Genomic DNA, 72,089 nt, shown 5'->3' with positions numbered 1-72,089 from the left:
CCAAAAAGTGAGCTAAAGTGACCCAAAAATGGTCCAAAATTGACCAAACTGATCTAGGAAATTCTAGAATCGGTTTGCTTGGTTAGAGGCTCATTTTTTCCTATAAATAGAAGCCTCCCCCTTTGTAAAAGGTTAATAGTGTTTATGCACTATTACTCTACTCCTCCCTAGAGTCAAATACATTGAATTCAATTGATAATTCAATTGTTTTTGACTAAATTCTCTCCAAAAGAACTAGTGGCCACTCTTGTTGCAAACAAAAGTAGAACCCTCAATCCCTCAAGCTAAAGGAAAGCTTACAAGTTCCATGTAAGCTTAATTCTTACTTATTATGAATTTTAAATTTATGGTTTTCTTAAATTTTATGCTTTGTAAATGTTTGAATTAAAATCTGATGTTATGCCTTGATGGAAAGGCACCCCCTTCTCTTCTTTACAATTCAGCCCTTCTTAATCCTAGAAAGTTTAATTAAATGATTGATTAAACTCTTTTCATTATTTACTCTCAATTTTTAGAAAATGGAGTAGATTAGAGATATTAGAATTCAAATTGGATTAATTCAAGTCATAAATTAAATGTTAAAATTGAGAAATGGTCAGCCATACAAAGGAGGTTATGGCAAATCTTTCTTAAATTTTATGGAACTAAAGTTTATCATTAGGTTATTCTAAAAGAGTAATTCCTTCCGTTTGTGCATTCTAAAAGATTTGTTTTTATTTCAAAAGTGTCATTTCCATTAAAATTGAATTTATGCATAGAAAGATGCATAAAGGAATTTATTTTTATTTCAAAAGAGTTATTCTCATTAATCTTGATTTTATGCATAGAAAGATGCATAAAGAAATTTATTTTTATTTCAAAAGAGTTATTCTCATTAATCTTGATTTTATGCAAAAGATGCATAAACGAATTTATTTTTATTTCTAAATAGTTATTCTCATTAATCTTGATTTTATGCATAGAAAGATGCATAAAGGAATTTATTTTTATTTCAAAAGAGTTATTCTCATTAATCTTGATTTTATGCATAGAAAGATGCATAAGGGAATTTATTTTTATTCCAAAAGTGTTAATTTCATTAAAATTGATTTTATGCATAGAAAGATGCATAAAGGATTTATTTTTACTTTAAAAGTAATAGATATATAAAAGGATTTTGTTAAAAGTGTTATTACTAAAGTTGATATTATGCATAAATAGATGCGTAAAGAATCTTTATATCAAAAATTAGAAATTCTCTTAAATTTTATGTTTAAATGAATGTCATAAGAATAGATGTGATGAGAATCAGATAGATGTGAATGAGTGGATGGATGGATGTGATATGAATAGAAGTGATGAGAATGTAATGTGGATAGATGTGATGTCATGTGAATCAAAATGTAAATGAATGATATGGGATATGAGTGAATGTATGTGATGATAATGGATGTGAATGTGTATGAGAAGAATGGATGTGGATGTATGTGAAAGAACAGATATAGATGTGTATGTGAAAGAATATATGTGGATGTGAATGTGATGGATATGAATTGAATGTGATGTGATAGATGTGAATGGATGGAGGTGATGTGATGTAAAATGGATAGATGTGAATGGATGTGATGTCCTGTGAATCGGGATGTGAATGAATGATATAGGAAGTGAATGGAAGTGATGTCATGTGAATCGGGATGTGAATGAATGATATGGGATGTGAATGAAAGTGATGTCATGTGAATCGGGATGTGAATGAATGATATGAGATGTGAATGGATGTGATGTCATGTGAATCGAGATGTGAATGAATGATATGGGATGTGAATGGATGAGATGTCATGTGAATCGGGATGTGAATGAATGATATGGGATGAGAATGGATGTGATGTCATGTGAATCGTGATGTGATGAATGTGATGTGATGTGATGCGAATCGGGTAAATATGAATGGATGAGATGTGAATGAATATGATGTGATGAGATGTGGATATGGGTAAATGTGAGTGGATGAGATCTGATGAGGATATTTGAGGAAAGAAGTGATGAGATGAAAAATGATGCGATTGAATGAGAATGGGAATTTATATGAAATGAATGTGGATTAAGTAATGTTGATTATTGTGAAAAGACGAGAGTTCGTTATAAAAACTATATTTATGGCCTGTTTTTAAATGACTGTTTTATGTCAAGAATATTGGGAAAGCATTTTGGCCGTCTTGTGATTAAGGTCGTTGAGACCTAGCTGATAAAGTTGTAACAGCTGACGAAGAGTCAACGGAGGACGTCTCGCGTGTAGCAAGGTCAGCCGAGGTCTTGACCAACCTCGGTTTGATTAAAATGGTGAGCTTCCGGTGGATGAGGGACTAAGGAAGCGGCTTATGAGTGAAGCGCTAGGTCAGCTACGAAGGATCCTAGAGGGTGCTGACCATACGGTGCTCGAGCTCTGGGTCACCGACGATATCCACACGTGCGTCGTGGAAGATATTGAAACAAGGAGTAAGAGTTGTTTTCTGAATTCGGGTATGGATTTGGTTGATTGACCTTGCTTATTAATCCATGGCCCTTTTATATGGATCCGTTGGTTGATCTTGCTGATTCTCAACGGAGTTTCCATTTTGATATGTGAAGATATTGCCGGTTACTATGAGCTAGGAACTATCGAAACCCTGAGTGGTCAGGTGGTGAGCGTTCTGGTTGCCAATGATGCCATAGATACACCGATGAAGAAATGATTGGAAATAAGGATTCAACCGGAGATTTTGAGGATTATGATCAGTGAGACAATGGTTTCATTAAATGATTGTTCTTAAAGATAGATGAATGCTGAGAAAAAGGCAATTTCATATTGGTTGTGTAAGTGGCGTGACTAGTTTTAAGTTTACATGAATATCTGGCTAGGGGGCCTGGGAACTCTTTTCCCTGGTACCCGGGACAAAACCTAACCAAATTCTTAATTGAATCCCATCACTACAGTGGTTGCTAACCCATGGGACTGGATGGGGTTAGGCTAGACTGATGGATCCCTAAATTGAGACTCAATTCTGTTATGGTATGTAGATGAAGTAAATCCCGGACAAAAATTATTCTATGGAAAAGAATCAACGGTTGTGTCTCTTAATGAGGAAAAAAGCGTTGGTCTCTATGATCCAAGTGCAATCTTTTCCCTGATCTGATTATGGGACTTACGGGTTCGGTCAGATCAGTTCTGTTAGATAAGGCTTTTGACTACGTTAGAAAAAAGTTATCTTGGAGGAATCGCCCGTGCTTTCCGAGCGAGGGAAGTTTTTTCGGGTTCGGAACCAATGGATTAGTCTCATGTCCGGATATCCCTGGGCAAGGCTCTGAGTGTGGGACCCGGCCCTGCGCAAGAAGTGCTACTTCCGCTGCTAGCACCCCTGAATTTGTTGCGCTGTGAGGACAAGGATCTCACATCATTCAATGCTCATTAGCCGTAATGAGTTATGTAAAAAAGTGATTAAAAATTAATCAAAGATTAATCTTCCCACTAATCTTTTTCTCTTTTCCACATCAAGAGCTCTAATTAAACACTAATCACTAATTAATTCACAACATTGAGCACATCATTGAATAGAGCATAGCATTGCTAAGCTATGTGCATCAGCTAATATATAGATTAATATATAATTAGAGATTAATTAAACTCTTCATTTTAGTCTCTTCTCTTTATGCAAAATTAAGCAAAAGAGAGCCAAATTCCTCCAATTGATGAAGAAATTGATGCAGTTAGATGTTTTGATGCATCTAGATACTCCTAAAACACCCAAAAACACTAATTTTGACCTCTTACATGATCAATTTCGATCCCAAAGATAGATTTTCTAGTTTTTAACCTCTTGAATTGGATTAATTACCCTTAATGACAAAAACCAATCAATTAAAGAAGATTACTCAATTTCAAGGGTTTGTTGATGGTTTTGAGAAATTTTTTAAAGGATTAAGCTACTCCTAATGCTTGCTAACACTCTAATGCATATAATTCAAACAAAAAACATACAAATCAACCATAAATCAATGATTCTAGTTCTATGTTTAACTCTAAAGAGAGCTAAAAATCACTAAAAATTACGTTCTATTGCATTGTTTGATTGCAATAGATGCAAACTAAGCCTAACACACTCTATGTGTAAGTCCTAAAGAACACTAAAAACCACATAAACAACAACAAAAATAACAATTTGAGCTAAAAATTAAGCAAAAAGGAATTCTTTACAAAACAAAAAAGAGATCTATTTCTCAACAAATCACACACAAATCTCCATCAAATCTACATCTTTTTCATGGAAAACCATTAATCAAGACAATGGACAATGGGCAATGTGTAGATTAGAGAAAAATGATGGAAAAAGCCACTTACGGCGGATGATTCCCCAGTAGAGCGGTGCCAAAAATGTTATGGCTCACCCTAACCCTCCTTGAAACACATCCAACAAGAGATTACCTGGTGAACCGCAACTGTCGTGAGGATCTTTTCAATGGCCAAAATCGTAACCCTCAAGGTCTCCAAGCTCTACAACTCCTTGAGAAGTAATTCAACCGTGTCTCACACGAGCATTGTCACACTGTCACGTTGCACTACATATACTAGTCTCCAAGCTCTACAACTCCTTGAGAAGCAATTCCACCGTGTCTCCCACGAGCATTGTCACACTGTCACGTTGCACTACATATACTCGCCTTCCTCTCACTTCACATCACTCCCACACACTCACTAGCATGCATTAGAGAGAGAGATTAGCAAGAGGGTTAGCAAGATCAAGAATCTATTGCACAATGGGAGAGTTTTTTGTATTATGAGATATATTCACATATATACATGGCCATAAGTGTTCACACTCACTTAAACTGTGGCCGATCGGGCACTTTATGCTCATAAGAGGCCTAATGCTATTACAATGACTACTCTTATAATATACACATGAAGTATATCACTTGGGACTTCATTCTAACTTACTACCACATGCTCTTGAAGGCAGAAATCACCATAAGTATTCCATATGACTATTACGGGCACCCGTCTAAGTTGTAGATTTGGACACCATTGCTTCATAGCATGTATGTATGACCTTTTGGTGTATCTACCTTGACTCCTTGATATAAGATAATGGTAGTAGCTCTTCTCAACCCTAAGAATGGGTTAACAATTCTCAACACCTTGACCTTGGAATTTAGGAAGTTATTACTAAGGCCTGAGGATATGTAGCACCTATTTAGTCTTGCTTTTCTTACTGAGGTTACCTAGCAATGTCTTTGAGCGAGTGTATCTCGTTACACCTTGTTCTCTCTGATAATTGTCCCTAGGTTCTTTTATCTATCCGATGGTGACTCCACCATGTAAAAGTCTCCCACCATAGCTAATAGGTCATTAAACTACAAAAGTGAGGCCCATAGGCTTGGTCTAGAGCTACTAGGACTTGAAGCATACACTAAGACTAGAACCACTCTTTATGAACCTGTGTTCTTCTAGACTCCTACCCATCAGTTACAAGGGTCTTTGTGAACCTGTTTAATAGCATACACCCACTTGTATAAAACTCCCAGAGTTGTGCCCCCACTCCCTTGGTGGGTGTGTTCTATGTTGTTCTATGTTGAGCCACATGTGCTTATTTAATATTTATAATTCTCTTTATTGCAATCTGTTGAGATTTATCTTTATTGCACTTCATTGTATGCCATGATTTTGGCCACCAGAGAATAGAGCCATTAGGTGTTACGAGATTCATAAGGCTATAAATTCTTTGCCAAAATGTAGATAATGCAATAAGATTATAGTTCTTTAAATAGGATCTTTTTTAAAGAACTAGAGACAATCAAAGTCAAATCCAAAGTTGATTTGAAGTCCATAGGAAATTCTTGTGGTTCATTCTAGCTTATATAAATTGGGAAATAGTTGGGTAGAAACATGGATAGGTGGTCTTAAAAGTAGTGTCAAGAACATTGGTTTTTAAGGTGCTTGAAAGTATTGAGAGTAAGGTGGGAGTTAAATTTCAAAAACAAAATTAGAATGTCCTATTCTCTTGTAAGTGTTACTACGTGGACCAGCTTCTCTCTTTGGAGAAAATGGGTTGACGCTAATGGAGGCGCTCTCTCTCTCTCTCTCTCTCTCTCTCTCTCTCTCTCTCTCTCTCTCTCTCTCTCTCTTCAAGTGCTGCAAGTCAATGCTAGAGCTGATTCACATCTTCATCTTGCTCCTCATCATGTAGTGTGTTTGCAATGTTGGTTCTCCATCTTCCTCTTCTCTAATCTGCACACATGTATCCTCTCTCTCTCTCTCTCTCTCTCTCTCTCTCTCGCTCTCTCGCTCTCGCTTTGTTGGATTGCAAACCCTTTCCTCCTTTGTGTGTGTGTGTGTATGTGAGCATATTTATGTAAAAAATATTAGCAACATTGTTGTCTTGCTTAGTAATGTAAAGTAGTCAGTATTTTGTAGCGTTTTGAATAGTTATACTAATATGAGTTATAATGAGAACAACTCAAAGCGATAAAAGTGTAAGTTCGTGGGTGGTTGTGTGGAATCAAAGGGTTACAAACTCTATGAAGTAGATATGCACAAAAGAAATAACATATGTAAGGTTGCATTAGGGGAAATTTGGGCTGATTTTTGGGTCCTCTAAGGGATTTTTTGCTATCTTTGCCTTGAAAATGGATGCCGCGGTGAACATTTCTTACCTTATGTTAAAACCCCATCATATGACATATGATTAGAAAGATCGTGAAAAGTAGATCTTATAATTTTGAACTCCAAAACATTTGGAATTGCTAAGCTCAAGATATACCATTTTCCTCAAAATCAAGTTTAAAGGCGTACCGTCCACATTCCCGTCCTCCCTTCAAGGACTTGCAAGACACAACAATATTAAAGCAGCAATCTTATCCAACATTCACAACACTTTAACCCATGTGAAGGTTGCCAAGACTTGCAGATGAGCTTTGTTTGAAGAGATTAGCCTTCATGATACTAATCAATTGTGGTGGTCATGATTCAGAAGATGTCAATGTTTCAAAAGTTACAAAGATTTTGGAGATCTACAAGAGAAATCTTTAGTCAGCAACTTTTACTTGACAAGGATGGATTATTGCCTTTGTCCACATGCCGAAGACGAACAAACACCGCCAAAAGGAACTCATATTTTCATTTTGGACATTCGAGAGACGAGGGTCTTCCCTAACAAGAAAGATAAAACTTATCATAAGAGGCTAGGTAGATGTGCCTATATGAAGCACGCAATTCATCTTCTAGACAAGCCTCAGGTGAGAATTTTTATGCGTGTCCTCTAGTGTCTCTGTTGTAAGATGTATGCATACTTCTTTGTGGTGCTTGGAGGTACACTTTTCATTTTTAGTTTGTGTCGTTAGTTACTGCAAGCACTTTACATACTTCTTATACTACTTATGTCTTCACCTTAAATCAACCTAGAGACTGCTATGTGTTGGGCCTAGTTTACAGAGAAATGCCTTGCATTGATTTCAAAGCAATGCAAAGACTATTTTATAGTTCTTGAAAGCACTGCACACTTTCAATCAGTTCTACAAGCATTTTCTAGTTTGCTTGGACCACTTTAAAATAAGTCTTAAAACCGTTGCTTTACTTTAAAGTAAGCTAGAGGCTCATATGTCTTGGACATGGCTTTGTGGTGCTTGGAAGCACTCTCTACACTTTTAGTGAGTGATGCATACTGCTTGTAATGCTCTAATAGAAGCCCTCGAACTACTTTGTTATTTTAAAGTAAGCTAGAGTCTATTGTGCCTTGGAGGTATCCTAAAAGATACTGCTTTTTACTTCTTTCAAAGCACTCTCTACATTTTTAGTGATTGTTGCACTCTACATTTAGTGCTCTAAACAGAATCCCCAAAACTACCTCTTTACTTTAGAGCAAGCCCAAGACTGTTGTGCCTTGGAGTCATCCTCAAAGTTACCTCTTTTTATGACTTTCAAAGTAGTGCACATATTGCCATGTGGTGCTTTAAAGTACTCTCTACACTTCTAGTGATGAGTGCTAAACACTACTTTGTTGTGCTTCTAAAGTAGTACACATATTGTTTTGTAGTGCATGTGTTGCTTTTGAAGCAGTGCCAAGACTTCTTTGAAGCAGTTGATGGAAACATAAGTTACACTTTAACAAAGTACATTTTACTTGAAAGCACTCTCTACACTTCTAGTGAGTGTGGGACACTACTTTGTTGTGCTTCTAAGGCAATCCAAATATTTCTTTGTTTTGCATTAGTTGCTTTTAAAGCAGTAGACTGCTTTAAAGTGCTTGAAGCAGTGCACAAACGGCTTTGAAGTAGTGATTGAAAATATAACTTACACTTTTATAAAGTGCATTTTGCTTGAAAGCACGCTCTACACTTCTAGTGAGTGCTAGATACTACTTTGTTGTGCTTCTAAAGTAGTCCACATGCTATTTTGTACTGCATATATTGCTTTTAAATCAAAGCCCAAAGTGCTTTGAAGTAGTGGTTGGAAACATAACTTACACTTTCATGAAGTGCATTTTGCTTTGTACTGGTTGTAAGTCCGAGCATACTACTTTTAAAGCAGTGCAAGGATTACTTTGTAATTGTAAAACCCTCTTATGTAAGTAGATTTTTGTTAATTTTTCTCAAAATCTTGGTTTTAAAAAACCCTCCTAATGATCACATGTAGTAGACTTATATATTTTTAAGTGAAACCCCCAAGGCAAGAAGAAGCTCACCTTTGTTGAGGTTGACTTATCCACACGAAGTCTACTTGCCCCAAAACGAATAGGTGGAGTACCTCCAACAACAACTTGAGCCCTTACTACAAGAGAATGTATTTTTGTAGGGAAGTCTTTGACATATACCATTTCACATCATTGGAATCCACGATAGTAACACAAGTGGGATTTATCCTCAAGAAAGCAATCTGTGCAATCAATATAGGGACATTTCTTATAGTGCTTAACACTAGGTTGGTACCAAAACATGACACTTAAGTGTCCTTTTTTGGGGATTGCAAAAAAAAAAATCAAACTCCTAATGTAGGCTTTAAAAACCAAAATGCTTCACTGGGCATGTAGAACATAACCCTATGCTTATGTAAAAAATGCTAAACATATAAAATGCCTTTTTATTTGGAAGTACATAAGCAACAAAGTAGCATATGTCTTGAAAATCAACATTTTTCAGGATTTTTCCAAATATGCAAGCATCATTCTCTCAAAAAAAATCCAATGATATCAATAGCATTTTTCCCAAGATATTTTGATAGCATAAATCAGTCCAAGGAGGTAGAAGTTCACCAAAAAAATCAATTTCCTTTCCTAGAATTTTTTCCAAAAAAGTTGCATAAAATCAGCAAAAGTAACGCGTATTATCAAAACTCAATCACGCCACTAAAAAATAATGTAATCCTATCAATGAGAATATTGATTATTGGTTTTCATGCTTGAGATGAGATAAATAAGCCATAATTTGATGTGTATGACACTAACTTAGCCTCCACTTAAGTAGGTTCTTATCGCCTAGTTCTAAAAAAACTGTAAAAAATAAAAATACAAAATTTGATCATCTTTTATCAAAAACTAATCATAACTATGCTTGCACAAGTAGTCTACACCTATAGTTACAATAAATAATGCACTTACACAGCTTTCCCCTTTGATGAAAATCAAAATTAGGCTCATAATTAGACATTTTATGTATTAAAAACAGGTTGTGCAAAAGGCCATGTATGAGAAGAGGCCCAAAAAGTGGCTCTAAAGTTTTGGAAAATTCAAAACAAAGTAGTATTTACCTTATATAACATGGGTGCACCTCAAGTTTTACATTATTAGCTTGCATATGGAAGGAGAAAAATTCATGCTCCACCTGTATAAAAAACGTCATTTCAATATTAGCGAGTCAAAAATTTATCCAATAATTGTGGTTTGATGATTCCAGGATTTAGTTTACATCATGGGCTTTCCATCAAGCCAAGTTTCATGATCAAACTATGTCCCTTCTAAAAGTTGTCCAAATTACTACTATTTTGAAAACAGCAAAAATCATGCATTTTATCAGCATGTGTCTAAGAAAATTAAAATATTGCCTTGCAAAAGCTAACAAAAGTGCAATTTAAAAATCTAAAGAATTTTTTGGGTCTTGAGGAACATCTGTGGATGTTAAGCATTTCAAAACTCTTAATAGATTGCCCACAAAAATTCAAAAACTTTTCAGGACACTTTAGTGTCTCAGGACACTTAAGTGTCCAATTACAGAACTAGTGTTAAAGTAATGTACTTTGAAATTGCCTACATTAATCTATTTTAATCCACTTTATGTATTTACTTCATGGTAGGTTGAGCTCTTTCGTAGATTCCATGAATTGTATGTATCCAGGGTTGGAGATCTCACAATGCTGTTTTGAACACTTGAAGCCAATTTTTGTTCACAAATTGAAGGACCACTATACTTGTTGTATTGCACATGTCTGAATGCTATACTTGTATTGCACATGTTTAAATGATATTTCTAGGATGCAATCAATCAAATGCACCATCACCATTTTGGGATCCATGGAGAATTGTGTTCATGTCCTTGTGGTGTATGTCTTGAATACGTGGTTGTAAATCTTTCATGGAATACATATAAGAGTAGGAATTTATTTTAAAAAACTAAGGACTTGAATGCTTTTTGCACCGAGGTAATGGAAGTGGTGAACAAAGATACAATAGGGATGAGTGATGGAACCTAGAAACCAGAAGATTGGTGAGCAAGATTTATAAAGTGGAAGTGATCAGTAAAAGGTACTTTCCTATGCAAAAATGACCCTAAATTTATTCGCTTTCCTCTTTATACACTATGCCCTCCTATTTGATGACAAGACATATGTATTTAGAAAAGTACAATCAATAAGGCCCCAAAACGTTTTTTTGGTGGACATTAATTAATGTGTGCGCTTCTTTTGTAGGTTTGATTAATGTTCTTTTTGTAGCTAATTAATTATTTTGAGGAATAGGGAACCTGATAATTCGGGCGATTATTAGTTTGATTGCTTTTTTTTAGAATGCATGGCCCCTTCACGTGCACGTTGTGTGGGGTTTCTGCAGTACCACGATCGAGTGCTATCTCTCGTGCACGTTGTATGCCTTTTGGTTGGGGTTTCTGCACTGTCTCTCTCGTGCTTGCTCCTGCATGTTGTACCCCTAACTGCTCTCTGTTATGTTAGACCAAAGTTCTTGAAAATGGACTGTTCTCTCTCTCAGAGTTCTACCGAGCCATAAGGAGGAAGTGGGGGTGCTTGTTGGGCGCGTTGAGTGGAGTGGGTTTGGAGGTTGATTGAGGGGAAGAGACGTGGGAGGTGATTGGTGAGGAGGAAGGGAAGTGGAGTAGGAGGGGCAGTCGACGAGCATGAGATCGCTGATGGGTTGTGGAGGTGCGAGACGTGGAGAGGAAGGGGGTCGCGAGGTGGAGAATGACGAGACCTAGAAGGGGCACCTAAGGTCTTGCGTTAAATAATGCCACATCAGTGGCGTTATTTAATGCACCTACAATAAAATGAAATATTTAATTTGTTGGATCAAATCAAAACAAGAATTTGTGTTGGTGTGCAAGGATATAGAGCCGTGCCATGTGGCCATGAAGGTCATGAATGGAGCTAGCAGCCAAACAGAACCGTGCCTGGAGCTGTAAGTGTCAGCAGTCATGCACATACACCAGTGCTGGAAAAAGGTGAGAGAGCCCATAAGCTAGAGTGCGAAAAGTAATGACACAAGGGTGCAAGGAAATCTTGTATCAGGTGAGCAAAAAAGTTGCAAATGGACGATGATCCTGCATGCAAATTCTAAGGTAGCACAGGAATCTTGTGTGCACTGTATCATGGGCGGGTATAACGTGCTCAGGATGTGGTGATTAACTCGGACAGTAGGGAGCCTGTGACTAACAGTGAAGTGAGAAGCAGCCTGGTGCTGCCTGTGTTAATTGGGGATCAAGAAACCGGGATACAGATGTAGATAGAGACCAAGAGAGCCCATAAAATTAAGCAAAACCCTTGAGACAATGTAAACAAAACCTTGATTGTTCTTCATCTTCTTCAACAGCATCAAAATGAGGTTAAAGTAGGTATCTAGGTGGGCATTATACACAATATGGATCATACCTGTCAACCTTCTGATCATCACAAGCACAAAGTACTCTGACTTTGTAGTATCTATATCTAATTTGAAAGGCTTTTTGAGTTCTGAACTATGCTAGGCCACATGGTTCTCTTTTTTTTTTTTTTGCAGGCTACATATTTTCAACGGAAGGGGGGGTCTTCAAATTTTGTAACAACATGGACGACACGCCCTACCTAAATGATGAGGTGGTGTCTCGACTAATCAGTTGAGCCATGCCATCATGCCTTGAGCTGAAGGCAGAGGCCAATTCCTTGGCTAATACAGCTACTACTCATCATGAGCTGGATGAAAGAAAAGTAGCAAGTTCTAGGTCAGTCCGTATGTCCATACATTAGTACATATCAAGGACAAGTTGTTAAGCTTGCAGTGACATAGCAAACATTGGGATGGGCCTCATGTCCATACAATATAATTTGCTCATCTTGCCACCACTGTTACCATCTTGGGGCAGCCTCCTCATCATCTTGCCCAGAGGTAGCGGCCTCGTCTTGCTCATCAGAACCATCTTCCACTGCATAATGCCTACCATACTGTGCATGCAACAAGCCCCCTAGCAGTGCGTTTCTTGCCACATCAATCCCATTGGCTTCAGACCAATCATCCCTTCTGCTCATCCCAGTCAACTCGCTTTTTGTACTGCAATCACCAGAAACTGAACCTTGCTTGGCCCTATTCGCTTCATTCTTCAAAAAGCTAGCAACACATGCCTCCTTACTCTCCGTGTTTTGCTGGCCGTAGCTCTCCTTTACTGTGTCTGCAGGAAGATTGGCTCTACGACTGTTTTGGCTGTCTTGCCAGCTCGCCATCTCTCCATATAGCTTTTCATTAATTGCTAGTTGACTTCCTACCATGTCTTTATGTGAGTTTGCATCAGTCCCACTTTCGCTTCTATTCAAACCTGTTATCAGTGAGCTACTCTTTTGATCTTGATCCTGAGCGAACCCGTCGACAAATTCTGGTATATTATCTACACGCGTTTCTTTAGGCTGTCTCTCTGAATCGACCTTCTTAATGTCCTTCGAAAGGTCGACTTTACTGATACTGCCCCTAGCTTTTCTGACTTGTGCTGTTGCTGATGAAGGTTGAGAAGCAGGTAGACCAATGATGGCAACAGGTGCTGTTGCAGTTCTCTTTACTCTTCCCCTCCTTACTGGCTGTGGGAAAGATTTACCTTTTGAGGTCTTCAACAGAGCATCCTGTTGTGTCTTGATCGTTTGCAAATCACCTTCTAGCTTCAGAATCTTGCCACGCTGACAAGATATTTCTGCCTCTGCTCGAATAACAGTGGCCCAAAGCTGCATCGTTGTAGCCCAAAGCTGCATGTTTTCTGTCGACTGGCAATACAACACAATTTATTATGCTCACCATAAACCAAAAATCTTTAAACAATATAAAATTAGAAAGCGAGTCGAAGACCTGCATTTCCCACATTCGACAGTGCTTTTGAGAGAGGCCAGGAGGAGCTTTTATAAACCCCCGCTGATTCATCCCAACTGCTGGTGCAGGAATAGGATATGGATAGCCGCCTCTGGAGGCTGGAAATGTATATGGATAGAAAGCTTGTTGGTGCACATGGTGGATCCACCAAGTTAACGGATCCCACTGCCCTGCAAATGTTTACAGGAAAAACTTGGCAAAATGGAAAATTTTGAAGTACTCGTGGAAAATTTTGAAAAGGCTCAACTTCTGAACAAAACCCATGAGTTTAACGCAATCCAATAGATGTTCAGAAAACTGAGGATAAACAAGATAAAATTCATTACTGCACTGCGGCCATGGGAAGGATTTCCACCACCTTGAAGGGTCCCTACCAAGCATACACCAATTGTCGAGTACTTAGAACTGTAAACCAGGGCAAAGTCACCTTCTTTGAAGTTTGACTGTGGCGGAGAATCATGATGCTCAAGCAACAGCATCCATCTAAACTCTGGGTGTCATGTGCATCCCCTACTTTGATACTGTGGACAAACTAGACCTAAGGTGCAAGGCCCTAATGCCGAATACTAGGCCTTTTGTGAGCCCTTCTCCAGGGAATCGGCAGTGTACTCGACCAAGGGGTGGTCACAGTCGTGCACGTCCCACACGTCAATGTCATGCATGTCGCGCACTCATTTGTAACCCTCTTGTATGATGTGATGTGTCATGTCGTCTCGGGCACTGACTGCCGAGGAATGAATCAAATGGAAACCCACGGCTTCTCAGTGCTGATGCATCAACACTGTAACCGCTAGTACCTCTGGGCACTAGTATGCGATAATACACCCTGCGATACACCGAAGAAAACACTCCAGCCACTGTGACCAAATACCAACCAAGCTGTCCCTAATGAAACCTCATCTTCTAGCACAGCCTCCAGTGGTGAAGACATCCACCGACATGCCCTCGTGTGGTGCCATCTATGCAGGAACTGAAGACCAGCTCTTCTGATGGCTGTGAAGAATCCTCCAAATGTGTGTGTTGCTATGAGTGGAACAACACTCCCCCACTGCAACTGTGCTTACCCAACCGTTGCTGCAAAGCATTAAAAAGCGCATTCATATTGGCAAAACACTCCTTTTCCGTGTGGACAAGCGCTTCAGACGTGTCTTTGCATCCATGAGACAAATGGCTGGTGATCAATGAGAGGGGTGGCAAGGACAGGAAGGGCGGGTGGGGCAAGGAAGAGGAAGAGAATCCACATAGTGACTTTTCCCAACCCCAACTTGTACACTCCTTGAAACTAGGGCTTTGCCTTAACCAAGCAACCAACACACACACACACAGGTTTTGAATAGAAAAAATTTTGCAATTCCCTAGGCTCTCATACCAATTGCAGAACATTTGTGCCTATGTGCTAAGGTTTGAGAGAAGAGATAGACAAGAGAGCAACAGAATCATATGTAACATGCAGCGGAATTATGCGTAATAAGGGATCCTCTCATACAAGTCTAGAACCGCCTTCTTTATCCTCAGTTTCATGAGTCTTTAGCAATCCACTTTTGGAACTTTTAACTTTAAGAGAGAGAGAGAGAGAGAGAGAAAGATATATTAACGTCTACGAGAGGCCAAAGTCGGCCTATGAGACAAAAAATAATACAACTGTGTTCTTCCGGTCATCCGAAGAAAAGAAAGAAAAGAAAAAGTGTGCATGTGTCTGGATACAACTGTGAATCATCATGGATCGGTGGAGCCCATATACAAACAATATAAGGGGGAGTGGGGATGTGGATGGAGTGCTAAGGCAAGATGCATCTCTATATGCTGAAGGGGTAGTACAAGCATGCTATGCAAATCTATGTCTAACTCCATCTAGTGCCATAAGAGGGATATAAGATATCATACATCGCCGATGCTGAGGCTGTGAATGGCGTGAACATGTACCCTGAGTCTGAATGAAAGCGAGCTAGCCTCTCCTGTATCTCCATCTGGTGTCTCATTCGGATAGCTGCTATCTCTCGGTGACGGAGTCGGGGTGCTCTATGTCCAGTCTGTCTAGGTCTCCTCCTGGCTCTCAATTCCTCTGCTCTCTGTGCGGTCACCCCACGTGGTACATCAGCTGGCACTGGCATAGCTCTTTATCTTTAAAGAGAATGACTTTGGACTGTAGATAAGTCATGCACAAGATTTCTCAAAGACCAAGAGTCGGGCTGAACTATGCACAGCTCCAAGCACCAATGACGACCGATCTCAAGCCTATGCACTCTTCCCAATGGAATGTAGGAAGGCTGCAAATCTGAGGCTGAGATATGGGCTGATTGGGAATGTTTCTAGGCTATGTATGAATGCTGAAAATGAATGAATGCCTCTGTTTTACCTTCACGGGAAGGGCTGTAGCAAAACGATGATGATATGAATGCTGGAAACTGATTGTATGCTGAAAACGCTGAATGCTGAAGGGGCTGAATGCTTTTTGTTGATGCTATGCTGAATGGTCAATCGTTTATGCTCCTTGTGCTAAAGGATCAAACGCTTGAAGGCTTTGATGCTGAATTATGAGATGATTAATGGGATGAGCAAGTGATGCTATTTATATGCACTTCATGAGCAAGTCGGCTGGCTGAAAACTGGCCGACTACTTCATGTCCTGCATTAAATAAATAATGGTGGTAATCATGTGGAAAAATGCCATATAAATAATATAAAATATGGGGATAATAATTTAAGGCTTCTGCAATGGTCTAGGTGGTCTAAATGCATATGGGATAAATGCTATGCAAAATGCAAACATGTCCTGATGCAAACCCTAAGACTTCTATGACATCTATATGCATGAATGATTCTCTCCAAGTGGGTTAAGGGACTTTGACTGACTGACTGACTCCCTAGGGCTGAGGAATGACTCACGTAGCTCGTGCCTAACGTATCCTGGACTAAGGATTACAATGGGGTCAAGCGTACGACAAATATCAAATCCTAAAGGGTTCTTGTTGTACAGTGTTGCACTAATGATGAGCCATCTTGTCACCATGCACTAGTGCATGTGACATTCCCTCCTGCTTAGCTTGGCGGCAGATTCATGGCTTCCAAGGGGGTACTCTTGAAAGAACTCTTCGTCTAGCCAAACTGCTTCATGGGTACCTCGATCTCGAAACTTCATGTAGAACTGACGGAGTCTTCGACCGAAACCATGCTTCCAACGATGAAGAAGGATGTGCTCACGCTCAATGGCTTCTGATTTGTCTACCATGTTTGGCTGCTGTTCATTTGAAACATGGAAAACATCATGCATCGTCCAACTGTTCGGCAACTTCAACTTCATGGAGACATCACTTATCTTTTTAACTATCGAAAAAGGACCAAAACTACGAAAAGAAAAAATGGGAGAGTGTTTGCCCACTAGTTTCAATCTATGTTTCATGATGCGCGAATAGACCCAATTTCCTTCTTTGAAGTGGACATCTCATCTAGACTTATCTGCCTGTATGCTATAAGCTTTCTGGACGTTGGTAAGCGGTCTTTCACTCACTCAATGATTTCGGAAAATGCTTCTGTCGTTTTGTTAGCCTCAAGAGACGGAGATACCATTCTCATCAAAAGACACGAGAAACGGCGACCAAAGGCTACCTCATATGGAGTCCGTCCGACACTGGATGAATAAGTATCGTTCAAGATGGCTTGGACCACTGGAAGATATGTTTCCATTTGGACGGCTGGTCATGCCAGTATGACTTGAAAACATCAAAGGCCAACTAGTTATAGATTTCTGTCTAGCCATCCGTCAATGGGATGAAATGCACTAGACAACTGTAACTTGGTTCCAAAGTTCTCGAATAATGCCCTCAAAAATGCGAGGTAAACTTGGAATCCCTGTGTCTAATGTAATGGTGCTAGGCAAACCAAAAATGGGGTACCAATGCTTGAGAAAAAGGCGGACTACGTCCTCAGTTGTGGCCATATGCTTGCATGGGATGAGCATGCAGAACTTACTGAAGCGATCCACAATAGTAAAAACACTGAGTGTTACGAGATCCAGTGGATGCTGGTAGAGGCCCTACAAAGTCCATAGAAATGTCGATGAAAGATCCGTTGGAGATAGGCAAAGGTTGAAGTAACCCAGCCTTTTTCGTACGTGAAACCTCAACTTTTTGACAAATCTTATAGACTTGAACATGTGAATAAGTTCGCTATCTCGGTTGCTAGGTTGGCATTCATCTCTCTCCCGAGCAGCAGCTCGTTCCGCTTCTTCTGATGAGTATTCGGAAGAAGCTTTTATATTGGAGAGCTCGGCCACCATGCGGTACATCACTTCGTGTTCGGCCTTTTCTCAGGCATGCATTGGCCAGGTACAGCAATTGATCCGGAACTTCTTATGGGCCGGAAGTGATGGGAGGCCAACCAGGGCCAAGGTGGCATGACGAGTGATCATTCAGCCACATAGCAGAGGGAGGCTTGGCCACATCGATCCTCCTATTCAAAGCTGTGCCCTGCAGGGCAAGTTGATTGTCAGAGGACTCCTTCCCAGTGGTGAGCCCTGGAAGGATTTCTTATTGGCTCGGATTTCAGCTCGCACTCCGAGCCTTGGGGGCCCATGGCCGCAGAGTACCTGATGGATCTTCACAGAGATGCAAGCCCGTGGTTTTAGCCCAGCTTTTGAGGACAGATTTGCAACCAGTTTACTGCAGGCTTGGGATCATCTCAGGCTAGCCCTCAGACAAATAGTTCCAATTGCCTCAGAGAAGCGGCTACGGCAAACTTTGGTCTGGAACCCCCTAATCCGTTTACCCAATGGCCACATGTTAGGGGCCGCATGTATCTTGGGGAGCCTTGAGCACAGGACCAACCAGGTCTCTTGGAGATTGGATTGCACACACGCAATTACCCTTGGAGGAGCAGAAGTGAGGCCTGAGGGGTCCGGGGTCGAGATGACCCTTACTCAGCTATCCCTCACGAGTGGCTGATGCCTATTCCAGATCCAACCCTGGCAGTGTGGTTAGGAGTGTTAACCAAACACGATATTCTTGTGGCGGTCCACGGAGCAGATGAGAACAATGGTCTGCTCACTTTTTCTATTGGATCCCAACGCATACGAGAGAGATCAAAGCTTCCCTTGGAGGATTTGCCAAGGAGAAACTATGGCGGCTATGGATTTGGGAGTGCCGACCTCTCACACAGCTGCAATGGGACCCGAGAGAGTGGACTTGGCATGATCCTACGAATCCAGAGGGGACTTTGGATGCCCCCTTCTTTGCATATACAACGTAGCTAGGCTGCAAGATCCAGATGCATGAGATAGATGGCACACTGGCAACAGCAGCACATTGGCAGTGCCAACCTCTCACGCGGCTGCAATGGGACCCGGAAGAGTGGACTTGGCACGATCCTACGGATCGAGAGGAGACTTTAGATGCCCCCTTCTTTGCATATACAACGTAGCTAGGCCACATGCATGAGATAGATGGCACACCAGTAGCAGCAGCACATTGGCAATCACAAGGCCTATCACAGTGCTTTCTTTCAGATTTCAGGAAGAGGCTTTGGGACAGCTTTCGGCCTAGAAAGATCACACTCTTTCTTTGGCTAATGGCACACAGGAGTTTGGCCGTCGGTACTTGACTCGTAGTTGGAGGTCGATTAACGGCTTGTCCGCAGTGCGGCCACCATCAAGAGTCTCAACGACATTGCCTTTGGGATTGTCCGAAGGCTCAACAGATTTGGCAACAGATTCTCCGCACCTTCGCTATGGAGCTATGGACAGGGCATCGACCCGGATCATCACTTGGAGCATTGCTGCTTGGGCCACAGAGGCTAAAGCGATCAGGGCTTATGAGGATGGGATAGGACTAGCCCTTCAGGTCTCTCACCATCGTATTGCAGCAGTACCAATCACAGCCTCTCCTACAGGTGACTGGCAACCAAGCTCATGCTAGAGATGGGAGATTTGTAGTATCATCAGAGCCTGGCACATTTAGCGTGCTAGATGCAACGAGGCCATCGAGGGTACCCATACTCCGCCGGCTGAGACCATCAGGAGCATATGGCTTGATATCATTCACACCCTCCGCGGTCAATGGGAGAAGTTACATGGAGGTTCTGACCACATGCGGCAGCAACGGGAAGCCTTCCTGAGACTTTGGAGGCCTGGCCCTTTCCTCAAAGAGGCGGTGACCCCATTTGGTACTACAGACCACGTGTGTGGTTGTCCCCCCCCCCCCCCCCCCCCCTTGTGTAAGATAGCCGTCTCCTCACAGAGCGGCCAACCGGAGAAGAAGCATCTCTTCCCCTTACGATCACTTGTTTTCCGCCCTTATATGAGGCGAGTTTATATTTAAGCCCTTCGTGGTTGTACTTAGCCCTTTGTGGCTGCTTTTCTTTAACTAATTGAAAGATCTTTTTCCCGGAAAAAGAAAGATGGCGTGCGAATGGGTCTTGCAAAGATCCAAGCCATTAACGGTTGGCCAAAACTCAAATCCATACGTAAAGTTTGTAGTTTCCTTGGTTTATGCTCATATTACAGGAGGTTCGTATCTCATTTTGCAATGCCTAGCCATTGCATGAACTTACCAAGAAAAGGGCCAGAACTCAAATCCATACGTGAAGTTCGTAGTTTCCTTGGTTCATGCTCATATTACAGAAGGTTCGTATCTCATTTTGCAATGATTGCCTTGCCATTACATGAACTTACCAAGAAAAGGGCCATGTTTAAATGGTCAAAATCTAAAATTGATGCTTTTCTCAAGCTCAAGAGTTCCATTACATCAAGACCATTTTTGGTGATTCTTGGTTTACACAAGTCATTCAGTGTTGAATGTAATGCATGTGGCAATTGCATAGGAACCATCCTAAATCAAGGACATGCCGTTAACAGAAAGTTGCATGATGCCAAGCTTTCTCTTAGCATCTATGAGAAAGAGCTATCGGTTGTAATTCATGCTCTTACAATAAAGGAACACTACTTATTGGGAGCTAAATTTACAATCCAAACCGATAACCGAACTCTGCGGTATTTTTTGATACAACCAAAGCTTTCAAAGAAGCATATGAGGATGGCCAATTTCCTCTCTATGTTTCATTTTCAGATTTTGCACACCCCTAGCACGAAGAATGTGGTTGCAGATGCTCTTTCAAGGAAACCATGTGGCTGCAATTTCAGTTGTCTCACATCAAGACTTATCAAGGATGCGAGACATGTATCATTTGGATGCTGAATTTGCAGATATATGGGCTGATTTGATGGCTAGTCATGCACACACCTCGTATGCAGTGAAAAAAGGCTATCTTATGAAAGATAACTACATGTGTAGTTTCAAACATGAGACTAAAAGTTACACGAATGCCATGCTCCTGGACATAGAGGAATTTTGCCTACCACTCAAATGATTGAGAGATATTTCTTTTGGCATAGAGGCTTATGTACGTGCATGTATCACCTGTCACAAGGTAAAATTTGATAAGAAAAGACTCCTGATTTGCTTCAACCTTTGCTAGTTTTGAACCAGCCATGGGAAAGCATTGCCATGGATTTGCCTCGTATATAGTATGGCAATGATGCAATATGGACCATTGTGGACAAGTTTTGCAAGCAAGCTCACTTCTTGCCTGTCAGAAAGACCATAAAAGTTGAGCATATGGTCAGAATCTTTATGTCACACGTGTTTAAGCATCATGGAATGCCCAAATCAAATCAAGTGTGGGGGGACAGAGATCCCAAGACAACGAGTCTCTTTTTAAAAGCTCTTTTTGACAATATGGACACTAAGCTGAATTTTTCGTCGGCTTATCATCCTCAAATGGATGGACAAAATGAAGCTGCAAATTTAGCCGTATTAGATTTGCTTAAATGCTATGTGGCCGATCAAAAAAGTTCTCGGGAGAAGTATTTGCCACTTGTGGAATTCATATATAACAACACAATGAATGCTTCTACACGAAAGGCCCCATTTGAGATCATGTATGGCAAAGTGGTATTGCCCACCCCCCCGCGTGCGCGCGTCGATCAGAAGTATTTGCTTGTATTACTTTGGAGATAGCACTGTAGAAGACTCTATGAAGCCACTTACGCAAGTCCAGATCGCAGAGGATATGCACATAGGCTTGCTAAAGATGGAGGATCTTCTATGCTACCTAGGTGATAAAGCACGGGATGCTTAAAGGCTGATTTGTATGCTCTAGAAAAACCCGAAGGCTTTTAGGCAACATCCTCACTAAATGCTTGATGGACTCTTGAGAAATGAAATGATTTATGCAAGGGAGTGTGGGGCGCCTTATATACTACCATATGCTACTAGTCGGCTGGGATCTACTACTGTCGGCCTGTTTTAAAAGCCCACGCCATGATATAATTAGGTATTAAATGCTGTAAATGTAAGTGTCAGCGCTGCCCCATGGGCCAGCCCATGTATCCATGCTTCTTAATGCTTTTACATGCTTTGTTTTATGCAACTAATGGACTGACTTGCCCTATCCTGTCAGAATACGCAGCGGAGATGATGACCAGACCTAGGAACACAAGAGCAAACGCAATGCAGAAAACAACAGCATAAGAGAGAGAGATAGAGGCGTGTAACTCTGCTCTATATACACAAAGAAGATCCCAGAATGATATTAAATGTGGCAAGAGACTGGGGGCCATTTTATATGGCTCACCTACAGCAGTCGGCCCACTGTAGGGCAGCCGACAAGGCCTGAACCTCCACGACCAGCCATCATCACCAGTTGGCCAGTAGCAGGGTGTCGGCCAGCTCATCTAGAAGGTCGTGGACCTGAAGCAACACAAACACCAGCAGCACATGTCCAAATGCAGTTGGCCAAGTTTAGAGGTCCTCCTTCCACCACGGGGCTGCCACCCAAGCCACAGAAAAATAGGGAAAATGGGGAAAAAATACGGGGAGTGAGGAAAAATGAGAAAACACCTACAAGGGCGGGCACACCCACAACAAAGGCCCTGGTGTCTACAGAAAGATAGGAGATGACTTCTAACATATCCTTAGGTGACTTATGCTTGTTCTCCAAGTGGGTTAAGGGACAAACCCTAACACCTAAGGCTGAGACATGACCTATGTAGCTCGTGACTAACATGTCCCAGACCGGGGCCACGGCATACAACAAATAATCCTAAAAGGGTACTAATGATGTACGATGTTACACTAAATGCTTAGCCAATAGCACCTCAGTGCAGGGTGCATGTGGCATTCCCTCCTGCTTAGCTTGGCGGTAGGTTCATGGCTTCCAAGAAGTCCGAAAATATCTGCAAGTACTCCTGGACGAACTCTTCATCTACCCATACGGCTTCATGAGTGTCTCGGTCCTTAAACTTCATGTAGAACTGTCTTTGTCTGCGACTCCAAAAATGTGAAGTAAACTTGAGATCCCTATCAGATAAAATTGTCTTTGGCAAACCACATACGGGTTACCAAAGGCGAAGAAGCAAGCGAGCGATATCTTCTATTGTGGCCGTCTGCTTGCACAAAATGATCATGCAAAACTTACTGAACCGGTCAACAATCGTCATGCATTGTGTGTTCCTGGATCCAAATGTTGCTGGAAGAGGTGGGTTTGTTGGATATTTCAAAGCTTCACGTGTGTGTCCATCTTATGTGTGTACCCCCGGGGGCCTTTATGTTTAAGTATGTGTGTAACCGCCTTACGTGTGTGTGTAACCTTATTCATATGTGTATGTGTAACCTTATTCATATGTATATGTGTATGAACACTAGCTTAGGTGTGAACACCCCCTTATATGTGGATGAGATAAGTGTGCGCATGCGATAATTGTTATGTGTGATTTGATTTGGGTCAAAAGATAAGGCCTAAGGCCTACAAAAGGCATGTACTTGGTGTAAGCCAAACAATATTAATCAAAGCTTTATTGAGTCGTGCAACCAACTTGCTCTAGTACTTAGTTCGCTTCTCTCTTTTCTACACACACCACCATGGATATCTTCAAGCCTCCATAGCTGTTGTGATGTGCTAATCCTAATACCAACACATGGGAGGATCAAGCATTGGGATCTCGTAGGTATGGGGATGTTGGTCCAAGCATACTAGTGCCTATAGATACTAGCCGGTTACAGAGTTGATGCATCAACTTTGGAAAGCCGTGGATTGCCATTTCATTCTTTCCTCGGCGGCGGGCATAGGTGGGGCTTTTTGGAAGCCAAGGGTGGTGGTTCATATGTGGAGTTTCACAAGTGGTTGAAGTTTAGATCGGGAATGTTCTCTACATGAGGCAGTTTTGTGAGACGTTGGATGGAAGCATGCTCTACATTAGTCAACACTTTTTCCCGAGGACTTGGATCAAGTGGTGATTGACATGGAGATTTGTCTAGAAGTGGCTGTTGGATATTTCGGAGTCTTGTGCGTAACCATCTAATGTGTACCCGCATGTATGTGTACCCTCCTATATCCATGTGTGAACTGCCCCCAAAAAGGGCTAAGTATATGTATATCCACCCTATGTATGTGTAAACTTGATCATGTAGATGTGTGTGTGAACACCTGTTTAGGTGTGAACACCCCTTATATCTGGATAAGATAAGTGTGTGCCATGTGGCATTAGTTTATTAGTGTGTGTGATTTATGTGACTCGAAAGATAAGGTTTGCAATGGAGGTATATTTGACCAATACCGATTTGGTCGAAAGCAAGAAGGTGGCTTTAGCCAGTTCACTACTCAAGGATACAGCACTTCTATGGTGGCAACGACGTGTTGCAGATGGTAAGCACACTCCTACTTGGGATAAATTCCGGCGCGCCCTTCGCAAAGCCTTTGAACCTGCCAGTGCGGACTACCATGCCCGGTCTGCTCTCCGCTGCCTGAGGCAAACAGGATCCTCAACCGCATATATCACAGAGTTCCAACGTTTAACTCTGGAAATTGAGAGCCTCAGCCCCGCTGACAAGCTACACAGCTTCATCGATGGGCTTGAACCCAACTTACAGGAAGACGTGCAGAAGTTTAACCCTCTCACCATAGATGCTGCCATTGCCTATGTAGAGCGCCTTGGAGATCTACGACAACAACCCAGGACATCCTTCTTTGGCAATCGGTCCTCAAACAGTGCTCATTTCTCCCAGCACAATCGCAGAGGAAATTTATCTCAACCTGAGTCTCAATATTCCCAATCCTCTGGTCAGCAATCTGGGGAAAAATTCATCCGACATTTCACATCTCTTGGCTCAAGGAATACATACAAGGAGATTCATCTATTCCAGAGTTATCTTCTTATGTTCCTGAGATTGAAGATGATCACATTATTCTTGTTCCTGAAAAGATTCTTGACGTTCGTCAGAAAGAAACAAGACGGAAGATTACTACAGAATTTCTTGTTAAGTGGATGGACTTGGATGAGTCAGATTCTACCTAGCAGACAGATGAAGAAATGCAACAATATCCTCAACTCCTCCAAGAATTCTTTGGCAGACGACCGACTCTCATTTAATCACATGGGTTTTATTTTAAATGGGAGGGAATGTCACGATTGTGACTTAGTTCATTATACACAGTCTCCTCATGGTTACAGATACTGAAGTGACATGATTACAGAGGACCCCTACACTCGGATGGTCACAACTATTCGCTCTAGAGACATGCCTCTTCATCAAGAGCCACACTCCTTCGACGACTGGTCACACCCCTTCGCTCTAGGGTTGCAACTCTTCATCCAATGGTTGCAGCTATTCGTCCAAAGGATGTATCTCTTCGCCTAGAGTCATGACTATTGGTCATGGGATGTATCTTTTCATTCGTGTCTCTTAGACTCCTATATAAGGAGCCTGTTGTATCACAATTTCATCAATCAAACATCTGTGTTCAAGTCTACTTTCAGTTTCAGTCTTAAATACACAAATAGTGGATGAAATACTAAGTAATAACAGTAATCCTCACAGCTAACGCAAAGGGGTGAAGGACTGCAGGTCAAGGGCAGAGATTTCTCAGCCAAGAAAGGTCAAGTTTTTTTGTATTTTCTTTCAGATTTACATCATTCTAATAAAGCAAATACACCATTCGTGGTGGGGGCCCTACAAAGGGTATTTGGGACCCAACACTGTGTCCTCTCCTCTCTCCCTCTCCCTCTCTCTCTCTCTCTATTTTCTGCACATCTTCATTCAATTTGTGCGTTAATTCCGTCGCGAAAAGTGTGCTGATTTCTGAGCATTGAAGTTACCAATCTCCCCCGAAGCTTTCACATGTTACAGTGGTATCAGAGCCTACTTCAAGTGCAAAGATTCAGCAAAAAACCAGAATTTTTTCTCGCTTGTGTGGTTGGTTTTCAGACACCGGTGGACTACCCCTCTCCAAGTGACTCCTATCCCTCGGAGGACGGTTGGTTTTCAACCTCCAGACGTCTCCCACACACACAGTGGATGGTCAGATTGCGCTCCGGAAAAGAAGTGCATTTTCCTGCTATGGCAAGCTTCGACAACGAGAGAGACTAAGAACCATGGGACCAGAGTGCATCAGGCAGCCTAGCTAGGGCACCAGGCTTGAGTGTTACAGAGATGTTCCAGCAGATGATGCGAGCAATCGCAGACCAGACAACCAAGTTGGAAGAGCAGAAGGCTCAAATTTTGGCTCAGGAAGAGCGTACTCGTTCTCCGTGTCGCATTTTCCATCTCCTCCTCCCTCTCCTTCCGTATCCCAGTTTCCAGATCCTCGACACAGGGACCCTCTCGCGGGGTCACGACTGCAGCCAAGCTCTTTGCTTGAGTTGCAGATGCGTGCATTGGAGATCCGACAACGAGAAGACGAAGCCATGCGACGCGTGGAACATGAGCATTACCTTAAAACTTTGGACGCCAGATTGACACCAGCGGCGCCCTCAAATCATTTTCCCAAGAAAATGAACTTCAATAAGTATAATGGTAAACTCGATCCCACAACTCTTTATTCATGGTTACATCAGTTTGAAGCTTACTTTGCCACAGTTAGAAAGACAGATACTGACAGAGTGATCTTAGCTAGTTGGTACTTGGAAGGTGAGGCCATTCCTTGATGGACTCAGTGGGCTCATGCCCACACCAGATTAGGTATGGCAGCTTATGTGTGGGACGAGTTTGTCCGCGACCTTCAGCAGTGGTTTCTACCGCCCCACTACCTTCGAAGACGAGTTCAGGGGAGCACGTCAGAACGCGAAACCAATCCTTCAGTTTGCCAATAGAATTTTGACTTTATGTTTGCAATTTGGCTTATCTGATTCGGACAAGAAAGGGCAGTTTTTGTATGGCCTTGACACGCAAATCCAGTGGGAGGTGCGTATGTTTAGGCCAGCCACCTTCGAAGACGCACTCTCGCTTGCGCAGAGTGCATAAATGAAGCATAATGGTAGCAAGCCCAAGACTTCCCAGCCGGCTACTCCCAAGGCTACCGCCTCGGGGGGAAAAGGCCAGAACCAGACGGTGTCTTCCCCGGGACAGAGCATGGGAGCCTCTGGCTCCAAGAACTTGAACAATGCGTCTAAGCTTACTCCAAACCAGAAAGCGGAGGCAGGCAAGACAAGTGGCTAGTTGAGTGCTGAGGAGCTTTCTCATGCAAGGAGGAGGGTAGATGTTTCTTTTGTCATACAAAAGGCCATAGTTCTCGGGAGTGTCCTAAGAAGCCTCCAAAGCCCGCCGCCGCGACCTCCACAGCTTCCATGGTGAGCCCAGCTCCCACACAAACCCCAGTGGCTGCCCCTAGTTCTTCAAACCCCGGTGCTTTAGTGTAACACGCGAGTCTTCTTTTAGCCCTAAACACAACTGAGAGCATGCTGATGCATAACGTAGACAGATGGGAGAGTAGAGAGAGAGAGAGGCTAGAAATTCATTATATTTTTTATGGTACAAAAAGGTACCTACAATCTACAGTCCTTGGCTGCCTTCTTGAAAAGGTGAACATCACCAAAACAGTCCTAGTCTAGGGACCCTAAGGACCCACCCCTTATGGGAGTGAATGATCTTAACAATGAGCTCATGTGCCTTTTATAGGCCCCTTTGGACCCAAGGAGAGCTAGCCGACTGGCTTAATTTACTCATAAATGTAGCGCATGCAGTCGCCTTGCCCTCTGGTTCAACCGACCACTCCTGTAAGCAGCCGACAGCAGTTCTTGTACAGCCAACAACTCTTGTCGCAGCCGAGAGCATCTTCTTCATGCCCTCCAAGCCTTGCTCCAAGTCCACACTGGCCTCTTCTGCACCTTGTGCTCCAAGTCCTAGCTCTAATGCTCTTTTTCTGGCTGCCCTCTTCTGGACTAGCTCACGAGAATGTCCATGGCAATTCATGCACATGACATCCCCTTCTGCTAAACTTGATGACGGGATTCCAACTTTTTCCTTGGATGACTGTGATCATCCCATTCTGTTCCAGGAGTCCCTCTGTCATCCATCCAACTCTGGCAACCCTTCACTGAAAACCCGGCCCGGTCTCCAAAACCACTCTGACTCTGAATAATATCTATGCATCTGTTCCATCCAGTCCCCAATCCATTCTTGCCCCGACTCTGAACACTGTCTTGGTCTTCATTCCTGAGAAATGAGTCTGGCACTCTCACATCACCCCTTGGAGGATAATCCTCCCTTGGGACCGTTCCGAGAACCTATCTGGCTCACAGGACTGCCATCCCTCTGGCTTTGTGGAACACCACCAACAAACCTCCTGGGAGATCTTTCTGATTTTGTGTTCCTTGCCTTGGGCTTCATATCCGTGTACTTTCCTGTACCTTGGACCTGTACACCATCATATGGAACAGAATCAGTGTTTAGCTTTGCTGAGCCTGATGCTCTGATACCAATGTAACACGCGGAAGCTCTGGAAGTCTTCTTTCAACCCTAAACACCACTAAGAACATGCTGATGCATAACGCAGACACATGGGAGAGTAGAGAGAGAGAGAAATGAAATGAAATGTTATATTGACGTCTTCAAAAGGCCATAATGACCTATGAGACCAAAAAGTTACATCATGGTGGATCTGATACAATGTCTGGATAAAAAAACCAAAAAATGAAAAATAAAGATGATACTACTGGCACCTAGAAAATGAAACTGGAACTGGAAGGTAAACAGAAACCCTTATAGGGTGTGAATATAGTGAAGGGGGGGGGGGGTACGCTATGGAGGTGAGTGGAGTTCAGTGAGGGGATACAATATCATGTGGGACGGAGGGGTACACTATGGAGGTGCCTCCATCTCATAATATGTGCCGCATCGGACGCTGGCGGAACTCCTCAATATCCTCTGTGGTTAGCACCCTGACTGGGTGTCCCGCATGTCTCACAAGAATAATCTGAATCCGCCGCTAGAAAGAGAGAGAGAGAGAGAGAGAGAGAGAGAGAGAGAGAGAGAGAGAGAGAGAGAAATGCTAGAAATGTTGGGGTAAAGGCATAATGCCCACCCTTATAGTGTGTACAAGCCCATAAGTTATAGTACATAGTACACTTAGTACTTTTAATGTACTAAGTGCACTATGTGTACTAGTGCAATATACATGTGTGATAGGGGAGTCACACACTCACTTGATGAGTTGACTTATCCCCACAACTCTCTCTCTCTCTCTCTCTCCCTTGTTCTCTCTGTGTATGTCTCCCACATGACCTAACCCTAATTCTCCCATCAACTGGTATCAGAGCCCTGGAGCAGTCGTACTGGTCGTGCTGAATTCTGATCTGAGGGTCGCCTTCTTCTTTTTTTTTGGTCGCCTTTCTCTGCCCAGCCAACCAGCGTGGGCTGCCCAACAGCCACGAGGTCTGGCCAGGCACTGCTCCTTCCACGCAAGCTTCAGCAGATTAGGCCCCGGCGGGTTTCACACCTCCGCAGCTGAAGCCAGACACGCCGTCACCAATCTTCGGGGGCAGCACGGGCGGCCTGCTGCGCAAGGCGCAGGTGGAGGAGTTCTACGTGAACACGTGAAGGAGTCGGCTGGCCACCTAGGCGAGTGGCGAAGGCAGCAGCCGTAAGCGTGGAAGGTCGCAGGCTGGGCGTGAACGAAGGCAGCAAAAGAGGCGAACTCAGGCGATAAGCTTGTTGCGCTTTGTCGCCACCAGCGGCTGCTGCTGTAGGCGGGTAGCGCTCATAAGCGAGCGAACATAGCCAAGGTAGCATAAGCGGGCAATTCTAGGCCAGCTTGGCGCTAGGCGAAATAGTCTCATCCGCAAGGTGAGCGATGCGCACAGCACACAGGCGAAGGCGAGCTCATAGCGAATACGTCAACATACGCTAATCGTGTAGCGTGGCTGAGGCAGCGAGGAGGCTGGCGCTGGGCGTTCATACGCTAAGCGACAGCAGAGAAGGAAGACCTCCTATGTTGTGAAGCTACCTCAATAAGCTCACCCTGAAGCAAGGCAGCATACTCGCATGGAGTTCCAGCGCACAGCAGAGAAGAGCCAACACCCTGGAGCATGGATCCACAAGCTGAAGCATACGGAATCTTGGCCATATCATTTGGACAACCAGGAGAGCATTTATTGCTACTGTACCTGCTGGTACAGATTTGGCACAGCTTTGTGCAAGTTTTGGCATGGCTGTACACTGTTTTGAGTGACCAAAAGGTTCAATTTCAGCTGCTGAACTTGCCGGTACAGGTTTGGTACATCATTGGTGAGCACTTGGTACTGCTGTACAGTACTTTGGAAGGGGAAAAAGCCAAGAACGGGGAAGGAGCAAGTCTCGCTCCAAAAAGGATTTGGAATGCCATTATTGTGGCAAAAAGGGACACATTAAAAAGCAATGCTACAAATGGAAAAATGATCAAAAGGAAAAGGGAAAAGGCAAAGACAAAGAGAAAGATGAAGCCAAAGATGTAAAGCCAAAGGGCAAAAGTGGAGTCAAGATTGAAGAAATCAATGTGTCACATGCAGGTGGCAGTGAGGATGAGGTCCTATTTACTTCTTCACTTGATGCCCATTCACTTCTTACAGGTGGTCATGGTATGCACTCATGGATCATTGATTCAGGTGCCTCCTTTCATGTCACAGGTTGCAGAGACTTGTTTGTCAGGTATACTGCTGGCAATGAAGGAGTGGTTTATTTGGGTGATAACCATGCATGCAAAATTCTTGGCAGAGGTGATGTGAGGCTTGTATTTTCAGATGGCTCACAGCTTATGCTCCATGATGTCAGGCATGTGCCTGAGATCAAGAAGAATCTGCTTTCTACTGGACAGCTTGATGATGCTGATTATGTTACCACATTTGGTAGTGGAAAGTGGAAAATTAGTAAGGGCTCACTAGTTGTTGCCAGAGGCTCTAAGGTGGACACTCTTTATTTCATGCATGCAGGTGTTTGTCACCATGCTAATGTAAATGCAACCGAGCTGCCGGAAATTTCTATGTGGCATAGCCGGTTGGGACACATGAGTGTCAAGGGAATGGAGCAATTGTCTCGTTTGGGTTACTTGCCTTCTCTAAAGTTTTCAAGTTTTCAGTTTTGTGAGCATTGTATATATGGTAGGCAACTACAGTGCCCCCACAAGAAAGCTCTTGGACAGAAAGATGCTCAGTTAGAGCTTGTGCATACAGATGTATGTGAGATGCCTCAGCTTTCTTTGGGAGGGGCAAAATATTTTGTGTCTTTTATTGATGATGCCACACGTAAGGTGTGGGTCTATCCTCTTCGTTTGAAGAGTGATACATTCTCAGTGTTTCAGAAGTTTGTTGCTCTTGTTGAGAATCAAACTGGCAAAACACTGAAAGCTTTGCGTTCCGACAATGGTGGAGAGTGCATGTCCAAACAGTTTCAGGACTTTTGTGATGCTAAAGGCATCAAGAGGGAGCTCTCTACTCCTTATGATCCTCCACAAAACGGGACAGCAGAGAGGATGAACAGGACCATACAGGAGAAGGTCCGTTCTATGTTGTCACATGCTGCATTACCTCATGGTTTTTGGGCTGAAGCTGTTATGACAGCCGTTCACCTTATAAATAGGTCACCTAACACGAGGCTTGGTGGGAAAGTGCCAGAGGAAGTATGGACAGGGAAGCCTCCGTCATACAAGCACTTGAGAGTGTTTGGTTGCGTTGCGTACGTGCACATACGCAGGGAAATGCGCACCAAACTTGATCCTAAGTCTCACAAATGCATATTCCTAGGATATGGTGACAGAGGTGAAATGGGGTATAGACTTTGGGATCCCATGAATAGAAAGATCATACGCAGCAATGATGTCATTTTTGATGAAACATGCATGTATAAGGAGCCTGCAAGGCAACAGGAGCCTGGCAGAGTCATCTTTGATGATGATGGACATCATGGACAACAACAAAGGGCTGTAAATCAGCCATTACAGCAGGAAAACCAGCCCTTAAATGGTGCTGAAAATGGTCCAAATGGACAGCCAGAGATGGCAGAAGATATCCCTATGGATATACCACAGTTGGAGGAGATACCGGGCATGATATTTCAGCCTTATGGCATGGAACAGGAGCCACCAATGGGTGATATGCAGGCTGGACAGCAACCTGCAAATGATGGTCATTGGGTACGGAGGTCCACTAGACCCTCCAGAGCCCCTAACAGGTTTGTTCCAGGGGTTGACTATTTGATGCTTACTGACTGTGGGGAGCCCTCATGTTACAAGGAGGCTTTATAGAGGGCAGACAAGGCTCTATGGGAGCGTGCCATGAAGTCAGAGATGCATTCTCTCCATAAAAATGGAACTTGGAAGTTGGTGCGTTTGCCTGCAGGCAAGAAGGTTTTGCCATGCAAGTGGGTTTACAGGCTCAAAGTTGCACCAGATGCAAAGCCAAGATACAAAGCCAGGTTAGTGGCTAAGGGCTTCAAGCAGGAATATGGTGTGGACTTTGATGAGATCTTCTCTCCAGTGGTCAAAATGACCACACTTAGAGCTGTGTTAGCTTTGGTTGCGCACGATGATCTGGACTTGATTCAGATGGATGTGAAGACTGCTTTTCTTCACGGTGATCTCCATGAGGAGATATATATGCAGCAGCCAGAGGGTTATGCAGTAAGTGGAAAGGAGAAGCTTGTATGCAAGCTGAAAAAGAGTCTTTATGGGCTCAAACAGGCACCAAGGGAATGGTATCATAAATTTGATACATTCATGAAATATCAGAAATTCAGGAGAAGTGACATAGATCACTGCTTGTACACCAAGAAAGCTTTGCATGGCAGTCTAATGATCCTCATCTTGTATGTTGATGATATGTTGATTGCCGGGAAATCTCGTAAGGAGATGGATACCTTGAAGCAGAGGCTGCATCAAACCTTTGATATGAAGGATTTGGGTGATGCAAATCACATCTTGGGTATGCGGATACTTCGGGACAGAAATCAGCATGTGTTGTATTTGTCTCAGAAGGAATACATTGGCAAAGTTTTGCAGAGGTTCAATGTGGACGGGGGGAAGAAGACTAGTACTCATTTGCCTCCATATGCGAAACTCAGTGCTATGGCCAAGATTCCGTATGCTTCAGCTTGTGGCAGTCTCATGCATGTATGCCATGGTTGCTACTAGGCCGGACATTGCATTTGCAGTGGGAGTGGTTTCTAGATACATGGCCAACCCTGGCAAGAAGCATTGGGAAGCAGTGAAAGGTGTCATGAGATACCTGAAGGGCACACAGGATTTGTGCATTTGCTTTGGCAAACAGGATGCATTAGTGCATGGTTACACGGATTCGGATTATGCCGGTCATCCAGATAACCGGAAGTCTACTACCGGTTATGTGTTTACATTCACAGGAGGTGCTATGTCATGGATATCCAGGATGCAGAAGTGCACTGCCTTACCTACTACAGAGGCCGAGTATATTGCAGCCACAGAGGCTTGCAAGGAGGCATTATGGCTATCTCGGTTAGTGGATGATTTGGGTTATACAGGGGATATTCCATTGTTGCATTGTGACAGTCAGAGTGCCATCCAGTTAGCAAAGAACCCTTGTCTTTCATGCAAAGACGAAGCATGTGGATGTGAAGTATCACTTCATCAGAGAGGTGATAGAGAACAAGCAAATTCAGCTTGTTAAGATTCATACGGATGACAACCCGGCTGATCTGTTGACAAAGAGTTTGCCTCCGGAGCGGTTTGCTCATTGCAGACACTTGATGGGCATTGGATGAGGCCAGTTTCAGCCTTGATATGGCCTTGTATATTATCATGTACATGCTGATTTTTTCTTTTCCTTTACTTAAGGGCACTTTGCCTTTAAGTGGGAGGTTGTTGGGATAAAGGCATAATGCCCACCCTTATAGTGTGTACAAGCCCATAAGTTATAGTACATAGTACACTTAGTACTTTTAATGTACTAAGTGCACTATGTGTACTAGTGCAATATACATGTGTGATAGGGGAGTCACACACTCACTTGATGAGTTGACTTATCCCCACAACTCTCTCTCTCTCTCTCTCCCTTGTTCTCTCTGTGTATGTCTCCCACATGACCTAACCCTAATTCTCCCATCAAGAAATTCAGTATATTTCTGATGGTACAAAAAGGTACGTACAATCTACAGCCCTTGGCTGCCTTCTTGAAAAGGTGAACATCACCAAAACAGTCCTAATCTAGGGACCCTCAGGACCCACCCCTTATGGGAGTGAATAATCTTAACAATGAGCTCATGTGCCTTTTATAGGCCCCGTTGGACCCAAGGAGAGCTGGCCGACTGCTGGTCAGCCAGCCGACTAGCTTAATTTACTCATAAATGTAGCGCATGCAGTTGCCTTGCCCGATGGTTCAGCCGACCACTCCTGTAAGCAACCGACAGCAATTCTTGTACAGCCGACAACATCTTCTTCATGCCCTCCAAGCCATGCTCCAAGTCCACACTGGCCTCTTCTGCACCTTGTGCTCCAAGTCCTAGCTCTAATGCTGTTTTTCTGGCTGCCCTCTTCTGGACTAGCTCCAGAGAATGTCCATGGCAATTCATGCACATGACATTCAGTTGGAGCGATAAGCAGAAGGGCGCCCATGACCAGGAGTATGAGCGCAACAAATTGCTCAAGTCCTTTGGCTACATAGGTGGCCAGAGAGTCGTTGTCTTGTTTAACAGCGGCAGCACGGAGGATGTGGTCACGGAACAGGCCGCTAGGCGTGCCCGTTTCATCCTGACTTCGGTGGACAAACAGGTTGAGGGTTTTAGCACAGGCATGACAACGAGCGTCAAGTATGAAGCTCTAGGTGCTAAATTAGTGATTCAAGGCATATAATTTGTGCAGGATTTTATGGTTGCCCCTCTTGCAGGAGCAGACATAATTTTGGGCATTCAGTGGTTTCACAAGTTCCTTCCTGATGTCAAGTGGGACAAGCACACGTTCCAGATCAATCGGAATGTGTCAAACGCCCCAGTGACCATTAAGTGTGAGCCAGGAATTCCTAACTTTCCGCTCATAAGCCACTTGCAGGCTAAGCGAGCAGTCAGGAAAGGCGCACATTGTGCGATGATATACATCCAGACAGCCCAGACGGTGGCCAGTGCTTCCGAGAAGTACTCGGCTCTCCATGAAAAGTTCCAGAAGATTTTTCTTCGGGACAATCTCCCTTCCCAGCTCCCCCCGTCCAAACCAGAGGACCACAAGATTGACCTCCTCCCAAGCTCGGAACCCCCGAGCAAGTTTTCGTATCGCCTTTCCAAGGCAATGGAATCGGAGTTGGACCGCCAACTCCAAGAATTGTTGCAATCTAGCTTCATCCACCCCAGCGTGTCGCCATTTGCAGCATCGATCTTATTTGTCAAGAAGAAAGATGGGTCTTCTCGGTTGTGTGTCGATTATCGTGCACTCAATAAGCTGACTATCAAGAGTAGATTCCTGATGCCTCGAATTGATTATATTCTCGAGAGGCTAAATGGAGCAAAGGTGTTCTCGAAAATCGATTTAAAGAGTGGGTACTACCACCAGGCAAGGATTGTAGAGGGGGACATCCCCAAGACAGCCTTTCGTACAGAACGTGCCCACTATGAATTCGTGGTCATGCCATTTGGCTTGACGAACGCCCCAGCTACTTTCAACCGCATGATGATGCGAGTTTTCCGAGATTTGATTGGAAAGTGTGTGTTCATATTTCTAGACGACATACTCGTATTTTCAGCTATACGGTTGAGCAGCACGACATTGATGTGGAGAAAGTTCTTAAGTTGCTGGAAAGCAACGAGCTCTACGTCAATGAGAAGAAGTCAGAATTTTATTTGTTCCAGGTGCATTACTTGGGATACATAATTAGTGCAGAAGGCATTCGACTTGATCCGACTAAAGTGGCCGAGATTGTCAATTGGGAAGTACCTCAGACAGCCTATGACATCAGATCCTTTGTGGGTATATGCCAGGCGTACTCCACCCACATAGACAGGTTTTCTAACCTCTCGGCAGATCTCACCGATCTGCTAAAGGGAGTGAAGACCAAAAGGCAACGGATTCGAATAACTCCACGAGCGTTGGAGGCATTCCAGAACCTCAAGGTGGCTTTGTCAGAAACGCCTTGTTTAGCACTTGCCTCATGGGATGAGCCATTTCAAGTGATCACCGATGCGAGTAATATTGCAATTGGCGGTGTGTTACAACAGAATGGTCATCCAGTAGCTTACATGTCTCCTAAGTTACTGCCCGCGGAGAAAAATTACTCAGTCTACGATCGTGAACTCCTTGCAGTTATACAGGCCTTGAAACATTCGAAACATTTTCTTTATCGCCGTGACTTTGAGGTTCGCACTAACCATCAGGCATTACGCTGGATTCAGACAATGCCAAGTGCACAATGGAGTGACCGACAACACCACTGGAGCCAAATATTCCAACAATTCAGTGGTATGATTGAGTACCTTCCAAGAAAGGCCAATCCAATGGCCGATGCTTTGAGCAGGAAGGGACAAGTGACTTCAATTCAGACCACTAGACTCGACCTTGTTGGTATAGGACTAGATAACATGAAGCACACGTACGCAGATTCCGAGGAATTCGGTACACAGCGGAAACAAGCATTGGATGCCACAGGACCATGCCACTTTCTGATACGCGATGGTTGGCTTTTCTACAAAGGCCGACTATGTGTCATGAAGTCGATCAAGGTAGCTCTTCTCCATGATGCCCATGACGCCATTATTGGTGGTCATAGGGGCATGAATTCGACTCGAGAGAAATTGGAACGGCAATATTATTGGCCAAAGATGAGGCGAGATGTGTTTACATATGTACAACGCTGATATTTGTCAATTGTGAAAGCTCCTCGTGGAAAGAAGATAGAGTTGTTACAGCCCTTGCCAATTCCTGAGGATCCTTTCCAAGATATTTCAACGGACTTTGTCACGAATCTGCCTCCTAGTCCGAGTAAGCGTAATACGCAGTGCTTAACTATTGTTGATAGATTTAGCAAATTTGTTATGCTTATTCCTTGCAGGGCCAATGTGACCGCCGAGGATGTGGCCCACTTGTTCATTCGGCATTGGTACCCAATTGGCGGGATTCCTAGGACCATAGTATCAAACAGAGATGCCAAGTTTACCAGTCATTTTTGGAGGGCATTGTTTGATAACTTTGGTACTAAATTGAATTTTTCCAGTGCATTCCACCCACAGACGGACGGACGGCCAGACAAAGATATACAACCAGTTGGCCTTTGATGTGCTGAAGTGTTATGTCCACGATCACCAAGGTAAGTGGGAATCTTATTTGCCTTTAGTTCAAGCTGTTTTGAATGATTCTTTTTCTTCAGCTATTGGCAGGACTCCATATGAGGCAACGTTTGGAAGACCTTTCCAGTCGTTGTTGACCAGGACTTCATCTTCAGTACCTGAAGCGAACAGAGTGACGGAGTCTTACCAGGAGATTTTAGAGTCAGTAAAAGACAGGTTGGCTAAAGCGCAAGAGGCCTACACTTGACAAGCCAATAAAGACCGAAGGGATATGAAGTTTTCGGAAGGGGATTGGGTTTATCTTCGGATTATAAAGCAAAGGTTGACACATGTGGGCAAGCGATGCCCAAAGTTGTCTTTCATGAGCTTCAGACCTTTTCCCATCCAGAAGAAGATTAATGAGGTTTCCATGTAGTTGAAGCTACCTCCGAGTTGGATTATGCACGATATGTTCCACGTCAGTTGGTTAAAGCCATATGCAGGTCCAATCGCTTCAGAAGTTAAAGACGAGACAGAACCAGATATTGTTGATGAAGCAGAAGTTATGGTTCCAGAACAAATCCTTCTGCACCATTTCAAGCATGGCTCAAGCCGAAGACAAAGACAGTTCCTCACGAAGTTTCAGGACCGAGGGACCCACGAAGTGGTATGGCTTGACAAAGAGTTTTCCGAAGACTGTCCGGCGTTATTGACAGATTATTTGGAGACTATGCAGCTTCCGTCAAGTTAAGCAGAAGGGGATGTCACGTGCACCCCGCACTTGGATGCCACATAGACATATCTGTACAGAAGGTGCAGGACCTGGGATGGTAAACTGGTCCCATGTGAGCCCAGTTCGGGACGAGTCAGCCAGGAATCCATTCCAGTCGTCCGAGGTCAGGTGTGCATTGTCCTGCACATGAGTCCAAGGTCAAGTGTGCACTGTCCTGCACATCAAACAATGCCAGTCCACACTGTGAGTCTCCCTCTAGAATGATGTCAGTGATTCTGTGTATCTGGTATGGTACTGGATGCCAGATCATTGTGTAGGTAATTAGGGTTTGCTTTTAGGAAAAGGGGCCAGCCCATAGGGCTACCCCAAGTCCTTGTGTGGGCATGGGGATAGTGTAAAACCACCCCCATTAGGGCCAGGAAGGCCCTGGCTGAACCCAGCAGCCATGGAGGGGCAGCCGACAGCACATCTAGCATTATGATGACTGTAGGGCAAGTGTGGGGCAGCCCATACAGGCTGCCCAACCCTCAAAACAGAAGGGATTCAGTGCCCAGCCCCTAGGGAATCATGCGCCTAGTGCCCAGCCATCAAGGGACTGATGCGCAGTCTTTTTGGGGATTTATATAGCATTTAATGCTATTATTCAGTCATGGGCAGAATTAATGCTGGCCGCCTGGTTTAGAACTGGCCGACTGCTAGTTAGTAGTATAAATACCAAGGCCCACAATCCCATTGTTTTATCTCATAATTCACCAAGAGCTCAAGCAACCAAAGGGCCAGGACAGCCAAGGGCTTGCTAACACAAAGGGGTGAAGGACTACAGGTCAAGGGTAGAGATTTCTCAGCCAAGAAAGGTCAAGTTTTTCTGTATTTTCTTTCGATTTACATCATTCTAATAAAGCAAATACACCATTCATGGTGGGGGCCCTACAGAGAGTATTTGGGACCCAATACTGTGTCCTCTCCTCTCTCCCTCTCCCTCTCCCTCTCCCTCTCTCTCTCTCTCTCTTATTTTTGCACATCTTCATTCAGTTTGTGCGTTAATTCCGTCGTGAAAAGTGTGCTGATTTCTGAGCATTGAAGTTACCGATCTCCCCCGAAGCTTCTGCATGTTACATCCCTCTGACCAGCAGCACCTGTACTACACCCATGCATCTTCTCCAGCCAGCGCACCTCCTTGTGCTGATTTGCCTAGCTGCCAACGCCTCCACTGCGCCTTAGCTGCACCTGCACTACCGTCTACTAGTTGCTCGCCATCTACTAGTTGCCCGCTACCACCACCTGCTCTAGCCTGTGCACTGCTACCTCTTCTTGTGCAATCCACGACTACCACAAATTGCCGCTCACCACATGTCCTGCACCTTCACTGGAGTCTGGCTACAAGGCATACTCTTTCTACCTGCCTCACTGACGACTCTTCTCAGGCTACTCTCCTTCGACTGACAGCTCATCTGCTCTGTAAGTGGCCAGCACTATACCTCTAGCTCGGCTTCTACTAATGCAGCCCATAACACCTACAAACATAGAAAATCAGTAAAAATCAGTCAATTGAAGTCTTGAAGCCTAATCAAATCCAACTCACACGAGCTTGGTATAGTCAGGATAAGGCTGAGGAAGTCTTGAAAAGATTCAATCACCCACAACAAGGTAACGTGGAGTCTGATTCCAAGAACAAAAAATTTTAAATACGTGAAAGGCAGAAAAACGTTCACGACGTGAACTGTTTTTTGACACTTCATGCTGTAAACTGTTCTCTGCAATCTCACGGCCTCAGAAACAAACCGACAGAATCTTATCAAAACTTAATTGGGACATCAAAGTTGCTTATCAAATCATACATACATGCACTTAAGATCTGGAAAGCTCATCGGAGACGATCTTACACCTGACGATAGTGCATCAAACCACCTAGGATCTTCCACATTCTGAAGCTCTAGACAATCCTTAACAGCTTGAATCTTTGCGGGATCGATGCGTACACCATCTTTTGAAACAATATGCCCCAAATAGTGAATCTCTGACAAGAAGAATTTGCTCTTCTTTCCATTGATGAAAAGCTTGTGTTTCCTTAGCTCGTCAAAAACAATGGCGAGATGCTCTTTATGCTCAACCTCACTCTTTGAAAAGATGCGGTGAGGTCTAAAAATTATGTCCATCATATATTAAAAGTGGCGGGAGCATTTGTAAGACCAAATGGCACCACCAAATACTCATATAGCCCAAATGATGTTCTAAAAACCGTTTTGTGCACATCTTGTGGTACCACTCTAATCTAATGGTAGCCACTCTTAAAATCAATGCGACTAAAACAAGCAGCTCCCTCAAGTTTGTCAAGAATATCATCAATTCGAGGAATCGAAAACATGTTCTTGATAGTAATCTTGTTAAGGGCCCTGTAATCAACACACGTTCTGTATGTCCCATCCTTTTTTTGCACAAGTAAAACTCAAGAACAATAAGGCAAAGAACTTGGCCTTATCAACCCCTTCTCAAGCAAATCATTCACTGAGTCATGATTTCCTCCTGTTGGGCAACACTCACCCTATAAGGAGGTCGGTTAGGAGGAGAGCTTCCAAGGATTATGTCAATACAATGATCCTCTGGCCTCTCTGGGGGTAACTGTCCTAGTAGGGAGTCAGCAAAACAATCAACATATTCACTTAAGAAATCAATCTTATGTTAATCTACGGGATTTACAGCATCATGCTCAACATTATCACGTACAAAGACCCAGTAAGCACAAGTTGATTTCTTTATTGCCTTGGAAATATATATGTGGCTTGCAACGGGTATGGTACTCCCAGTAGTACTCGCGTCAATACAAACTTTCCTACCCCTATGAGTAAACATAACTTTCTTTTCTTTGTGCAAAATCTTGGGATCCAAACGATACTGCCAAGGCATCCCAAGTATCACATCACATCCCATAAGTGGTGCCACGAGAAAGTCTTCATGATCCAAATATCCCTGTATTTGTATGCGAAGCTTCCCATGATGGGAGTGACCTTGACTTAAAGACAGCATCTGCATGAAAGTCCATGCCCAATTCCTCGCGCTCTAGCCCAAGAGCAGCAACCATCTATATGAATATAAAGTTTCTATTGAGGTATTATCAAAAAGGAATAAAGATGTTTGGTCCTTTAACTTGCCCCAAGCTTTGCATAAGATTCTGCTCTTTGGTTCATGTGCAATGTTACCCTGAACATCGGTTATAACATTCACACTCGGTTTTGCATCTTGCACATTATTCTTTTTGAGATCCTAGGAGCATTGAGATTTCATGTGATCCTTGCTCTCACATGTGAAGCACTTCCCCTCTCTCATGCAATCAAAAAATATGCCGTCTAGACAGCTTAGGGCCATCCTTCTTACCCCCCGACTTCTTTTCCGAGCCCCCTTTTGCATCCTTGGACTCATTGGGCATAAACTTAGGTGGCTATCCACCCTTTTTTTGCTCATTTCTAGCTTTGAATTTTCCTTTTACGATCTGAATTCTTATATACCTAGATGAATCCAGAAACATGTCCAAATTCACCTTTTAGGAACGTGCATGTTATGCACTCATGGTAGTCAACCCACAAGACTATATAACTATCAACTCCATTATGCATAGTATGGACTAGATACTACGACATCCCCACTAACGTCATCAGTGCCCAACAGTGGGTGTAGAACTCTGTATCAAGATATGCTCTCACACACGCACTCCACACACACACACACACACACACACACATAAGAGCATATATTCACACAAAGGCCTTCGTACTCAGTTTCTATCAAACTGTTGGGGTAAAGGCATTATGCCCACCCTTATAGTGTGTACTAGCCCATAAGTTTTCGTACATAGTACACTTAGTACTTTTAATGTACTAAGTGCACTATGTGTACTAGTGCAAATATACATGTGTGATAGGGGAGTCACACACTCACACTTGATGAGTTGACTTATCCCCATATGTCCCAGTCCCTCTCTCTCTCCCTCTTCTTCTCTGTGTGTATGTCTCCCACATGAAACCCTAATTTTCAGCTGAGCTCTTTAGAGCTCCTTCAACTGGTATCAGAGCAGGTCGTTGAGACAGCAGGTCGTTGCAGTCCAGAGAAGGTCACGTGTGTGTAAGGAAGGCGTTGCAGTTTTTTTTTGGCAGAGCCTCGAGAAGAAGCGCAAGGAGTCAACGTGTAGGGCAGGCGTGTGCTAGGCGCAGTCTGTGTGCGCGTTGGGCAGCGACTATGTTGGGCAGAGACTATGTAATGGCGGCGCAAGTGTGCAGCCAATCGCTGCCGTCGACCATCAGCCGTGAGGAGTAGCCGCAGCGTCAACAGCCGTGAGAAGAGTCTGTGAGCGAGCCGGGATAGCGTGAGGAGCTTGAGGACCGCCTTGAGGAGTTTTCGCACGCAGCTGGAGAAGTCGGGCGCCGTGCGGGAGAGGCTTCGTTCCATCGTCGCCGACCTTGATAGCGCAACTCGCCTTACGCGGGCTCCTGGCACGCGAAGTACAATGACTTCGCCTACATCTACGCATCTCGTCGTCATCGGCAAAAACTCACACAACGCCTCCATCTCTGCCTCAACCTGCGCTTGAGGGATAAGCTCTCGCCTGTAGGCATGCGCACCTTCCTGCAATCCGACTCTGACCGTTTGTAATCACCGTCTTCAACCTGTAGAGCTATGCGTGTCATCCCCGCTTTGTTCCTGAACCCTTTGTTGCTGACCTGAGTCGAGTCAGACTTCTACAGCACGCCTGAAGAGCCCTCCATCTGCACAGTTTTTCTGCAACAGCATCAGCCAGTTCACACGGCTATCCAGCAAAGGGGCATTCACAATAGCAGCACCTCATCAGAGCAAATACGACTCCCCCCCTTTTTCTGCAACAGAAATCAGCTGATTTCAGAGGTATTTGCCTTAAATTTGTTTTTGGGATTTGCAATTGAGCAGGTACAATCATCAATTGAGCAGGTACAGGTCCAAATTGCTCAAATTTTGAGCAAAATTGGCAACAATTAGGTGACATTGGTCGCATCCCGCGTCAATTTGCAGGAAATTGGATGTCAAAATTTGGGGCTTTTGATGTAATTGTGCCATTGGGCATTCATACATGCTGTATGATGTGAGCAATCTCACATTCGGGCAAAATTGCAGGAAATTGGAGTGCAGATCAAAGGGCTTTTGTGCCAATTGGGTTGATTTGCATGCAGGCAATGGCATTTGATGCTTTGGGCAATGTGTTGATGCCTGTCAAGCACTCAATGTGCCTGTAAATCAAAGGGCTTTTATGTATTGGATGTATATGTGGCCAGGGGGAAGCATTGTGAAGACTCTGGATGCCTTCATGTACGTTAATGTACCATGTATGATCAGAAATTGATCTTGAATCAAGGGGCTTTTCAAGATTTTGTGCTTGTTGAGCTTGGCAACGCAACAGGGAAGACTTTTATGCCTTGAATCCTCAGAAATCCACTTGCAATCAAGGGGCTTTTGCCCAATTTCTGTTCGGGACTGTTGTATGCAGTGGTGGGGACTGTAAAAGTCTGATTTTCACTCATTTGGACAGCCAGGAGAGCATTTATTGCTGCTGTACTTGCTGGTACAAATTTGGTACAACTTTGTACAAGTTTTGGCATGTCTGTACACTGATTTGACTGAGGAAAAGGCTCATTTTCAGCTGCTGTACTTGCCGGTACAGGTTTGGTACATCATTGGTGAGCACTTAGTACTGTTGTACAGTACTTTGGAAGGGGAACAGAGCACATTTAAGGTGCTGTCTTAAATCTGCAGCAACCAGATTTTGGTGATTTTATCACATACAGTGGGAGTAGAGTTGCATTCGTGCTTCTGCAGTGGGAGATAAACTTTGGGAGAACAACTGTGAGCACTTTGTGTGCTTTGGTGCAGTTTTTGCACATCTTGCAGGGAGTCAGGCATTGACAAAGGTTGCATATTGCTATGGCAACCACAGGGGAGAGCTCTTCATTGCTTCACATCAAGAAGCTTGAAGGCTCACATAATTATGACATTTGGCAAACCCAGTGCTATAATGTGTTGCTCCATAAGAAGCAGCACAAGCCCATCAAAGAAAGGGGTGTAATGCCCGCTTCTCTTACTGCTGAAGAATGGGAAGATATGGATGAGCTGGCAAAATCTACTATCATGTTGTCTGCGTCAGACTCTTTACTTTTCAGCATTCGTGAAGAGAAGACAGCTTGGGGAATGTGGCAAAGATTGCAGGACTTGTATGCCCAGCAAAGTGCCTCAAGCAAAGTGTATTGGTTGAAGAAACTCATAGGTCTTCAAATGAAGGAAGGGGCGTCTATGACAGCCCATCTAAATGAGTTTAATGGTATTGTCAGCCAGGTCATCAATCAAAAGTTGGCAATGGACAATGAGTTCAAAGCCACCTTTCTCTTATGCACTTTGCCAGAGAGTTGGGACACATTCAGGATAGCCACTAGCAATTCAAATGCTATGCTGTCATATGCAGATGTGGAGGGTGCTCTTCTTCAAGAAGAGATGAACAGGAAGAACAATTCTGTTGGAAAGTCCAATGCAATGAATGCACGTGGGAGATCCCAGCAAAGGGGTAAAAGCCAAGAACGGGGAAGGAGCAAGTCCCGCTCCAAAAAGGACTTGGAATGCCATTATTGTGGCAAGAAGGGACATATCAAAAAGCAATGCTACAAATGGAAGAATGATCAAAAGGAAAAGGGCAAAGGAAAAGACAGAGACAAAGATGAAGCCAAAGATGCAAAGCCAAAGGGCAAAAGTGGAGTCAAGATTGAAGAAGTCAATGTGTCACATGCAGGTGACAGTGAGGATGAAGTCCTTTTCACGTCTTCACTTGATGCCCATTCACTTCTTGCAGGAGATGGTCATGGTATGCACTCATGGATCATTGATTCAGGTGCCTCCTTTCATGTCACAGATTGCAGAGACTTGTTTGTCAGGTATACTGCTGGCAATAAAGGAGTAGTTTATTTGGGTGACAACCATGCATGCAAGATTCTTGGCAGAAGTGATGTGAGGCTTGTGTTTTCAGATGGCTCACAGCTTATGCTCCATGATGTCAGGCATGTGCCTGAGATCAAGAAGAACCTGCTTTCTACTGGACAGCTTGATGATGCTGATTATGTTACCACATTTGGTCGTGGAAAGTGGAAGATTAGTAAGGGCTCACTGGTTGTTGCAGAGGCTCTAAGGTGGACACTCTTTACTTCATGCATGCAGGTGTTTGTCACCATGCTAATGTAAATGCAACCGAGCTGCCGAAAATCTCTATGTGGCATAGCCGGTTGGGACACATGAGTGTCAAAGGAATGGAGCAATTGTCTCGTTTTGGTTACTTGCCTTCTCTAAAGTTCTCAAGTTTTCAGTTTTGTGAGCATTGTATATATGGCAGGCAACTCCAATGCCCCCACAAGAAAGCTCTTGGACAGAAAGATGCTCAGTTAGAGCTTGTGCATACAGATGTATGTGAGATGCCTCAGCTTTCTTTGGGAGGGGCAAAATATTTTGTGTCCTTTATTGAGGATGCCACACGCAAGGTGTGGGTTTATCCTCTTTGTTTCACAAAACGGGACAGCAGAGAGGATGAACAGGACCGTTCAGGAGAAGGTCCGTTCTATGTTGTCACATGCTGCATTACCTCATGGTTTTTGGGCTGAAGCTGTTATGACAGCCGTTCATCTTATAAACAGGTCACCTAACACGAGGCTTGGTGGGAAAGTGCCAGAGGAAGTATGGACAGGGAAGCCTCCGTCCTACAAGCACTTGAGAGTGTTTGGTTGCGTTGCGTACGTGCACATACGCAGGGAAATGCGCACCAAACTTGATCCTAAGTCTCACAAATGCATATTCCTAGGATATGGTGACAGAGGTGAAATGGGGTATAGACTTTGGGATCCAGTGAATAGAAAGATCATACGCAGCAATGATGTCATTTTTGATGAAACATGCATGTATAAGGAGCTGCAAGGCAACAGGAGCCTGGCAGAGTCATCTTTGATGATGATGGACATCATGGACAACAACAAAGGGCTGTAAATCAGCCATTACAGCATCAAAACCAGCCCTTAAATGGTGCTGAAAATGGTCCAAATGGACAGCCAGAGATGGCAGAAGATATCCCTATGGATATCCCACAGTTAGAGGAGATACCGGGCATGATTTTTCAACCTTATGGCATGGAACAGGAGCCACCAATAGGTGATATGCAGGCTGGACAGCAACCTACAAATGACGGTCATTGGGTACGGAGGTCCACAAGACCCTCCAGAGCCCCTGACAGGTTTGTTCCAGGGGTTGACTACTTGATGCTCACTGACTGTGGGGAGCCCTCATGTTATAAGGAGGCTTTACAGAGGGCAGACAAGGCTCTTTGGGAGCGTGCTATGAAGTCAGAGATGCATTCTCTGCACAAAAATGAAACATGGAAGTTGGTGCATTTGCCTACAGGCAAGAAGGTTTTGCCATGCAAGTGGATTTACAGGCTCAAAGTTGCACCTGATGCAAAGCCAAGATACAAAGCCAGGTTAGTGGCTAAGGGCTTCAAGCAGGAATATGGTGTGGACTTTGATGAGATCTTCTCTCCAGTGGTCAAAATGACTACACTTAGAGCTGTATTAGCTTTGGTTGCTCACGATGATCTGGATTTGATTCAGATGGATGTGAAGACTGCTTTTCTTCACGGTGATCTCCATGAGAAGATATATATGCAACAGCCAGAGGGTTATGCAGTGAATGGAAAGGAGAAGCTTGTATGCAAGCTGAAAAAGAGTCTTTATGGGCTCAATTAGGCACCAAGGGAATGGTATCATAAATTTGATACATTCATGAAATCCCAAGATTTCAGGAGAAGTGACATAGATCACTGCTTATACACCAAGAAAGCTTTGGATGGCAGTCTATTGATCCTCATCTTGTATGTTGATGATATGTTGATTGTCGGGAAATCTCGTAAGGAGATGGATGCCTTGAAGAAGAGGCTGCATCAGACCTTTGATATGAAGGATTTGGGTGATGCAAATCACATTTTGGGTATGCGGATACTTCGGGACAAAAATCAGCATGTGTTGTATTTGTCTCAGAAGGAATACATTGGCAAAGTATTGCAGAGGTTCAATATGGAAGGGGGGAAGAAGACTAGTACTCCTTTGCCTCCATATGTGAAACTCAGTGCTATGGACAGCCCACAGTCGGATAGTGACAAGGCTGATATGGCCAAGATTCCGTATGCTTCAGCTTGTGGCAGTCTCATGTATGCCATGGTTGCTACCAAGCCGGACATTGCATTTGCAGTGGGAGTGGTTTCTAGATACATGGCCAAACCTGGCAAGAAGCATTGGGAAGCAGGGAAAGGTGTCATGAGATACTTGAAGGGCACACAGGATATGTGCATTTGCTTTGGCAAACAGGATGCATTAGTGCATGGTTACACGGATTTGGATTATGCCGGTCATCCAGATAACCGGAAGTCTACTACCGGTTATGTGTTTACATTCACAGGAGGTGCTGTGTCATGGATATCCAGGATGCAGAAGTGCACTGCCTTATCTACTACAGAGGCCGAGTATATTGCAGCCACAGAGGCTTGCAAGGAGGCATTATGCTATCTCGGTTAGTGGTTGATTTGGGTTATACAGGGGATATTCCATTGTTGCATTGTGACAGTCAGAGTGCCATCCAGTTGGCAAAGAACCCTGTCTTTCATGCAAAGACGAAGCATGTGGATGTGAAATATCACTTCATCAGAGAGGTGATAGAGAACAAGCAAAATTCAGCTTGTTAAGATTCATACGGATGACAACCCGGCTGATCTGTTGACAAAGAGTTTGCCTCCAGAGCGGTTTGCTCATTGCAGACACTTGATGGGCATTGGATGAGGCCAGTTTCAGCCTTGATATGGCCTTGTATATTATCATGTACATGCTGATTTTTTCTTTTCCTTCATTTAAGGGCACTTTGCCTTTAAGTGGGAGGTTGTTGGGGTAAAGGCATTATGCTCACCCTTATAGTGTGTACTAGCCCATAAGTTTTAGTACATAGTACACTTAGTACTTTTAATGTACTAAGTGCACTATGTGTACTAGTGCAAATATACATGTGTGATAGGGGAGTCACACACTCACACTTGATGAGTGGACTTATCCCCATATGTCCCTCTCTCTCATAGGTCATTTAGTTGTTTTTAGCTTTCCTTACACAGACATTGTATCAGATCCACCAATTGTTGTAACCTTTTTGGTCTCATAGGTCATTTTGGCCTTTTGAAGACGTTAATATATCATTTCATTTCATTTCATTTCTCTCTCCCTTCTTCTCTGTGTGTATGTCTCCCACATGAAACCCTAATTTTCAGCTGAGCTCTTCAGAGCTCCTTCACAAACCTCCGGAGATGCAGGGCAAACTCAGCCATAATGAAGCCTAGCACTAAGGGAAGTAGCAAATAGAAAGAATTAGTAGTACAAGTAAGTAGTTGATAGGGCAAATGCACCGCTAAAGATAGAAAGAATTAGCACAATATCAACTGATTCTCATGCTCTCTTACCATGTAACTCCTCAGAAATAGTAGTTAAGTATATGAGCTCCTATAGAGTGTTGTGGGGATACACTCCAAGGCTCTTCTGGATGATTCTTTTACGAGCTGAATTCTTGTCTTTCTCATGCTCCCTTACCATGTAACTCCTCAGAAATAGTAGCCGAGTATATGAGCCCCTATAGAGTGTTGTGGGGATACACTCCAAGGCTCTTCTGGATGATTCTTTGCAGCCCCGACTCAAACTTTCGTTTCTTCTCGTCCTCACTAATCGTCATGAAAGGTGTGACCTTGAGAAGAATTCGCTAAAACTTTGAGACATAAGAGGAAACGGATTCGCCTTCATCCTGTGTTAGCCAATCCCACTCCTTTTGTACATCCTTTTCGAAGTGAGGAGGTAGGAACTGATCATAGAATTGCTCTTTAAAGGCACTCCATTTACGGGCAGCCGTCCTATCCAAAAGCTTTGCCATCCACCAATCACTTGCAGTCTCTTTAAGATGCATACCCACATGCCTAAGCATAGATTTCTCGGTAAATTCCTCAATACAAAAGGCTATTTCAAATTGCCTTATGAAAGCAAGTACCTTGGTTGTCATGTGCACACACATGTACATGCTAATCTCAGGACTAATCCTAGAGTGCAGCCAGACAAAGAAAGATTAAAGAATGATTAGAACCACAGATTTGGAGCATTGTTTGCTGTTTTGGCAAGGGGGCTTGACCAATGGAGGACATGGGTGTTGTCAGCCAGTTCACATGACACCACAAGGCCTATAAATAGCCAAAGTGCTCTTCATTTTCAGCATTCAACCCAACTCCTTTTGAGTTGGGTCATAGAACTAGGACTTGTTTAGGTGTTTCACCTTTTCATGGGAGGCAGCCTATGGCTGCAAGACAGATGTACCTTTTTGTACCATATGAAATACTGAATCTCCAGCTATCTCTCTGTCTCTACTCTCCATTCTGTTTGCGTTTTTTGCATCAGCATGTTCTAGATGGTGTTTCGGGCTGAAGAAGCATCTCAGATGCTTCCGCATGTAACATTGGTATCAGAGCATAAGGCTTAGCAAAGCTAAACATTGATGCAGTCCCATATGAAGGTGTAGAGGTCCAAGGTACAGGAAAGTGCACAAGTACGAGGCCCAAGGCAAGGAACACAAGACAGGGAAGAGCTCCTAGGAGGTTGGTTGGTGTTCCACAAAGCCCAAAGGGGATAGCAATCCTGCGAGTCAAGAAAGGCTTTCAGGCAACGGTTCCAAGGGAGGATGATCCTCCAAGGGGTCAGTGAGAGTGCCAGACTCATTTCTCAGGAATCAAGACCAAGACGGTGCTCAGAGACAGAGCAAGAACGGAATGGGGACGGGATGGAACAGATGCATAGATCTTCTTCAGAGTTAGAGCGGATTTGGAGACCGGGTCAACTATTCATTGAAAAGGTTGCCAGAGTAGGAAGGATGACAGAGGGACTCCGGGAATGGAATGGGATGATGACAGTCATCCAAGAAGCAGATTGAAATCCTGTCATCAAGTTTAGCAGAGGGGGATGTCATGTGCACACACATGTACATGCTAATCTCAGGACTAATCCTAGAGTGCAGCCAGACAAAGAAAGATTAAAGAATGATTAGAACCACAGATTTGGAGCATTGTTTACTGTTTTGGCAAAGGGGTTTGACCAGTGGAGGACATGGGTGCTGTTGGCCAGTACACAGAAGAGGAGGGACCAATCGGCTGCAGCATATAATTTATTATGTCCAGAAGCTGGCCGACCAGCAGTCGGCCAGTTCACATGGTCACCACAAGGCCTATAAGTAGTCAAAGTGCTCATCGTTTTCAGCATGCAACTCCTTTTGAGTTGGGTCATAGAACTTGGACTTGTTTAAGTGTTTTACCTTTTCATGGGAGGCAGCCTATGGCTGCAAGACAGATGTACCTTTTTGTACCATATGAAATACTGAATCTCCAGCTATCTCTCTATCTCTACTCTCCATTTTGTTTGCATTTTTTGCATCAGCATGTTCTAGATGGTGTTTAGGGCTGAAAGAAGCATCTCAGAGCTTCTACATGTAACATTGGTGGTATCCAACTTTCCATTACAGCTCTCGAATTTGTTTGCCCTCTCAGTACTCAGCTTTTTATTTACGAACCCTCCACATGGCGGAGGTTTTGAGGCCTTGACTGGCCAGCGGTCGAAAGGGCGTAACAACAACAACAATAAGGGCAAAGGGAAGTCTTCTAAGAAGAAGCCCAAATCAAACCGTGATAAATTGAAGGCCGAGCGGACCTGTAACGATTGTGGCAAGAAAAGCCACTATTGGCGAAAATGTCCTAAGCGGAGTACCGCGAAGAGTGCTAATTCTTCAACTTCAGCTCCAAAGACTCCAACCTTTGTGCACTTGGAGATTTTGGACACAGATGCTTCATCTTCTTCGAGCAGGGAGGCAGTTGGTTTCACCACCAAGGATACTCATGAGTGGATTCTTGATAGTGGTGCTTCCAGGCACATGACTCCTTCCCGAGAGTTATTACAGGATCTTAAACGGTAGTCAGGTCGCATTTTCATTGGCGACAATTCCACTATACCGATTCACAGTCAGTGAGGGTGGGATGGAGATCATTCCCGATGGCAAAGGGGGGAAGCATTCCTCTCGTGTTCTTTATGTCCCTGCACTTTGTTTTCATCTATTGTCAATGCATGAGGTTTGCAAGACTGGAGTTTGAGAAGCATTCTGTTGCTCTACGGGGGACAAAGAAACAGGCCAAGTTGTATGGGAAGGCAAAGTGGAGAACGGTATCTACAAACTCTCAGCACTGTCTTCTCTGACTGGCACTCAGATCAATGACTTGTTGCACTTCCGTTTTAGCCACTTGAATGTGGATACGCTGCGGCGGGCTTTCCAGGACCAATTGGTGGATGGCTTGCCAGATGTTGGCAGCAAACAGGGACGCTATAGTTCTTGCATTCATGGTGAGCAGCACAGGGAATCTTTTTCGACGCAAGCTTCTAGGCAGGCTTCGAAACCTTTGGAGTTGGTACACGCTAACCATAGTTGTTTCTCGTACCGGTACGAATGGGTTCGTACCGTACGGTTCATACCGTACGATATCGTATGGTACGAGGTTTTTTTTTCCCGAAAAATTTTTTCCCTTGAAAAAAAAAATTCCAAATGCTTTAAAAAATATATATAAACCCTGCTTAACGAAGATCCCAAATGCTCGCAATACTTCGCAACTTTCGTGTCCACTCAGTATTCCATATGGGGTTGTTGAGAGACCTAAAAAATCTGGCAAAGTAGACTAGTAGTGTACACTTGATTGGTAGGATGAGAGAATCTTGCTACATCACTTGGAGATCCCTATTATAGGCAGGCTAGACAGTTAGATTCTCAAGTTATGTACGAGAAAGAAGATTTGGACATGGCCATTTTGATCTAGAGAGGAGTCCCTAAACCTATCACCCTAGATGCACTGCTCATATTTGTGCAAGGACGGTCCCTTAGTAATAAACACTACACTGGGAGACCTTTGGTATTGCATTACCCATCCAGGTTCTTTTTTGGAGACAATCGGGAGATCCAACTGGGAGAGACACATATCCATGTTCTGGTTCCTCAAGCACTGTAGACTCCTCCCCTCCCAACCTTCCCTCACATTCAAGCTTGAAGCTCCATAGGTTTAAGTGTAAAAAATAAAAACCGTATTTTATCGTACGGTATCCGAAAATTTCATATCGTACAAAAAATTCCCGTACAGTATCGTATTTTCGTACCATGACAACCATGACGCTAACTTATGTGGACCTATGCAGACCGCATCCTTGGGAGGTTCTCTGTACTTTATGCTGCTGCTTGATGATTGTAGCAAATTCACATGGGTTTATTTCCTTTCCCAGAAGGACCAAGCTTTTGCTCGGTTCAAGGAGTGGCATGTTATGGTGGAGAAGGAATCTAGATTGCTAATAAAGACTCTTCGGGCTGATAAAAGAGGAGAGTTCTCTTCTAATGCATTTGTGCAATTTTGTGCGAAACATGGCATCAAGCGGGAGCTGGCCAATACATGTTCGCCTTCAGAGAATGGAGTGGTTGAGCGAAAGAACCGGACTGTGGTGGAGATAGCGAGGACGATGCTGGAGCATCGTGATCTTCCTCATCCACTTTGGGGAGAGGCTGTGGGTACGGCTGTCCGTATCCTCAACCGATGTCCGACGACTTCAGTACCCAAGATGACTCCATTTGAGAGAGGGAGACTGTGTTAACTCGACACTATATACACGATCCGGTACAACAGTACCCAATACAGAAAGTGTGGGGGGACAAGGGGTGATATTTATATCACCCCTTAGTGCTAGTCAGCCAACCTAAAAGCAGCCGACAACACCCTGGATGTCCACGACTTCTAAAACTAGCAAGTCGGCCAACATCATCTAGTCGGCCTGGACAAGTAGAGTCGGCCAGCACAAAATCTACCCCATGACTAGAAAAATAAGAAAAAACATGGAAAAAAATGGGAAAAAATGATAGGAGCTCCTGGGCGGGCACACACACAACAAAGGCCCTCTATGAGCACTATGGTACAGACAGGAAATGACTGCCAACACCCCCTCTCAACTCCTGGATGTGGAACCAACCCCAGTGAGCTGGAATGTCGCCGGAGCATAGCCTGAGGTAGAGACTTCGTGAAGAGGTCCGTTGCATTGTCCTCCGTCGAACAAAACTCTAGCAAGATGTCATCAGCAAAAAACTTCTCATGAACAAAGTGACTCTGGATGACCGTGGGCTCCTCCTGTGGAAACCCAATCTCACCAAGCAACCTCTGCAACCGCACCATCTCGCAAGCAGCACCACAAGCAGCCCGGTACTTTACCTCTGTAGAGGACAAGGCAATAGTCAGCTGCCTCTTGCTCCTCCATGAAACAACTCCTGAGCCGAGGGTAAAACAATAGCCTGATGTAAATCTCATGTCTGGATCTCCTTCCCAATCTAGGTCACTCCAACCATGGAGTCTTGACTCCATCCGTCGTTCCCCCTCTAGGATCACAGCAGAGTCCAAGATCCTTCATACGCTGCAGAAACCGCCAGGTCCGCAATCCTACATCCCAATGAGTCTTCAAAGGCGTATGCAAAAATGAGCTCAACAGCCCGACCGAGAAGCTCAAGTCCAATCTGGTGTTCAACAACCAAATCAATGAACCAAACTGATTCCGAAACAAAGAGGCATCAACCAGCTCACAAGGATCATTCACTGTAAGCTTCGTGTTCGGGTCCATCGATGATGTGATAGGCTTGCAGTTCTCCATCCCAAAGGCCTCAAGCAACTCATGGACATACCGCTGCTGAGAGACAAAGAACCCCCTCTGAGTCTGCTAGATCTCCAATCCCAAGAAGAAGTGGAGTAAGCCTAAATTGGTCATGGCCGCCAATGAGAATGAGATCATCCACATAAAGGATGATCAACGTGACCATGCCGCGTTCCCGAAAGAGATACAAGTTAGGATCTGCAACTGATCTCTGAAATCCAGTCCGTAGAAAGAAGGAATCAATCTTCTAATTCCAAGCCCTGGGAGCCCGCTTAATTCCATACAAGGCCTTCCGCAATCTGTAAACCATCCCCTTGTGAGCCCGGAACCTCAAAGCCTGGAGGCTGCGCAACATCCGTCTCCACCTACAAGTCACCATATGCCACTTGCTTGGCTTCCCTACAAGACCCCTAGGAAAGAGCTTCCTCAACTGCAGGAGGCTCTTCATCCCGACTGATACGAGACATCAGAGCATAGTTCACCTGTAAAGGCTCCTCTGACTAACGAACGCAAGAACTGGAATGTTCCTACCTACTGCTGCCAACATCTGGCAAGCCATCCACCAACTAGTCCCGGAAAGCCTGTTGCAACGTATCCACATTCATGTGGTCATGACAAAACTGCCACACATCACCTAACTGAGAACCTGTAAGAGAGTGCTGAGTGTTTGTAAATCCCATTATCCACTCCGCCTTCCCATACAACCTGGCCTGTCGCTTTGTCTCGGAGAGCAACAAAATGCTCCTCAAACTCCACCCGTACACCAGTCTTGCAAACCTCATGCACTAACAACAAATGAAAACCAAGAGATGGGACAAAAAGAACCTACGAGGAATGCTTCCCCCCTCTGCCATCGAGAACGATCTCTAACTTGCCCTCACTATGAATAGGGATAGTGGACTCATCACCAATCAGGATGTGACCTGCGTGCCTCCGAAGATCCTGTAATAACTCTCGAGAAGGAGTCATGTGCCTGAAAGCACCACTGTCTAGAATCCAATCCCAAGTGTCCCTAACGGTGAGTCCAACCACCTCCCTGCTCGAAGAAGATGAAACGCCAGTGTCCATAATCTCCAAGTGCACAAAAGCTGGAGTCTTCACAGTTATTGCTAAGGAATCATCACCCTTCTCGGTGATTCGCTTAGGACATTTTCTCCAATGATGGCCTTTCTCGCCACAATTGTTACAGGTTCTCTTTGCCTTCAAGGCGTCATGATCCACGTCGGGCTCTTGCTCGGAAGACTTCTCCTATGAAGACTTTCCTTTGCCCTTACTGCAGCCTTGCAACCGCAGGCCAGTCAACGCCTCAAAACCTCCACTCTGTGGAGAGTTTGAAAAACGCTCTTCCTCGTCCAAGACCATAGGCACAAGCTCCTCCCATGTGATGGTGCTGAGCCTGCCACTGGTGATCAAAGAGAAGTAAAATGTTGAGTACTAATAGGTCAAATGAAACAACAAAGTGATGGCCATGTCCTCTAAAGATATCTCCTTCCCAGCCTGAAGAACCTCCTGCTAAAGAGCCTGCAACTTGTTGATGTGCTCCTGCATCGTCGACGACTTTGCAGGATCCAGCACCCGCAGCTGAACTTCCAAGGAGATCCTCTTCATGGGTGATACTGTGTTGTACACAGAAGCCAAATGCTACCAAATCCCTCTAGCCAGCGTCATATGCTTTATATGGTTGATCAGCTATGGTGTGCAATTTGGGAAGATGAAAGAACGCACACGGGCATTGACACGATCCCACAACTGTGCCTGAGCCTCCCGTTCTTTCCGAGTAGAGGGTAACAACTCCCCGTCCTCCAACTCCGCCGTGGAACACCAACAATAATGAAATCAACCAAGTCATAAGACTCCAATACAGACTCCATCATTACCTTCCATATGCCGTAGTTGGTTCCGTCCAACTATCAATCCACAAGAAACGTGGGGAGAGTAGGAATCTTCACGTGCTTCTCAGCCATCTCAAGTAATTCTGCCATCGAGGGGTTACTTTGGTCTTGTGAAGGGAGGGTCGATGGGAAAAAAGCTGAAGAAAAGACTGCAATAATATGCAAGGTGGCTGTCCAACGGTGATGACCGCCTTCTACCCAATCTCCAGGTCCCAAACAGCCCACGAGATCTCCAATCAAAACCAAAAAACCAACAGTCCTACAAGCTCTTCAAATCTCCCGTAAGCTCCAAGGTCTTCAAAAAACAGTCCCGCAAGCTCTCCCATTATCTCCAACCTTCAAGCCACCTGGGGCTCTGATATGTGTATCAGAAGATGTATTCCTTGATTATGTTCCACAGGACAATAGTGGTCTACACATCGAGTAGTACTTGGTGAATATACAGATTTGGTGCAACTGTTACAAAGAGTATTGTTCTTGGTTCTACTTTCTTCCTTTATTGGAGTTGGTGCAAGCAGGTATTGTGATCCACTTGAGTCGATGGATTAGTGGATAGTCAAGTTTTGCCAAGCCTTTCTTTGGAGTGTTCTTCCTTTGGGTTACCAAAGGAGGTTGTTACATGCGCGGAAGCTCTATGTCTTCTTTCAGCCCTAAACACCTTTCGTAGGAACATCTTGATGCAAAACGCGAAGAAGAGATGGAGAGAAGAGAGAGAGAGGTATATTTTCAGTATATTCATACAGTACAAAAAGGTACATACTCGGGCAGCCATAGGCAGGCCCCAAAAAGGTTGTCTTGATTACGAAAAGCCCTACATCTGACCTAATCTATGATCTATCCCAAAAAAGGAACTAGATACCCAGACTACAACATGCACAAGCCTCCATGAGAATCCCCAAACTAGCCGACCTACTATGTCGGCCAACAGAAAAGACAAAGACTTCTTCAGAAAGCTTCAAAGAAGACATGCAAGGAGAGATTAACAAAGACGATACCAGCAATGAAATGCTTCCACACTTCAGTGATGACTTCGTCCAAGCAATTTTGGAGCACAGCAGATTGCTCAAGCTCCAAATTGAGACTCAAGAAGAAAAAGCAGAAAAAGCCAAAGAAAACACCAAAAAAATAAAAAATAATTTTTAAAAAAAAGAGGAGGCTGAAAAAGCAAAGGAAGCAATCAAAGAAGATGAAAAGCCTAAAGAACTTTCTGAGCTTGAAAGATTGTTCCTCGTCATGGAGCAACAAAGACAAAAAGAAGCAGCCAAAAGGGTCGAAGAACGAAGGGCCAAAGAAGCCCGACGTGATGATGAATGAAGAACCGACGCAGAGCTAATGAAGACCAACGACAGGTAGACCAAGCAGCCCGAGAACACCAACAAAGGCTCGAACGAGACGCTATGCAACTCCAACCCTTTGGAGCAAAGGTGAAAGTGTGATGAGGAGCCTTCAATAGTCTAGAATACAGATGCTCCGACTATGGTAAGAACTTGGTGTGTTCCTGGCTACAGACTCAAGGGCTTGTGTAGCCTGGCTCAAAGGCCCGTGAGCTTGGCTCAACAAGCTCAAAGACTCAACAAAAGCATGGCTCAAAGGCTTATCCTAGCATGGCTCAAAAGGCTTATCCTAGCATGGCTCAAAGGTTCATATCGCTTGTTCCCAACACAAAGACTCACAAGCCAAGGTTACACTTGGAGTTAGTGGTCCATGACCTACACTAGTTTCATACACAGTAATCCCCCTTGCTTTGATGAGGAATTTTCAACAGAGTGTTACTGGAGATGACTAACTTAAAGCACACACCACATTACAAACATTTATTACATATCTTTTTTAGGGGACAACCGGGCAAAGGACCCATGACAAATAAAAACATTTAAAAAAAACTAAAAAGCTTAACAGAGACACCCGAGAAACAATAACAATAATAATAGTAATAATAACTTCCAAAAATAGCCAAATACATAACTAAATCACACGCCCACATACACACAAACAAATTCTTTATTGAACCACAACAAAAGAATTTCTAACAAACAAGCTAAATAAAATTTTAATAACTAATTAGCAAAAACAAACTTTAAATGTCTAATTCACTAAAACAAAACAAGTAAAGACAAGAATACAAAAAGTGCGAACTTTACCTCAAAGATTGTGCAATCATGAAGTATAAGATCATCAACTTCATCATGCATAGCATGGACTAGGTGCTACGACATCCCTACTCACGTCATCAACGTCCCAGAGTAGGTGCAAGTTTACATATATAAAAATTTGTCCTAACCAAGAGGACACAATTTTTATACAGAGACCAACGAGCTAAGTTTCTATCACTTCTCCAAAGGACAAGGGCAAAGTTTGTGGACAAAGGTAGGAACCCTCACATACACGGCTGGACGGGCTGCATTCTCTCGCAGGCAGGCGACGCCAAGCAGTCGAAGAAGAAATATCAACTGGCTAGGCTGCCGCCTACTGTAACTTAAGGTACTGTAGCTGCTGCAATAGCATCGTGGTGGAAGCAGGGCCAAACACAGGTGGCAAAGTCTCGGGGCAGCTGCAGCGCAGCTGTTTGTGCAGGTCTTCATCGGCAACAAGCAGAGGCAATGTCGCTGCCAGTAGGTGAAGCACTGGCGTTGTGTGCAGGAGAAATTCGTCAGGTGCAGGTGTTGTTGATGGTGGCAATGTGGTGGCTGCAAATGATGGCAGCAATGTGGTGGCTGCAGACTAATTGACGGTAGCCCAGCAACATCAGCAGGCTATGAATGCGTCGACAGCACCAGTAGCAGCATCGACTCGGAAGGAGGCGGCGCCAGGCTGAGTTCAGAACTAACAGGCAGCAGTCGGCTGCAAGCATAAACCCTAACTAGCTCTGATACCATTTGTTGGTATTAGGGTTAGCACATCACAGCAGTTATGGAGGCTTGAAGATATCCGTGGTGGTGTATGTAAAGAAGAGAGAGAGAGAGAGAGAGAGAGAGAGAGGTGTGACCGACGTGGTAGATAGGTGATTGCACGACTCGATAAAGCTTTGATTAACATTGTATAGCTTACACCAAGTACATGCCTTTTGTAGGCCTTGGGCCTTATCCTTTGGCCCGAATCAAATCACATAACAATTATAGCATGCCACATGCTTATCTCATCCACATATAAGGGGGTGTCCACATCTAAGCTGGTGTTCATATACATATACATATGAATAAAGTTACACACACAAGGTGGTTACACATACACAAACATAAAGACGGTGGTACACACATAAGATGGACACACACGTGAAACTCTGAAATATCCAACACTATGGACACCTCCTTGTGGAGCATACTCAAGATCATACACCCTGCAATAAACCAAAGAAAGCACTCTGGCCACTGTGTGTGACCAGATGTGAAACTCTGCATATGGACCACCATCCTTGGCTTTGAAAGCCACACCACTTTCCTCCCTTCTTTGGAGTAACCACAACACCTTATATTGAAGCTCTTATACTTCTGGTCTCATAGACACCTCATTCACCAGCATGGTGAACTTGGAAACTAACCTCCCTTTATGAGATCACTAGTCCCAATTCCTTGATGCTTCTATATCTTTATTATACTGCATCTGCTAAGGAAACTAAGAGCGAGCAAGAAAAGTTCCTGATCAAACATATGCATGGTGCTACTTAACCCCAACTTGAGTTAACCACCCGGTCCTTGCTTTTACTGTCAAGAGGCTGCTGCGAGCTAGCCATCGAAGCTGGCGGTCAGCCAGACAGGTTGGCCCCTAACCTGGGATACACGAGAAACTCTGGCGCAAGCTTGAGAGCCATGATATATGTAAGAAATAAGGTAGGGAGACTGTAAGAGGTTTGGGAAGCATTGGCGTTCACAACCATGAGAGTGGAAGTAAACATGGCTGATTAAATTTCAGCAGAATGAACCAATCAACAAAGATATGGGGAAAGGCGCACAGCATAGATGGCAAGCAGAAATCAGCATGGCCACCATCGACGAGTTAGCAAGTTTGCAGAAGAAAAAAAGTGGGCCAACAAAGGGGGCAAACATAAAATGAGACATCACCCCCTATTTGCAGCATGGCAGAAAAACAGTTTGCACAGCTTTGTGCAAGAATTGGGCCACAAGCTTCCTTTAAATACTGCATATTCACAACCCTAGTCGGAGTTTGCAATCTCAGTCGTCAACCTCTATCTCATTAAGCATTACTACACATGAGGAAACCCACAGATCTGCATAGCACTTTAGTTCACTGAGGCAAATACAAAGAAGAGGTGGGTGAGTAGTCCCTGTGAGAAATCCTAAGATGTTTAGGTAGCCATACCTGGATAAGGAGGTGGTGGAAAGACATAGCCACCAGGAAAATTTTGAGGTGCCATGGTGCCACTCAGATTGTGTGCACCATCATGATTCGAATCTGCAGACACAGAATGTTGGGTCGCACCTTGGTGGCCTTGCTGTACTGTTGCTGGTTGCTGTGACTGTGCGGGGGGCTGAGGCATTGCAGTCTGCACAGGCTGTTGAAATATATGTTGTGCCAAGAGGTGCTGGGTGTATGACCAAGGCATAGGTGGAAGGGAAAGTTGTGTGGGACTGTCACTGTTAGGACCACAGCCAGGACCACAGCCAACTGCAAGCTTTTTGGCACTCTCAGCTTCCCTTTGCCACAAATGTACATCTCCAGGCTGAAGTAGAAATACACGAAAGGCATGAGAAACATCTCACAGGATGCAAATGATAGTCTACAGATAGAGACAGATTGACACAATCACGTGTCACACTGTTGTGTAACCTTAGTTTAAGGGTTTGTTTAAAATGGGGTGCTTCAGCAAAACTATGGATTCTTACAACGGCCGGAACATGTGCATGAATGTTGACTATGCTGCTTTCGGCAGTGAGACGAACTTATGCAAGTTCCAAAATGTCAAAAAGTACCATGGCTAATAAGATACAGGGAGCTGACCTGATCAGCTGTGCTATCGGCCTCTGTAGCAGTGCCACCCGAATGCTTGCCACGCTTCTTCTTCCTATCCATGGTGTAAGCAAGGCTGCCTAATCAATGGTGACTACTGTCAAAGAAATTGAGGGCATCAGCCGGCCTCCAGACGAAGTAGAATCTGCATTGAACACGAGGGCAGCAACAGAAACAGCCCACATGATCGAATCAATGTCAGTAAATGGAGAGCATGGTTAGCTTAAAAAGATCAACAAGTGGATCTCTCCTCTGCAGGGCTAAATTATGATGAACAGAACTAACTCTAACCACGATGCTCAAAATAAAGGCGCAATGCCGGCCATTTTGGCATTTTTGAGAAAGGACGGCTGGTCTGAGAAACCCTAAAGAGCAAACAATAAAGCAAAGCAAGAGCCTATGCGTCAGAAAAAACGATCTTTTGCGGAAGATCAGTACCTGTGAGAGAGGGGAGCCATAGATGGAAGGGGGCGGAGCTCTCTTGGCGCTCTGAGAGCATCGTGTGTGCGTGTATGTGTGTGTGTGTGAGAGAGAGAGAGAGGCACGCTCACGAGGCGAAGTTTCAAACAGAAAACCCAACCTGCAACTTTTCCTGCTAGAACTTAGCACGTCGCTGATGTCCGGACTTTCTTTACCGCCACGTGTTTATTAGCATCGTGTGAAATGTGGAACATTGAACTTGTGTTTATTTTTGAAGGTTGCAAAGCCCTTCCACTTACAATTTGACTTGCAATAGAAGTACAAGGATCTATGAGATATTGCTGGAGAAGTGTTTCCAAAAAAAATTGCCTTCCACAATACAATGAAGGGTGGAAAATTTAAAACCTTGCATATGAAGGGCTATTTTTATTTTAAAACTTTAATATATATTTTGTTAAATTATATGTTTTTTAATCAAAATTAATAAATACCAACTGTTAAAGTTATACCAGGCTCTAGCTATTAACGTTAAACCTTATCCAAATCATAGTTTTTTATCCTCCACCCAAATCGTCGTTGTTTCTCCTCCGCCCCAGTGCTCACCCACTCTACAACTTTGCATAGCTTTCCTTTGTTGTAGAAGGTGCATAGATAGGAAAATAAGCATTGAAGGAGGGATCCTGGAGGCACATCAATTGTGGGTGGTTTGCGTCCAAGCCTCAAGGTGGTGGTGATCTAGTCGTCAACGTCTTCAAGCATTACCTTCGAAGTCCCAACAAATACCACACATGCAAGCCAATTCCATTACAAAATTTATCCTACTCGGTGTTAATTTCTAAAGTCTAAAGGCTTAATGCTTTCGGGGGTCGTTCAAACTTAGCACTGTATGCCCTGGACTCAATGTTTAGGAAGTGTGTGTTAGCACTGTATGCCCTAAACAAGAATGTGGACAAATCCACTCTTGAAGAGCCTGAGTGGCCTAAGGAGTTCCCTGAGGTTAGCGACAAGCTCGACGACTCATCGACAGCAGTTGACAATAAGAAAAGTCTTTGGAGCTAGAAGCCTTTTCATTGGTCGGCAGCGGCTTCATTGCATCTTTTCTGCTTATGTCCATGCAATTGAGGGTCTCCCTCCAGCAATGAATGGACTTCGATTGCATGCGCATATGAAAAAGGAGGAAACCACTCACCAAATGAGAATGGACATGAGGATTCACCAATTGTCCTTCTTCAATGAAACCTTGCTCATATGTCCTTCTCATAATAGAGACCCTCATGTGCGTATAACATTAAAAAAACAGCTGGTATCATATTTCTCACATTTTTGGGCTCTCTCTCAAAAAATTTGAGACCCTCATGTGCAAGGGCATGAGGAAACCTTGTTCATATGTCCTTGCACATGAGGGTCTCTATTTTGCCTTTCGATTGTGTGCACACATGAATTGTCACTACAAGAGCACATTTGAACCACTCACCAAATGTTTCAGAGCAAGGTAATGAACATGATACTCTTTTTGCAATGGAGCACCTCAACTTGGACGAGCTCCCTCCAATAGCAAGAGCTCCTGAAAGAGGTGGATAGACAATGGAGGTGCAAGGCTTCCTAGCCTTTCGTTCACAATTTGAGCAATCATCTGCACCTTACCAAGATTCATTCACACTGTTTCCCAACTTTGAACCAAAGTTGAAAACTCTCTCTCAGATTGATAAGGGTTTGGCTCCTCTGACCCCATCACAATCTGTAGGAGAAGGTAGATCTTGAAAGCATCTCTAGAAATGTGGATCCAAAAAGTGAGGAAGATGAAGGCTCCTCCAAAGATAAGGCAGAGTTTGTGGTGGTTGAGCAGGGAATGGAGATTGATGAATCTATTGAAAACCCTCCAAACAATGAAGTAAAGGAGAGATAAATTGATGATGATGAAAAGGAGGATCTGGATGACCTTACTCCATAAGTGGTCGAAGAAGTATCCAAGTATCCAAGCCAGTGGTGGTACCCATGGAAATGGGTTTAGGAACTGTAGATATTCTTCGCAATATAGCTTCTATGGGTGGCCCTTCAAGCTATGACAGCTATGCGTTTGGAAGATATTACAAGCCGCTCAGTGGAGCAGGTTGCTATTGAGGGAATGACAGCTGCAAAATCTGGTATGGACAAATCATTGGTAATTTTATCTTTTTGATGATGCTTCTTGCTCTATATCCTTTGACGTGGCTATTCAACACTCTGCTCGCTTGACCTAACATAAGGCCTCCTTTAGCCATAAGGCCTCCCGTCGCCTTTGCATATTATAAGGACTCCCTACCTAGCCAACCTCGCAGCATAAGGACTCCCTTGTAGACTACCTAGGCAACCTCACAGCATATGTTTGAGCTTTGACTACATGTTGGAGGTATCGGCAAGATGGTTTCTTCTTCCCAAAAGATGCAGCATCCTACACTAGCATTATAGGCTAGTTGTTTAGCTCCCCCCCCCCTCCCATTGTATGATATAGCCTAGTGAGAGTGTGGGTGTGTTCGCTCCCTTGGGGATGTTTGTAGCCTTGGGGATATATCAAATTTCTTCTTTTTCTTGATGTGGTAGGTTCCTTTTTTCCTTGATGAGGTAGGTTCTTCTTGAAGAACAAAAGCACACTCTGTTAATGAAAATAAAGGGCCATAAGAACTCCCCACTAAGTGGAATATATCAAATTTCCTTCGGGAATAGCTTCTTTATTGAGATCCTTATTTAGTTCATAGTTAAGATGGATTGTAATGTTTACTTTAGTGTACTTATGTCCTCAAATAAAGATATGGCTTCATCATCACGGATTGGTCGTCCTAAAAAGGATGCTCAACAATTGAGTCTCTCGGTGGCTTTCTCTAGGAAAAGAAGAGTAGAAGAAGTGGGCTCTACTTTACATAGTGAAGATGTTTCAAATGTCCATGCATCACATTCACAATCTTCTACATCTAACCAATCCACCATGAACGTGAGCTTAGATCTTAAAGTTCGATTGGAGAATGTACAAGATGATGAAATGGTGGAACCACTTTCAAATGCATTAAGAAGCTTGCATGAGGTGAGAGAACAATATGCTACTCCATGAAGATGTTATATTGGATCATGAAGGAAATGTTGCAAAGAAGACTAAAGGCCAGCGATCTTATAAAGAGCATTGGAAAGTATACTTTCCATGGAGCTATGCACTGCATATGATGGAAATGGAAAAGAGAGAATACATTGTCGTATGTGCACTCTCTTTGAGATGAGTAATGTGTTTGCTACAATTGGTAGTACGGTGCTTCAAAGGCCTTCATTAGACGTGCATGAGAAGTCAAAGGATCATGAAAAAGCGAAGTTCTTGTGGGATGAAAAGGAAAGAAGATCAACCATGCCTATAAACATTCATTTACAAAATATGGATCAAGCAGAGGTAGATAAGAAGGTTGCAAGGGTAAAGGTACTTCTTCAAGTCATGTATGTGCGCTCTTGCCGCACGTGTCGGAGCTAGGGACTTGCCAAGCACCGTGTGCGAGCCACGACTGGCTGCAAGCACACAACCAGGAAACCAGCAAGCTCAAAACAGGGAGCAATGGTGTGTCACTCACCGCTCAGACTGCCGTCGTGAAGGATTCTCATGCCGCGATGAGGAAGGAGCCGCCGTCACCGTGCCACCACGCAATGCTCAATCGCTACACACTCTCTCTCTCTCACACACACACACAGCCGACCGACCCTAACCCTTATCCTGATGAAATTCGAGATGCGCCTCTCATCGGCGATCACCCAATCCCCTTACCCTTTACATGTGGTGCCGACAAACCCGGCCCATGACTCAGAATACGTAAAATAGTTATATGACGTAAAAAGTAATACGTCTCAATGTCCGCACATAGGTTAACATGCCCCCCTTCCTGATGTAGATTCCGTCCTCGGAAGCTATGATATAGTAAGCTCGACAGGGTTTGCTGTGGTAGACTATATCTACAAAACAGGGAAGTAGAGTGAAAGCATGCTTGGTCTTCAAAAGATATAGAGTCTATCAAAAATAAAATCAAGCATGTTAGACCACAATAGAAGTATGCCATGAGAACCTAGTTTAAGAGGTCACATTAAGGAGCTAGCGTAGTAAATTAACAGGAGTTTAAAATTATTGAAAGTAATTCAAGAGTTAGCAAGGTGTCGAAGGTTAATCAAGGTCTACAACTGACCTAAGTCAAGGAAAATTACCAAGCTTAGTAAATAAACAGATGACCACAATGTGTCTATTCTAAGAACAAGCTAATCCCAAGAGCCTAAGGACATAAGAAATATCAGAGTCATAGGAGTCTTTTACCTTTATTTCTTTTATGCACGTGACAATTTTTACAAATAATGGGGTGACTTCCCGAAAGCAAGACTAGCATCGACCCTAGTGCCATGTTTACCACAAGGCCTTCTCCAGGAATCTACTAGCTCACCTTAGGCAAGGCTACCCCCTACCAACCCAGGGCATCAGTCTGGAGTGAAATACTCCTCGCCTACCAAGTGTTAATAGGGCGATAAGCCGACATGACAGCACATAACAGACATACATTGCCATTTTTTGTAGGCCTTTCTTTTTATTTTTTATTTATCTCTTTGGATTTTTGCTCCCAAATTATCATGCTTAGAAGCTATGTCTTAGAGGTCAACACACACGGCCAGGTTGTTCAAGCATTAAGATGGTTTTAACCCTAGACCTAAGACAACCATATTCCAAGGTTAACTAAAGACATCATGCATTCCCAAGAATTTCTAAAATAAGGTTAAACTCAAAATGATTTACACTAACACCTTAGGCAACTTCAAAAACTAAGTAGTACTTGACAAACTCCATGTGGTCATGCATTATAGTTCATGCAAATAATTGAACAATAAAAATGAAAGAGAGTGGGCATGGAAGGATTACACCTGTATTTTGGAGATCTCCTTGATTCGATGAGAAATGCCCGTAATTTGATGTAGATATCTATGTATGGACATTGCGGCAGTCCCACGACTATGAAAGCAAACCCACCTCAAACTTTTCAACCTGTACAATTAACTAACAAGCACTATACTTCGAGAGGCGCATTAGTGGGAAAAAATAAGGACTCATTTAAGGACACAAAACTAGAAACAACTTGGAAACACTAATCTACCTACTACCAGTCACCACACTAATACTGAGGATCAAGGTAAGAGGATGTTGTAGAGTTCTGGCTGTAGCCCTAAGGCTAAGCCTCTATCCGCATCATCCAAATAAATAAAATCAGCCTCGGTAGTGCCATGAGTCTCATCCATCCATTCATCGTCAGATATATCTTCTTTGTCCTCTCATCCACAGACTCGTCAAGAATGTAATTATGCGAGGATAGTCATCATGTGGAAAAGTAAAGACTTGGGCTATCGGGGATACGTCCTCTACGGAGTAGGGGTCAGTCTTGGTCAATAGGTGAATAAGCCATTCTAATTCCTCAACATTTGCCTCGCTGGCTAGTACATCTATATGACCCAATTCGGTTTTAATTACAGGCACATGTGAAATATCTGAGAAAGGTACAGATGATACCTCTCACCAAAGGTGGGAGTGGATGAAGTGTGATGCTCGTGCATCTGCCATATCTGCAAACACAGATATAGCATCAGTAGGTTCATGAAGACAGGTCAATCTTGTTTCTAATTGTGTGCGTGGATAACTCTCCTCTTAATGTGCTCTTGCTCTTTTACTATTTTTTTTCTTTTCTTTTCTTTTCTTTTTTGTGTATGAAGCTATATATATACATTCCCTCGAATTTGGAAGTTACATGGTCAGGGGGGGAGAAGGTTAGGGAGGAGGCAATAGAATGTCGAACGTGAGTACATGCTCCCCCCTTCCTTGGGTGGATCTTTTTTTTTGCAATGATGTTGTAGCCCCTTGGAACCAATTTATCCAGTGGGTTATAGGTGGTGATGTGGGCAGATAGCTTTTTATGACCCTTGTGGGGCCACATCAAGTTGCAGAGATGGTAGTGTACGCTCCCATGAACGAACGGAGGATATGGCTTCCGACGATACATTTACAAGGGGATACGTAGACTCATTGGTTTCTTGGTGGGTATTGACAAGGGTAGGTGTAGAGCGTGCAAAAACTTCTATATCAACGTGTGAATGGCATGAGGATCTAGAAGCTTCCTGTGACTCCCCCCATCCTGAGCTAGGTGGTATCGATCGATATCGTTTGGGAATCCAAACTAGCTCTAGAAGAAGAAGTTGTGTGGAGTACTCCGTTACCTTTCCCTTACCATGGTCTTGAATTGTCGTTGGGGTGGCAACATTTGGCTTACAAGATTTTATAGGCGATGTAGAGGAATTCAGCTTATGAATCTGGTCATTACCTTCGTAGTACCCTTGGGCTGCTAATAATATTTTAGGAATCCAACGTGATGTTACCTTGCCTTTTCTAGGGCGGGTAGTTGCTTTCCTACTACGAGGCTTCTTGTCTGAACGAGATTGAGCAGTAGAGGTAGCCGTTAACGAAGCTTTTGAGACCCATTTGTATGTACTCTTCGGTAAAGTAAGCGGAGCCTTGGGGACCACACTGCCTGTCTCCACTCTTGGCGTTGAAGCGTTAGAGGGGTGGCAAACAATCAAAGGTGGTGTAGCCACTTGACTTTGTGATTTTTCCTTATCTAGCGTTTTGTCCAGAGTTGATGGCTTAGGTGCGGGACCTTGAGTGGTCAGGCTGAGAGCTGGTTCTTGCGTTGTAACTCGTCTGGTTGCCCAATCAATATTGCACTTGGTGGCTAACATTCATTTGCGCCCTAAGTTTACAGTTCCCTCCATGGTACTAATATGCAAACCAAAAAGCTTTGAACCACAGTCCCCTTGTCGTAGGCAACAGGAGTGTGCAGAATTCCCGAGACAGTGGTTTTCTTCTTATTGATACCCTTAACTTGGACCTTAACTTGGAAGGTGGCGATCAAACCATTTCTTTCTTCTATCCTTCTCTACAAGGGCATTGTACATCGCCAATTGTCTTTCTTTGTTCAAGGATATTTTAGCTTCTTCTTTTCGTTACGCACTCCATACATCAAGACTTTATCCCCAACTTTGATGTCCTTGTTTTTCAGGTGGCGATCAAACCATTTCTTCTTTCTATCCTTCTCTACAAGGGCATTGTACATCGCCAATTGTCTTTCTTCGTTCAAGGATATACAAACGCTCTACTAAGGGATTACCAACACAAAGACTAGGAATGACAAATTCCCACACCATAACTGCTTCTTGGCCATATACCATCTTGAATGGTGTGCAATTTAATAGCCACTTTGTACGCAGTACGATAGGCCCATAAAGCTGATGTAAGCTTTAGATCCCAATCTGTGCGATGAGCCTCAACTGTCTTTGTTAGAATAGAGATTAAGGTCTTGTTGGTGCTCTCGGCTTGGCCATTCGCTTGCGGATAATAAGGAGTAGATTTATAATGGGATATCATGAAATTTGTTGTGAGCTCCTTAATCACTTCATTTATAAAATGAAGTGAGCTCTTTAATCACTTCATTTATAAAATGCGTACCATTGTCGCTCACAAGTTCAAAAGGACAACCGAAGCGCGTGATTATATTTTCAAAGAGGAACTTGGCTGTTGTCCTCGCATCTACCTTACGTGTCGCTTTCGCTTCAGCCCATTTGGTCACATAGTCAGTGGCCACAATAATATAGCGAGATTGTGTGTTACGGACTGTTGGGCTAATTGGACCTACAAAGTCTAAACCTCACTTTTCAAACGGTTGGTTTACTTTAATTGGATGTAGGGGCATCTGATCTTTCCACTAGGGTTTCTTGTAGCGTTGGCATTCATCACAACCCTTCACAAAAAGTGATGCATCTTGGAACATAGTGGGCCACCAATACCCTGATTGCAATATCTTTCACGCAGTTAAGTCTCCTGAAAAGTGACCACCGGCTACGCCCATATGTGCCTCTTGCAAAATATATAGATACTCATTCTCTCGGGCACAATGCCTAAGGCTGTGCAATCTGCCACCTTGTGCGGTCCATGAGACAATAGAAACATTGAAGTGTTTGCTAAGCAGCTTCTTGAGCAGTTTCTACCCTTTTGACTATTTCTATTTGGCGCACGGTAGATAGAGGTTTTGAGTGAATTGTAGATGAATTGGGACATTGGGATATGTCGTGACCAAAGGTTTTGCAATATATGCACAATGGGGATTGGGATGATTGTAGTGATTGCACTGGACACAAGACATTTCGCTCATCACTTGGAGAGACATTAGTGATGTTTGGTTTTGGAGGAACTCATCCTCTCCTAGAGATGTCGAATGTTAGTTTTTAAGCAAGGTTTCATAGAATTCAGGAAACGACGATTCTGAGATTAATTTTTCTTTAGCCATCGCCTCACTTGGTTTAGATGAGGAACATCTTGTATCGTGATCATCTTCCATCATGTTATCATTTAAATGTATTGCTTCTTTACAACATTGACCAATTGTTTCTGGATTCGATACAATGATCAAGTTGTGTAAGCTGTTATTCTTTAAGCACATTTCTTCAATTGAGCATCATTTAATTTTTTCCATGCCTCACATCATGAGTCCAAGAGTTTTATCCAAAGGATAAAGTCTCTAATGGTTTCATTTGGTTTACGCTTAATTGAATAGAGTTCTCTTGCTACACTCCACCAATCACCTTGTCTTGAGAAGCCGTGGATAAAGGATAGTCTTAAAGTCCTGAAGTTTGTCTTGATTGCAGGCATCAATGTAATGAACCATCGACTAGCCTTTCCCACTAATTGCAGAGGTTCAACGCATGTACCTTGGTGGGGCAGTTAGGATTTCCAAAGGCCTCGCATCGTTGTTCAAACATTTGTATGAATTGAACAAGATCAATTGTTCCATCGTATTCGCCCATGATTTTGGAAATCTATACGATTGTATTTTTGTATGAGTCATTGAGGCCACGTATGAGTATTAATGTGAGTAAGTACTCACTTAGTCCTTGGGCAATCCCCCTTCCTAGATTAGTCAGTATATCCAAGGTGTGGGAATCTAGGGGTTGCAGAGGGTTGGTACCTAGCATTTTTAAAGGCTTAGGACTTATGATATTACTAGGCAAGGGACCAAATCTCGGTGGGATTAAAGTGATAGGGGATGTAAAACCCGATGACACGCTTGTTGTCGGCATGGCAAATGGTATTGGGAGTTGCAGTTTGGGCATGGATCTCAATGGCTTGAAGATGTCAGGCATTGGTTCAGTGAGGGTGTCGGCCCACGTAGTCCCACTATCATCGCCATGTCTTGACGCTGCCAATTGCTCCTTTACTCAACAAGCACAATCTTATTTTATTCTTTTGCTTTTTAGGTTTCCTTACACTTTGTTACAGCCTTAGGAGGCTTGGTGTACCCTTCACTGGGTCAAATGAGTGTCCGTTCGCCCTAATTAGCTTAGGCGTTACACGTACATAAACGACCTCTTAGAAGGATTTTTTCGAAAAAAGTACATGCTAGTAGCATCCCAGATGGAAGAGTTCTCAAAACCTATTTTCCATCAGTTTGAAGATGAAAAATTTTTTCGAAAAGATTTTTCCTGTTTCGCAACCCGTTTTTTAAAAGTGTTCTAAAAGGAATTTGAAAAATCTCTATATGAGACAGTTGTAGTATTTTTTAAGTACAACTTTGTCTCTCTGAGTTTTTCGTGATTTTGTCGTTTAGACCCTCAAAAAGTAGCCTGAATAAGCTTCGCAAAAACAATCATTTTCGTGTTGTTTTGGGCGATTTTTAGTGCTTTAAGGACCGTTTTTACCTCGATTTTTTGGTTGAATTTTGAGTCTACTGGTCGGAGGCCAAAAGAATGGATTTTGCTCCCTCGGACGCTCAAGACCAATTTCGAAGAGCTCGATGCCTGCTTTTCAATGAGCACTAGAGCATGTTCAGTTTAGGAGATACGAGCCTCAAAATAGGGCTGTTTTCTTTTGGCCGACGAACCCCCTTTCACGTCGTTAAACAGCAAGGCACAGTTCACAGCGTGAAACAAACTTCACGAATTTTATCAAATTTGAATTTTTTTTCCACGGAACTTTCACGGCATGAAAGTTCGATTGTTTCACGACATGAAAGTTCAGGTGTTTCACGACGTAGAAGTTCAAGTATGTTTTTTTTTTTCGAGAAACTTTCACGGCGTGAAAGTTCAACTATTTCACGGCGTGAAAGTTCAGATGGTTCACAGCGTGAAAGTTCAGATGGTTTCACAGCGTGAAAGTTCACGTTTTTTTTTTGCAAAGAACTTTCACAGCGAGTTTAGATGGTTCAGGACATGAAACACGTGGCTCACGCGATTTTTTTTTTGGGCCTAGAGGGAAATTTGAATTTTCCTGTTTGGGGAAGATATTTTTAAAATTTTAAATTAGTAAGCATTTTTCCAAAAAGGCAAGTGGGAATCAAAAAAGTCAAAAAGTCAACCCTTTTATGACACCCCCTTACACCCTTCATAAATGACTCCCAAAATGGACAATTTGACAACTCATTGGCATCTTCTCATTTGTAAGATTCCTCCCCCAGTCCCTCAAGATGTCCAGTTTCTCTCCCTGTAATCAATCCCCTTTTAAGAATAATAACAGATCTTGTTTCTATCTATTTTGGCCTAGAGAGGGAAAATGTTCTAGAGAGAGGTAATTCAGTTTCTAGATCTTTGGATGGAAAAATATCCCTTCTTATTAAAATGGTTTTCCCTAAAACAGAAATTCAAAAAGAACTTTCCAGTGTGCAATTGGAATAAATTGAAAATAGGTAAAAGGACCTTAGCCTGAGGGTCCAGATTTTCTAAAAATTTTGGTTAAGGTTCCTATGGACCAATAAGATTAATCCAAATGTAGGGAGGAGATAAATTGAAGAATTAAAAAAAAATCCCCCGAAAATGAGTCAATACTCACATAAGATGAAGAGTTAACTAAGGACAAGGTTTATTATTTAAGAAAGAAGAGATATTTAGAGAAAATGATGCATTTTTGACACCTAAGTGTGGGGAATTTCCCTCATGAAGAAGGCACCTATTTCACATGTGTGGATGAGTTTTAAACTCACAAATAATGAGATATTTTCATCTCTCCTCTCTCCTGTTTCAACTAGATCCAAAAAGTGAGCTAAACTGACCCTAAAATGGTCAAAAAATGACCAAACTGATCTAGGAAATTCTAGAATCAGTTTGCT

At 43.6% G+C, this 72,089-nt stretch overlaps 1 protein-coding gene across 1 annotated transcript; it reads right to left on the bottom strand.

The window, feature by feature from the left end:
• Positions 1-11,989: 11,989 nt before the first annotated feature.
• Positions 11,990-61,087, bottom strand: LOC147612226 (uncharacterized). Its single transcript, XM_086784113.1, has 5 exons — positions 60,922-61,087; positions 60,475-60,628; positions 59,836-60,196; positions 13,533-13,723; positions 11,990-13,450 (listed from the first exon to the last, which is right to left on the bottom strand). The coding sequence occupies exons 2-5, from the start codon at positions 60,544-60,546 to the stop codon at positions 12,551-12,553; spliced, it is 1,524 nt and encodes a 507-aa protein (XP_086640239.1). The 5' UTR covers positions 60,547-60,628; positions 60,922-61,087; the 3' UTR covers positions 11,990-12,550.
• Positions 61,088-72,089: the final 11,002 nt, after the last annotated feature.

This window comes from Cibotium barometz, chromosome 46 (genome assembly GCF_041138505.1).
Source record: "Cibotium barometz isolate CiBa-2024 chromosome 46, ASM4113850v1, whole genome shotgun sequence".
NCBI lineage: Eukaryota > Viridiplantae > Streptophyta > Polypodiopsida > Cyatheales > Cibotiaceae > Cibotium > Cibotium barometz.
This window is presented reverse-complemented; position numbering and strand designations above follow the sequence as displayed.

Coding starts and splice junctions, on each gene's coding strand:
- LOC147612226 (XM_086784113.1), bottom strand. CDS start 60,546: ATGGATAGGAAGAAGAAGCGTGGCAAGCATTCGGGTGGCACTGCTACA. Junction 60,197..60,474: donor CCGATAGCACAGCTGATCAG/GTCAGCTCCCTG, acceptor TTTCTACTTCAG/CCTGGAGATGTACATTTGTG. Junction 13,724..59,835: donor TCCACCACCTCCTTATCCAG/GTATGGCTACCT, acceptor AAACATTTGCAG/GGCAGTGGGATCCGTTAACT.